Source organism: Phoca vitulina, unplaced genomic scaffold (genome assembly GCF_004348235.1).
Source record: "Phoca vitulina isolate PV1807 unplaced genomic scaffold, GSC_HSeal_1.0 scaffold12, whole genome shotgun sequence".
NCBI classification, from domain to species: Eukaryota; Metazoa; Chordata; class Mammalia; order Carnivora; family Phocidae; genus Phoca; species Phoca vitulina.
In genome coordinates, this window is record NW_022589715.1 from 31179769 (window position 1) to 31251857 (window position 72089).

The 72089-nt window shown below is 37.3% G+C and overlaps 1 protein-coding gene across 2 annotated transcripts; it reads left to right on the forward strand.

Moving 5' to 3' along the window:
* The first annotated feature begins 1688 nt into the window (after window positions 1-1688).
* On the forward strand, window positions 1689-59364 carry PELI1 (pellino E3 ubiquitin protein ligase 1). Of its 2 annotated transcripts, none has more exons than XM_032410855.1 (7): window positions 1689-2018; window positions 45267-45406; window positions 48433-48562; window positions 52044-52145; window positions 55894-56091; window positions 56186-56374; window positions 56934-59364. In XM_032410855.1, exons 2-7 carry the CDS (start codon window positions 45336-45338, stop codon window positions 57498-57500), a joined length of 1257 nt encoding a protein of 418 aa, XP_032266746.1. In that variant the 5' UTR covers window positions 1689-2018; window positions 45267-45335; the 3' UTR covers window positions 57501-59364. The 2 variants fall into 2 exon arrangements, with proteins under 2 accessions (XP_032266746.1, XP_032266747.1); XM_032410856.1 differs by lacking the exon at window positions 1689-2018 and adding an exon at window positions 30324-32228.
* Window positions 59365-72089: the final 12725 nt, after the last annotated feature.

Sequence of the window (72089 nt, forward strand, 5' to 3'; positions counted from 1 at the left end):
TCTCTCTTCCCCCTCCTCCACCAAAGTGCACAAACATGCTGATGCGTAGTCATCTTCAAGCTCATATGTTCTTGGAAGCATCTCCTGACCTTGCTTGAGTCTGGGGCAGCTATGTACCAAAGCACCTGGTGTGCTTTCCTGTTACAGTATTTATCACACTGAGTCCCTTTATTTACCTGTCTCCTCTGTGCACAGCAAGCACTTTGAAAACAAGGAATGTTTCTTTTACATTCTTGTATCTCTACTTCTGAGAACTAATAAAGTGCCTGGGACATAGTATACTCAATAAATGTTTTTTTGAATGAGTAATTATTTGCTCTACAAACATAAGGATTTCTGATCTTGAGATTCTATTTGAAAACCTCCAATTTTTCTTCCGTGACATGTGTTTCTGATTTATAAACATTAATCTTTTTCTTCCAGGGTATGGGTTTCTAGCTAGGCAGAGAAGGAAAACAAAAGAGCTTGGGACAGGTTGCCTTTAGTCCTTTAGAGATCCAGTAACTGTATCCTGCCTTTCACCACTCTCCTCCAACACCAGTTCACACCTGGGCGCCCGATATGGGTGTAGACTTAGCTGACCAGCCCAACAGCATACTCAGACCTTGGTTCAGACTTCTGCTATTGCCAAATGAAAGTTTGCCAATATAAGTACAGTAAACAATTTTCAACCTCCCACGTATCGTTTGAATTTATGTATATTTCTTTAAAAATCGTAGACCCTAAAATAAACAAATCTGGATTATTTTACACTGGGCAAGTAAAAAATACCAATCCTAATCCTGAACTTTTACCTTTGCTGGTCTTAAAGTTTGATGTGACTAAGTGAAAAAATTAACTATGGGATTCCGACAGTGTTCCTAATAGTTTTATCACTTAATTGTTAAGTTACTGGAAGGAACTACATTTCTACAAATCTTAAGTAAAAAAACAAAACAAAAAAACCTTGAATTTAAAGCAGAGAGGATTCGTTTGAGGGAAGGGAAGGAAATGGGTATTTCTTTTTTTTTTTTTTTTTAAGATTTTATTTATTTATTTGAGAGAGAGAGAATGAGAGAGAGCACATGAGAGGGGGGAGGGTCAGAGGGAGAAGCAGACTCCCTGCCGAGCAGGGAGCCTGATGTGGGACTCGATCCAGGGACTCCAGGATCATGACCTGAGCCGAAGGCAGTCATTTAACTGAGCCACCCAGGCGCCCCGAAATGGGTATTTCTGATTCAGAATTTTGAAAGAAAATGAAGCAGCAGGGAAGGCGAAATATCGACAGGAAGTCAGATTTCACGGGGCACATGTGAGTGGTGAAGCTAGGAGCTGGGGGTGGAGCGAAGTAGGAAGGACTAGCTGAGGGCGGGATCCCTAACAGCACCTAAGACAAGAAGGGCCTTGTTCAGCCCGCAGCAGCAAAGAACACGTTCTCTGCCTCGGTGTGTCGGTGACCATAGTAACAGTAGGGGCCGACTCGCGCGCGCGCGCGCTCGCGCGCGCTCCCTCTCCAAGCATGCGCAGTGCAGAGAGAGCGGGGCAGCATCTTCAACGATGTTTCCCTTTTTTCTTCAGTCGGAAAACTACAACTCCCAAGAGACCACTCGGCGTCGCGTCACCGCCTCCCGCTGTGGCCCTGCCCGGTCCCCTCCCTCCTGCCCCGCCCTCCTCCTAGTCCCCTCCCCTCCCTCCGAGTGTGTGTCAGTGACCCAGAGGCGGTGTGAGCCTGAGGGACCGTCGGGGGGCGCCGCCGCGGCCGCCGCCTCCACCAGCAGCATCAGCCGCGCCGCGCGTTCGGATTTGCCTCGAGCCCTCCGGGAGCGCACCACAAAGCGGGCCCCGCGTCTTTCCCTCCGTCCCCGGCTCCTCAGCATTCGGCTCCAAGGCCAACTTCCCTCGCGGGGCTTGGCCGGCTGGCGAGGAAGGCGGCGGCAGAACGCTGGGCTCTCTGCTCGCGCTCCTCGCGTACGCACACTTCACCCCCTCGCTCCGGATCTCGGGGCCGTGCTGGGATTGCGGCCACCAGCAATTGTCCGGTGAGTGTGGCCGCGGCGCGCCGCGGGAGGGATGGTGACGGGGCTGGCGAAGGGTGCGGGCAAGGCGGGCGCACAACTTCCTCGGCGGCTGCCCGGGGCGACCGGCCGGCTCTCCCTGCCCGCCTGCGCGCCCCCGCTCTAGAGGCGGCCGGGAGCGGAGTTTGCGGCGCCGACATCCCGCGCCCTCGCAGGAGGAAGAGCCTTTGTCAGGAGCCGGCCCGACGCTCCCTCCCCCTCCGCCCGGGAGTCCGGCGCGCGGCGGCCAACTCCGAGCCCCGCGCCCCGCGCCCCGCGCCCGGCCGCATGCTGCGGGAGGGGAGCTCCGCGGGGGCGGGGAGGAAGAGAGAAATGAAAGAGAAACAAAGGGGGCGGTGGGCTTTTCTTTTGTTTGTGCGAATCTGCTAACTTATTTCTCCTTCCTTATATAACGCAGACTTCCAAGTTAGTCATTTCTTTTTATTGTTGTGATTATTGTCATGTTCTCTGCGTGTCTCTCGCATTTCCTTTCATCTCTGGATCTCAGAGCGTTTAAAAACACTAATTAATTACACCTCTGGGGTCCCTGCGAAACAAGTTAATACGCCCGTTTTCCTAAGTGGGTAAACTGAGGTCCGGAAGAGCTCTCTAATTGATGGATACTCTTGATCTTCCGCCGCGCCTAGTGTCTGAGGACCTGAAAGCATTTATGAGTAAGAACTCGTTCTCCAATGCCCCGTGGAAAAGTTAAAGATGCTCATTTTAGTTACAGGTTAACTGAAGTCTAAAAGAAGTCTGGGTAATTGTTAGGTAGTTCAAACAATAATTCTTCTTGCATAGTATTTGAATCTTAAAACCTCAAGGACTCTTGAAAAATACTTCGAGTGTGGAAAATGCTGTAAATCATAAACTCACCTCACCATCTACTTTTAATTTTGTACACTCGGGTCTCTTATGAGGCAAGATGGGGAGCGGGAGGGCAGAGATTTTTTTTTTTAATGTAGATTTGACAGATATTAATCACTACACACAAGGAAATGTGTCTTGGTTTTAACAGCATCAACAACCTTCCCATCGTGTAGTCATCAAACAGTATGTTAACAAATAATTGAGGGAGCATTTTATCCATAAGGTGCTGATTGTGCCATGGACTGAAGCTTTAAGTTTGAAAAGGTCATCTGTTTGTTTTGGTTCAAAGGCTGTGTACTTTTCCTCCTCTGCAAAATGTTATTTTGTTTTTGTAGCAGCTGATCTTTTGTTTCAGAACTGGCTTTGTCTTTTTCTACATTGAATATGTATTATAATAGAAGAGGGATGTAAGATGCTGGGTTTTTTGTTTTTGTTTTGTTTGTTTTGCACTGTAGTGTGAATTTAAATTTTTCAATTGTGGAGAAGGTTCAGTCTCTTCATTTCTTCTGTTTCAGTTTATGATGTTTCCTTTAAAACAGGAAATGTTTTCTCAGAGTGATCAGATTTACATCTCTCAAAACATTGTCCTCATTGTACAAATATATCATATGAATTCCTTTTGTTTTTTATTCACACCAACAACCTTTTCTGGAGGAAAATGCTTAACTCTGAGGACAAGCTTATTTATTTTGGTAGTTGAACCAAACTGGAGGGTACCAAAAATTTAAATCAAGCATCATTTCTAGTAGTTATTTCCTGAGGTGAATGATGATCAGAACTATAGTAACAGTGAGTACTTTCACTTATCCTAATTACTCTTGAATTTAACTTTGTGTAATATAGTTGCCCCCAGATTTTAGATTCTGGTCGTTCCGTCAGAAAAGGAAAGTGAGACATTTGCTATTTTCATATTTCTCTCCAATCCTCTAACCTGTCCCCTTCCTGTTTAAAGAGGTCTTGAGTTTAAAACAAACAATTGGAAATAGAACAGTTAAGTGTATGGAAAGTTGCATGTAGTGAAGTGGTTTTAATGCCCCATCTAATAAATTTACACCTTTTAAAGAGAATACTGTCACCTAGGTTTTCATTAATGTGTTAGAGGTGCTATAATGCAATAATGATAGTATTTATTGACTTAAAAAAAAAAGCTAGACATTGTGTCTTAGTGACAGATTTGGGGTGAAGGGGGAGAAGCTGTGCTTTCCTTAAAATTGTCATTTCAGTGACCTTGCAGTTAGTTGGTTATGTTGAACTTTTTCTGTAGCTTTTACAAACCAGATTTGCCAGAGGCATTTGTACTTTAAGGAAGCTACTGACACAACATCTTTGCTCAATCACTGGAGTCCAAAGGCGGAAGTTAGTGTTGACTGGCAAAGGCTTGCACTGCAGTGTCCTGGTATCTTTGGGAACCCTTAAAGAAATGACTGAAAAGCACAGGTCAGGGAATGGAGTCTGGTACCGCTGAATGCTAATCAGGCAAGTTTCAAAGGGAAGCCTCCGTAGGTTGCTATTTGACTTTGTTTCAGCTTCTTTTCAGGTTGTCATAATGTCACATATTATTCAGAATCCTGTGATTCAAAATATGCCTTATGGTAGTTGTCCAGTGGGTCAGATGATAAGGACTATACTATAGTAATCCTGCTTTGTGAACAACTGTTTGCAGACAAACTTCTGGGGCTGATGAAGATTTTAAGCCCAGACTTAGAGTTGAAAACTATCTTTCTAACATTCTCACACACATACATTTTACCATTGCACATCAGTATAGACCTACCCTAGTATTTATTAAATCAGAAAGATTCATATGGATTATTTTATTACATATATTTTAACTGTACAGTATATAATATATTAAAATTTCAAAATGACAGGTATATGATGGTACTAAGATAGTTCCAGGAGTTTCTTTGGAAAAATCATGTTATTCCAAAAGTTACATTTATGTCATTTAATTAAAAAGAATGAAACAAATTTAAGAGCCCGTGGAAAGAAGGAAGAAGAAAAACAACAGAAAGAAGGAAACCTGATGAAGATGTTTTCAAAGAGTATAATATAAAAGATTCCTGGCAACATTATATAAGGGACAAAATTCTAGCTGAAATCTATAAACAGTGAATTCCACTTAGCACTTTCTGTTTATAGATTTCTAGCCATCTTTTCCAGATTCCCTCTAAATATATTACACAGGAAAAGTAAACAGAAGTCATTCTTTCAAGGGATTTGGGTTGTTGGAGATTGTTTTTACACATGTGGTAAGGGGGAGGGTGGGCTATTATTGTTTTTCTTTAAGTTTGACCTCTGCCAGGGAAGGCCACACTAATGTGTGGGAATCTAAAAACAAGAAATATTGGTCACTGAAACCACTAGATATAATTCCAAGTTATGCCACTAGCTTTTTCTTACATTATCTTGAAAGACCACTTTTAATTTTCCTTTCAAAGGTTGAAAATAATTGCCTAACATATTACACTTAGTAGGTCCTACATAATTTCTGTTGTTGTTGCTAAATTAATTTGCAGGTAATAAAGAAGCAGCAATGATTGTTTGAGGGAATATCAGGGAATTTGTGATTTTTTTTATCCTTTTTAAATAGAAATAAGTAATCGAAACATATGAATATCTGATTGGAGCCTTTCAATTAGCATAGCTTCCTTCAGAAATAAACTTAGAGGAAAAGAGCTTCGTCAGGTAATTTAAGAGAAATGAATTGTAAATGAGTCTAAGAAAATGTGATTATTTTTTCAGAATGTGTAGACGATGTTTTAGATTTTTTTCTTTGCTGCAGTAAACTCTGTTTCAAAGAACTAGAATTCTATATAATACTCCTTGTATTACTTCTGTAAGACTTATATAAACCTCAAAATACCATTTACAGAAAAATAGAATGTGTTGCTGTTGCCTATAAATGGGAAAATCCGGACATTTGTCATTCCCATTAATCTTGACCATTCATGGGGTTAAAAAAAAAAAAAATCTAAATTCAATACACTTGTAATTTACTTCCTTTTCAAAGAATTTATTACTGATTTTTGTTTTATAATGGACCCTTGGGATGTTGCTAATTCTAAAAATACATAATACCCCTAGTTTCCCACCATCTTCTGCAGTTTCTTTTCCTATCATTTTTTGGCTACAATTTGCTTTCTCCCCTAAGTTGTCTAAAATAAGCTAAGAAATATTTACACATACTTGACAAGAAATACAGTTATTAATTATGTTAAACTTCAGCTAAATTTCGTTGTACAGGGTGCGTTGAATTTGTTTTGGAGATAGAAGTACACTTACTTTGAAACGGGGGAGGTAAAGCAGGGATAGCAAATAAATTTCACCTTAGGTACCAAACCGGTTTCTTGGTGGTGGCTCCCTGCACCATATTTAGAAAACTGGGAGTGCTGTGATTAGCAATTTCTGCTATTGGGTGGGCAATGGACTTTTGACATGAACGCCAAATATTCATTCATTCAGTATTTATTGGATGTCTTTTGTGTGTCAGGCACTGGTCTAGATGCTGATACCACTCACACAGACTACAAGTAAAACCTCTGCCTTATGGTGTTTACATTCTAAACCAAGACACAGGCAATAAAATAAATAAGTAAAATATTTCATGTTTTAAGGATAAATGATCTCATTTCTTTTTTTTAAAGATTTTATTTATTTATTTGAGAGAGTGAGCGAGAGACCATGAAGGGCGGGGGTGGAGGGAGAAGGAGAAGCAGACTCCCTGCTGAGCATGGAGCCCTGATGCGGGGCTCCATCCCAGGACCCCGGGATCATGACCTGAGCCGGAGGCAGATGCTTAACCGGCTGAGCCACCCAGGTGCCCAAATGATCTCATTTCTTCAAGAAGTAAATAACAAGAAATAAGAAAGGGAGAGGAAGCTCTAAGATTAAAAGAGACTTCAGAGGCATATCCACCAAATGCAGTGTATGGACCTTTGATCCTGCTTTGAGCAAACTAACTGTAAAAAGATGTTTATGAAAAAATGGGGAAATTTAGAGATGAGATATTTGATTAAAAGGAATTGTTAGTTTTTGTAGGTGTGATAATGTATTACGGGATTTAAACAAGAGTCCTTTTAGAGATCTAATGTATTTATGAATTAAAATATCGTATCTGGATTATTGCTCTAAAATAATTTGGAGGGGAGAGGAGCATAGATGAACCAAGATTGTCCATATATTGAAAGTTGTTGAAGGTCGGGGCGCCTGGGTGGCTCAGTCGTTAAGCATCTGCCTTCGGCTTGGGTCATGATCCCAGGGTCCTGGGATCGAGCCCCACATTGGGCTTCCTGCTCCGCGGGGAACCTTCTTCTCCCTCTCCCACTCCCCCTGCTTGTGTTCCCTCTCTCTCTGTGTCTCTCTCTGTCAAATAAATGAATAAAATCTTTAAAAAGAAAGTTGTTGAAGGTAGATGATGGATACCTGAGATTTTTCATATTCTCTCTACTTTTGTGTATGTTTGAAAATTTCTGTAATGAACAGTTTTATACACACACAGGAGAAAATAAAGCAGAGAAGGGGGAAAAGGGACAGGTGGGATGTGATAGGAGGAAGTTGCAGAACAGACCTCATTGAGAAGGTGATAGAAATTTGAGTAAAGACCCGAAGGAGGTGAGGGAGTAAACCTTGCAGATAATCCTTGGGCAGGACACAGGCAAAGAGAACAGCAAGTATGATGGCCCTGAGGTAGAGAATCTTGACTAGAATGCAAGAAACTACAAGAAGACCAGTGTGACTGGGTTAGAGTGAGAAAGTAGCAGGTGATTGGGTAAGAAAGGTAAAGGGAGGTGCAAGGGCCTGGTTGGTTATCCATCCTTGCTTTAAAGTAAGGACATTTATTTTATACACTTAACTAAAATAAGTCTACTTTAGTCACCCTGAAAGCTATACACTTATTTCAAGAATATTAGCATTACTCAAAATATTTTTGGAACTACCTTTTTTTGGTAATTGCCTTCTAAGACAGTTTAGGAGCCACACATGAAAATAGCTCAGTACTTTATATTTGTTCCTTGTTTTTAAGGAAAAAGGGGGTATTAGCCACATGATATCTCATTTCATTTATCAGATATGACTCAAAGGATTTTGGACAGAAAGAAAATAGGAAATAACTTCAGGCTGTTTCTAAAATTCACATTCACTCTGAGAAGGCAATTACTATTTCTAAAAATCAAATCTACCCATAGACTGAAAAGGAGTTTTAATAAATGTTGTGGACAATTGTAGCATCATTTAGAATAAGGATCTAACCTCTGAGAGTGACTAATATGGAAGAGACTATTAAACTCACTGAGATATTTAAGTTTTGTCTGATGCATTAAAACACATACACATATACACACAAGACTGTGCACACTTCTTAATAATTAAGTACTCAAAACAATCATTGCAGATAAGTTTCCGTGTTAGGTATTCAAGACTGAAGAGATGGCATTTATAATGTAATGAAGTTGTATAACTTTCTTGTTGCTATGGCATATACTTGGGGAATTGAAAGACTAGCACACGTTTAGTGTTAAGAGACTAATCTGGCTCTTAAGTCTTATATTCATGCTTCAGTTCTCAGATTAGTAGTTGCTTCCGGAACATGATGATTTGCCATAATAAAGAACTGCGTTTAAATATTTTATTATTACAGAAAAATTGATCTCATCCTCCAAATGTTTGAAAGACCCCCTCAAAAAAACCCTCCATAAATATGGATTTTTAAAATCATCTATTCATAGGACAATATACATGTGGAGATTACTAGTTTTGAATGATTGTACACTAAAAGATTTAAAATGACAAATGATTTTCATTTTTTGTAGGGATAAGTTTTCCAACCTGAGAAACTAAACTTATTTCAATGATTTTTACTTTGTTGATAACATTGAATTTAAAAAACCATTTTTTCTAGTTAATTATGCATAATAGGGGGGCACAATGTTTTCTTTTGTATTTTTAATCAATAATATGTAGGATTTAATGGGATTAAGTAGAATTTGTGAACTTTTATTATATAATAAATTGCAGGGGCACCTGGCTGGCTCAATCAGTAGAGCATGCACTCCTGATCTCAGGGTTGTGAGTTTGAACCCCATGATGGGTATAGAGATTACTTTAAAAAAATAAAATCTTAAAAAAAATAACAACATGAGTTGTATAAAGTGACTAAAAATGTAAGTATGTAACAGTATAAGGAATACTTGAACAAAGCTCCCTATTTTAAACATTTTTCAGAAAAATCTTTAATTTCTTTAATTCAATCAGAGTTTTTGGTCCTTTTAGTGTGTATATATGCATACGTGTATATATAGATAGATAGAACCTTTCTTCATATACTGTATATACTATCAGGATTTAGATGCTAGGCGGGATTATTTAACGTATTTTAAACACTAGCCTACTGGCATGGAACACAGAGCCCATGTTTAATTCTTAGGCTTTCCATTAACTCTGAAGGTCTTTACAAGCTATCTTTGATTCATCTGTAAAATACAATAAAAAGAATAATAGTTTTTCATGAAAGACTTTGAAATTCTATGATGGGACCATTGTGATGTGTGGCTCATTTTAGAAATTGCTTTCAGTCTCTTGATTTGGTAGTAGGATTATGAATCTCTTTTTCATTTCCATTTTTGTGGAATAAATAAATAACTTATGGTGGAGGAGGAAGAGAAAGAGGGGGAGGGGAAGAGAAGGAAGGAAAGAAAAAAATTGGCTGTCACAAAATAGTAAACATGTCCATAGATAATTCTTGTAACTTGGATCTACTTAAGTGTCCATGACTTAATGAGCTCTAAGACTCAAATTTATAAATTAAGTAGAGAATAGTAATAATAATACAGCTTCCATTTCAAGAAAAAAAAGTTGCTTTGCGAAAGGGACATCTTAAATTTCATGTTGGCTTAAACTTTGTGACCATGATAAAGCTGTACTTATTTTGGGAAGTAATAACAATAATGAATTGATAATAATGTTAATAATGATGGTGATGATAATTAACAGTAATGAAGAATTATTTGAAAATTCACTCTGTTGGGGCACCTGAGTGGCTCAGTTGGTTAAGCATCCCACTCTTGATTTTTTCTCAGGTCATGAGTTGAGTCAAGCTCTGTGCTCAGTGGGGAGTCTGCTTCTCTCTCGCTCTCTCCCTCTCCCTCTCTCCGTCTCTTCCTCCCTTCTCCCTCCCTCCCTCTGTCCCTATCCACCTGCTCTCTAGTGCATGTCCACTTGCACTCTCTCTCTCTCTCTCTCTCAAATAAATAAACCTTTTTCAAAAAAAGAAAATTCACTCTATTACTTAAACTCTGTAGATTTTTGCAGCATCAGATTCCAGGATGTTCTTTTCAACTTGTGATTTGCAAGATATTAGTATTCCACATCTCTGCAGCTCTCACTTCATCTCTCTCTTACTTTCATCTCTTCCTCACTTTTTCACTGGTTCTGTTTATCTTCCTTTGCTTGCTTTAGTGCCCATTGCTCTTCCACCATGTTTTCTACGTGTCTGCCATTTATTTTACTTACAAAGTGGGCTTGGAATGAATGTGAAGGGTCTTAAAGAAGTCACAGGTAGATGACAAATATAACACTTGTCCTATTTGTGTCTTACCTACTTAGCTTCTTTTTATCTTTTCTTGCCCCCCTTTTTTGGTGTGTGTTCTAGTGGAGAGATAGTATATCCCATCAGCTAGGCACTAAGAGATAACTGGGTGACCCAGAGGATATGTACAGTCATGTACTTTTTGAACTGAATAATGTAGGGAGTAGTAATAAACTCATTAAATTGAAAGCCTCATGAGTTCTGCATCCATCCAGAACTATACCTAAACTAGCAAAATTTGGTAGAATTAACAGCCTAGTAGAATTTCAAAGGCCATTTTCAGCTCTTGGTGTATGTTGTCTTTTCCAAAAACATCATTCAGGGACTTCATCATTACTGTAGTAATAAATGGCCTTGAAAAAAACTGTGTCTGGACTTCTGATAAGGTGCTTTTTGACAGTTAAGAGGAAAGGATAGAAAGATCAGTAATATGGTAAAGAAGTTTATAACTTCTCCATCCTTTCATGGAATAAATTATAAGGTGATTGGCCCTGATTTTTTGCCACTTAGATGCTTGTTGTAGTGTTCAACATATCAGTTGGTTTAATCCTTAGAAGGCATCATAAAGTTTAATTTTATTTTTTAACAATAGGTTAAAACAATTGGAGGTGCTTTGTTGGTTCCTCAAAACCTTAGTGTTGCATTCCTGGTTCTTGGCAGATAATATCCACAGTACTTCATGTTCCTCTGGGTCTATGCCAGATTTAATGAACTGCATGTACTGGAAGCACTAAAAGCTGATTTTCTTTAATTTAGACTACAGATAACATAATAGATTTTTCTCTGAATTGTTTCTCACTACTATTCTTTAAATTTAACAAAGGACCAAAACATCCAAATTCCAAAACTAGTTAAGTTTATCTTTCATGAGAAAATGCGTTAAATGTGCGTTTGTTTCATAAGGTAGTGGTTGCTTCTAATTAGAAACCACAGTCATATAGACAAACTTCATGTATCTGAAAGCTTTTTAAATTTACTTACTGCTTTACTGTAATTTTCATTTAAATTGGGATGATTCAGCCTCTGAACTAAGTCCTATCGGTTCACCAAAGGAGCAATGAATTTTCATTTAGGTCCTTAAACTGTTCAACCTAGATCATGTCTGTAACTTCAGTGACACCAGACCTTTTTTTTTAAATTCATCACTGATAGTTAACAAAAAGAAAGTCACATTTTGTTAAAACTTGTTGGTTGTGTCTCTTTTAGAAATGGTATACCAGTTTATTTGTATATAGTTCAGCTCATAAAGACCAGTCTTTAAAGGCTTTAGCCCGAACCTGCCTTCTGAAGCTGTCTGTAAAATGGCTTCCAAAAAGGATTTGCTACATTTCAGAACTGAGTAGGTTGTTAATGATTCAATATGCCCCCTTGTTCTCCTCCTACTTCTTAAATTGAAAGCTTCTTCATAGCATCTAGGTGCCCTGAGTCATCCTGGCTAAACTCTATAAAGAATTGTCACATGGAAAAACTCACCATGAAGTAAAATTGTCAGAAAACAATCTGAGTCAGACATCATTCACTGATCACAGTGATACAACCTAGAGGTTGTGGGCTTCATTTAAATCTTTGAATGTACTTAAAATGTAAGTCTTTGTTATAGGACTTATAAATTATGAGGACTTGTTTATTCCCAGTTAAATTTTAATTGGCTTGATTTTTGCTATTACATGAAAAGGATTTTCTATTTTTTATTGAATAAATGTATCAGAGAGGAAAAGCAGGAGGATTCTGGATATAAACCAGTATATCAGGAGTCAAGAGACCTAGAGTTCTGGTCCATTTATTTGGTGTGTGACTCATATATTTCATTTAACCTCTCTAGGCCTTAGTTTCCTTATCTTTACAAGGTTAGCAACTCTATGGTAGCCCTCTTTGGAACCAACCCATGGCAGATATACCTAATAGCTGACCCCAAATCATCTCATACTCCCTTTTTGGTACTACACTGTCAGCAACTAGATAGTTGGCATTCTAGATGAAATCTGTCACCTCAACGTTATAAGGTCTCTTCTAACTCCATGATTCCATGATTTTAAATGACTTGCCAATAGAAAGTCTTTTCCTTAGTCTTTACTGTTTTTTCACATTGAACGATCAGAGTTGAAACTTTGTGAATTAAGAATTCTTTGTAGTCAGAGATAGCATGTTTGTGTTTCATGTAATACTGTAGACTCAATGTTTGTATCTCCCCAAAATTCACATGTTGAAACCTAATCCCTAATATGATGGTATTTGGAGGTAGGACTTTGGGACAGGATCAGGTCATGAGGGCACAGCCTTCAAGAATGAGATTAGTGATCTTATAAAAGAACTCAGATATCCCTCACTCCTTCTGTCAATGTGAGGACACAGTAAAAAGATGACCATCTATGAACCAGGAAGCGGGCCCTCCCCAGACACCTAATCTGCTAGTTTTGATCTTGGATTTCCCAGTCTCCGGTACTGTGAGGAATAAATCTCTTGTTGTTTATAAGCCATCCATTCTGTGGTATTCTGTTAGAACAGCCCAAATGGGCTAAGATATATTGTGAGGTTAAAAACATATATTGAAGGGGGCACCTGGGTGGCTCAGTTGGTTAAGTGTCTGACTCTTGGTTTCGGCTCAGGTCATGATCTCAGGGTCCTGAGATCTAGCCCCAAGTCAGCTCGGCAGTCAGCAGTCTGCTTCTTTCCCTTCTTTCCCTTTGCCCCTCCCACTGCTCTCGCTCTCCCTCCCCCTTCCTCTAAAATAAATAAATAAATCTTAAAAAAAACAAAAACAAATACTGGAGAAAATTCATGGGAACACTTAAAATTACAAATGAAGTGGAAACATTCACAATGGTTAGTGATGACTTGTTTTAAACTCATTTCAACTCCTAAATGTTTCAATGGCAAAACTTCAGGTTAGTGAAGTTCAAAGTGATGTGTCTGTTTGAAGGGCACATGAAGCAGAATGAATACTAGCCTGAGAGGCAAAAGGCCTGACTTCTAGCTCTGCAAACTTATTTTTTAACCTGGTTAGTGTCTTCATCTATGTAATGGTATCAGACCATTGCTTCTCAGACATTAATGTATTATGCAAATTATCTGGGGGTCATATTAAAATGCATTTTGTGGTTCCATAAGTCTGGATGAGCCTTGAGATTCTACATTTTTAACAAGCTCCCAAATGTGTTGCTGCTGTATACCATGGAACATAGTTTATAAAACTATTATGATGGTTTGATGTTCTTCTGGCTGGGTCTTTAAATCTTAACTCTTCCGACTCCTTCACATGAAATTTTATTAAACTTGTTTTTGAAGCCTCATTTCTCTAGGTTCATTCCCTATTTTCTCAGTCTGATAGCTCCTTTAGTTTTGCTGTTTTTCCCTTCCCAGAACCAACTTCATAGGGTCATTCAAGTTAGAAGTAAGGTAGTGTACAAAAAGAGGCTTTGCTATAAAGAAAACTGGATTTATTTTTTTTTAAAGATTTTAGTTATTTATTTATTTGACAGAGAGACAGCAAGAGAGGGAACACAAGCAGGGGGAGTGGGAGAGGGAGAAGCAGGCTCCTCGCTGAGCAGGGAGCCCGACTCGGGGCTCGATCCCAGGACCCTGGGATCATGACCTGAGCCGAAGGCAGACACTTAACGACTGAGCCACCCAGGCACCCCTAGAAAACTGGATTTAAATCCTGCCACCGATTAACAGCTCTGCTGCCTTGGGCAGTTGACTTAGTTTACTTAACCTCTCAAAGCTTTGAATACCTTCTTAATAGGGTTGTTGAAAGGAATAGAAATAATATATAAAGCCCTCAGCACAATGTCAAGCATAATGTAGGTGATCAAAAATTGGAAGCTGTTTTTATTCCTCCTGGCATCTTGATTTGTAGAGGTGGAAGAAGAGAGGAAAAGATCTGTTCCCCATCCCAGGACCTCTCTCCTGTGTGCCACATTTAAATTTTCAGCTGCCCGACAGACCTACTAATCCAAATTCTTCAAATTTACCATTGTCAAGAAGATCTCTTCATTCTTCTTTCAGTATCTGTTCTGCCTCCTTCAATCCTGATGGAAGTTAACGGTTTCACTCTATACATGCCCAAGCCAGGAATTTGTCAGTTCTGCCTTGGTTTCTCAAGTACTGCTTTTCTCTATCCTCATTTCCACATTCCCCTTTGCCTGGGCTCTTTATCCTTTCACCTGGGCTCTTTTTATCTGATCTTGTTGGTTCTAGTCTCCTCATGTTTTTCACATCCTCCTTCTCCTCACACATCCTCCATAGTGCTTTCAAAGTTATTTTCCTAAAAAAAAATTTTTTTTTCTTACAACCAGTATTTCTTAAAGGCTTACTATGTAGAAGGCACCGTGCAGGCATTGAGTATATGGTGAGAGAACAGAATGAGACAGTTCCTAATGAAAATCACAGACTAGGAAGGGCAGTAGATATTAAAAACAAGTAAATATACAAGTAAATACGGAACAGGGTGCTGAGAGAGAATAATAGGAGGGGACCTGTGTTATACTGTATATTGGATGGTCAGAGAACACTTTCTAAGGAATTAACATTTAAGCTGCTATCTCAAGAATGAGGAGCCAGCTAGGCAAAGAGCAGGGAATATTGCTCCAGGCTGAGGGTACAGCATGAGCAAAGATGCTGAGTATGTTTTAAAAGTGAAATGGTGGGACATGGTGGTAGACAGAATATAGAAAATGAGGGAGAAGGAGTTATTAAGGACGTCCAGATTTCCAGTGTGAGCAATTACTGGGTTAATAGTGGTGCCATTTACTGAAATAGATTAGGGATAGGATAGGTTAGAGCAGGGGGTAGGATCATGACTCTAGTTTGTCAGGTTTGAGAGTCTGAAAAAAATAAATATAGTAATGTCAGTCCATTCTCGTTCTGCAGTTAAACATTTGACTCTTGGTTTCGGCTCAGGTTGTGATCTCAGGGTGGTGAGATCAAGCCCCGTGCTGGGGTGGAGTCTGCCTAAGACTCTTTCTCCCCTTCTCCCTCCGCCTGGCCCCTCCCTCCGCCCCCAGTTTGTGTATGTGTGTGCATGCACTCCCTCTCTCTCAAATAAATAAATAAATCTTAAAAATAAAAAAATCTCCAAATTCTATCTTGGCTTATAAAGTCCTTAAATTGTTGACTCTCATCTGTCTCTAGCTTATCTCTCACTTCCCTTCATTACTATGCATAAGTCATAATGAAATTTTCATTGTTCTCAAAACAGTTTTGAACCTTTGCATATGTTATTGCATAGAATAAACATCTCTGGCTGAGGCCTTTTTATCCTTCAAAGCCCATCTTGAATTTTATTCTTCTATAGAATTTTCTCCAACTTCTCCATGTTTAGGTTAGGGTCTCGGGCTTTTTTACTTTTTATTGTCATTTGGTTAACATTTGGTTAATACCTCTGTTATAGGGGCTCCTGGGTGGCTCAGATGGTTAAGCGTCTGCCTTCGGCTCAGGTCATGATCCCAGGGACCTGGGATCGAGCCCCACATTGGGCTCCTGGCTCAGCGAGGAGCCTGCTTCTCCCTCTCCCTCTGCCTCTCTCCCTGCTCATGCTTTCTCTCTCTCTCTCTCTATCTATCTCTGTGTCTCAAATGAATAAATAAAATCTTTAAAAAAAAAATACCTCTGTTATAGCACTGATCACATTGTATTAGAATTTCTCTTTTGACACATCTGGACACATTTCACTAAACCGTGAGCTATGTGGATCCAGAGATCTAAGCTTATTGTTTTTGTGTTCCTGGGATCTAGTGCATAGGAGCTGCTCAAAATGAATGAGTGGATATGTATCTTATACAAAGCAGTCTGACCCTACCCCCTCAATTGGGATGAGTATTCTTTGCTTCCATGGGGCCCAGATACTACTTTTACCATATTACATTGACATTAAATTGTTTTACATACATTTCTTAAGGACAAGAACTGAGTCTTGGTTTTCCTTATTTATCCCAATACTGTGCTTAATGTGCAATCAGGAAAATTGCAGTAGACTATAGTGTCATTGCAGAATATCTCACCAATATAGCCTTCCTTGGATGGGCATTATGGGGGCTGGAGGTGGGAAGAAGGCAGACCCAATATAATTATCAACATATCTCAAATGTTTGCTTGCTGTTCTTGATAAAAAGATACATAAGTGTGTTTAAAATAAAATGAAATCCCATTATTCCTTTGAAATGGCTATGGAGATCACTTACTATCTCCATATTGTTAAATTCAATGATACTTTTTTCATTTATTTATCTTACTTGACCTCTCAGCAACATTTGACATTGCTGACTACTTCCTACTTTTTGAAGCATTCTTCTTCGCTGCCAGGATGCCATACACCATAGACCAGCACTTTGATGCTGTTGCTTTTTAAAATCTCTTTTAGGAGTTGCTCCTGTTCTTTCAGATTCCTAAATTTTTGAACTTAATCTTAGGCTTTTTTCTCATACTCTGTACTCATTCCCCAGGTAATTTCATTTGTATGTTGAAGATTTCCAGGCTTATATTTCCAGCCCAAGCTCCAGACCTGTATATATAATTGCTTCTAATGCTCCATGGATGTCTCAAAGGCACCTCAGATTCCCATGCTTAAAGTCAAACTTATGGGAGCCTCCTGGCTATAAAAGTTGTTGAAGAGTGATTTATTACCCTTCATAAAAATTAATTTCCAGGGTTGTCTTTCTCCCCACCAAATTCTCTTTAGCAAAAAATAGTTTCTATACTAAAATAATTATTTGACAGTATAAATATCCAAGTAAATAGAAATTGGCTATCAAAAGAACCATAACAATAAATCTTAATTGAACTACTACTATGTGCTAAACACTTGGGTCTAATTCTCAAAACAACCCTTTGAGGTGGGTAATATTATATTGTTGAAAGGTAAATAGATTGTAGTGTTTATAAGTACTGACTCTTAACCAAGACTTCTCAGGTTAGCTGTATGACCTCTGGTAATTTACTGATCTGGACCTCAGTTTCCTCATGGATAAAACAGAGAAGATATTATTTATCTCCCAAGAACATAATTAGGAGTTAAAGAACTAATATGTAAAGGTCTTTCAAAAATACCTGGCACCTATTAGGATAAGCACTGCATACATGTTAATATTATTACTTATTATCTTAGCCTTGAGGAGATTGAGCCTCAGTAGGGTTGGTCCAAGACTTACAGCTTTTAAATGACAGTGCCAGAGTCAACATAGACAGTATGACTCCAGAACTCCCTTAACCACTCTATTTTATTTCATCTCAACTAATAATAATGTATCTCATCCTCTTGCACACAAGACTCTGTATTAATGATCTCATTGTGATCATAGGAGTATTATAATTCACTCTAGTACTCATACCTGGTGTTTAAAATGTAAAAGATCTAAAATATGCAGTTAAAAGCTTACTTGAATATGTTACGAGAAACGCAAGGATATACATCTTAATTCCATTTTATTCCACATGCATTGTTTTTCTCTTTTTCTTGTTAGCAGTTAAGTCACCAAAATCCCTAGAAAGTGGGAGTACTAATTTTATATATCACTCTAAAGTGTCTTTAGTTGTTGTGAATTACTTATTCTTTTAAATCTTCTTTTGCTAAATATTTTCAGAATGACTTGGAAGTCAATAGCATGTCATATTCACATAGTATGCTTAAAATCAGTAATTTTTATGGTTATGATTAACTATTACCTCTTTTGAAATCATGTAGTTATTTGCCTATTTTTAAAAGTCATAGACATTTCAATTTCCCAAGAAGTTTTCCTATTAATTTTTTCAGCTGCTTTTGGAATAGGAACTTTGATTTCAATATTTTGAGGTCTTTGTATTAGATTCTGTATGTAGTTGAATCTGCTCAATTGTGTAAGTTTTAGTCCCTGACTCTCATTTAGGCCTTTAGTAAAAAAAGTACATCTGGTTACAGTTTCTATAGATGATTTACTCCCCCACTTCCCGGTTGCTTATTATTTCTTTTTTCCATTGTTGGTTTTTTATTCTTATTTTTTTTTGGCAAAAAAAGAAATTCCTTTGTTTTAAGACAATATAAAGGCAGAAGATAAAAGTCTTCTATAGCCTTTAAACTTAGCCAGGAGGGGATCTTGAGAAGGAGAGTGGACTATGAAAAACAAGAATCATTTATGAAGAAGAGTCTGTTTTACCATGTTTTTGGAACTGAATTCTGTGGCCTAGCGTATTTACTGTTGGGGAAACAAACTCTATTATGATAGAAAACTCCACTCAAACTGGCTTAAGAGGGGAAAAGTTTTATTGGTTTGTGTAAACTGGACCCGGATAGGTGTGGCTTCAGGACTGGCTCCACCCAAGGCTTTAATAATGTTAAGACTCAATTTCTGTGCTTTTCCTGGCACTACTTCCTCCCTGTTGGCTTTATTCTCCAGCCTGATCTGAGTAGAAGATAACTTTAATCCCTTCAGCCCCTAAATCCCTGCAGGGTCATCTGTATCTGGAAAGAGTGACCATCTTTTTCCTAGAAGCCCTAGCAGAAGTCTCACTGCATCTTATTGGCTCAGACTGGCCCCCTCTGTGGCCACAGGAATGTGAAGTTTGGATTGTCTAGGAGTGAGCCATATGCCCAGCCATCGAGTTTGAGGGCATAGTCAACTCCACCAGATATACATAAACTGTAATTTCCAAAAAGGAAATGAGGATGCCATTATATTACAGGAAGGGTGAATGTGTGCTGGGCAACAGAAAATAGATGTCCTCTTGTATCTTTTCCATTTTAAGAGTTAGGTCTCAACTAAAGAAGACCAGCTTGTTTTTTTTTTTCATTTAGTATTCAGTGCTAATTTGGAATTTGTATGACTTCCCTTCAAATTACTGTTTTAGGACTTTTCAACTTTGAAGAGCTTTGAGAATATCAAAATTTTAAAATTTGATGCTACTTTAATAAATTCCATACTATTAATTTTCCTATTAGCTATAGTAATCACATTTGCTGATAACTAGTTCTTAATGATATACAACAGTGTCTTTATGGATTCACATGTTTTTCTAGGTTAATACTTCTTTAATGCCTTAAGCAGACTGGGCTTTTAGACCAAGAAGTTCATAAAGAACCATGAAATCTAAGGTTCTCTGCTAGACACTCAGGGCCTTGGGGAGAGGAGGAGCAGTAAGGGGTGATGAGGAACACTAAAAAGGCTTTATGTATTCATTACTGTAACTGATTTTAGTCTGAAAATGGAAACTCAGTTATTACTGAAAAGGCAAATAAGTACCTATTGTACTTTTATTCTTTTTAACATCAAATTGTGAAATGAAGTGGAAAATTATATTTACATTTCAGTCTCTAATATAATCATTTAGATAGCTCCTTTCATTTCTTTTTTTTTTTTTTAAGCTTTTATTTATTTTGTCAGAGAGAGAGAGAACGCACAAGCAGGGGGACCAGCAGTCAGAGGGAGAAGCAGGCTCCCCTCTGAGCAGGGAGCCTGATGTGGGACTCATCCTAGGATCTTGGGATCATGACCTGAGCTGAAGGCAGACGCTTAACCGACTAAGCCGCCCAGGTGTCCCACTTCTTCCATTTTTTACATTACATTCATATATATGTGAATGAGTACAAATATCCCATTAAGGCTTTACCATCCTATAGTATTTAGGAAACTTTAGGTTTTTTTCTTTTAGATTTCTTTTTTTTTTTTTTAAGATTTTGTTTATTTTAGAGAGAGAGAGAGAGCAGGGGGAGGGGCAGAGAGAATCCCAAGCGGACTCCACACTGAGCACAGAGCCTGACTCAGGGACTGATCCCAGGACCCTGAGATCATGACCTGAGACGAAGTCAAGAGTTGGACGCTCAACTACCTGAGCCACCCAGATGCCCCAAAATTTCTTGACACCATAGAAATACTTATGCTTTACTCACCAAATTAAAATGAAGACTTTAGGGGTGCCTGGGTGGCTCAGTTGGTTAAGTGTCTGTCTGCCTTTGGCTTGGGTCATGATCCCAGGGTCCTGGGATGGAGTCCCACATGGGGCTCCCAGCTCAGCTGGGAGCCTGCTTCTCCCCTCCCCCCTGGTCGTGCACTCTCTCTCAAATAAATACAATCTTAAAAAATAAATAAAATGAAGACTTCATGAAATCTGACTTAAACATATATTTAACATTTTCTTTTCTTTTATTATTAAGTTCTGCAAAATGAGAAAATTTTTTCAGCTTTATAGATGTTTTCAGCTTTAATAGGAGATGGTACAAGATCCATACCTACTGTAATGCAAAGCTGGATATAAGGATAAGTGTTTAGGAGATAAGGAAAGACTTCCTCATTGGCAAACACATATCATATGGGTCTTGAAACATTACAGGTAAATAGTGATAACATTAAAACAACTATTATTTACTGAGCATTTATTATATTCAGTTTCACTTTTTTGTCAAAAATATGTGATATATCATTTTTAAATCTGGAGAAAAGTTGGAAGAATTTGCATTGTGGTGGATCCTAAAGACATATGGTTTAAAACTTAAAAACCAAAAGTAATAGAGCTTATTGGGACACATCATATGAGAAGCTTTCTATTTCAGCCACCACAATAACTCTTTGTAGTATAAATGAAAGTTGAAAATCATTTCTAACAAAAATTACATTGTTTCTCAAGAGGTGATCAATGATTTGAATAAAAAATAGTACATACATTGCCTTAGAAGATTCTAGATTAATGTTCTAACATTAGTCATTAAAGAAATTCCTGTGATTATATATGGATCAGCAGTATTAGCAATTGTAGTCTGTACTCTCTACATCTTCTAGAATCAACAACATATTAATTTGCTTGGTTTTTATATATGTATTAATGTGTTTTACAAATGTAAGATCATTTAAAGTGGACTTTCCAAAATACAGCGTGACTTTAAATGAGTGGTCTTGGAAAATTTATAAATACTCTCAATGTTTACTGAAGAACATTTTCATAACCACAAAGAAGAGAATAATATATTTCATAGGTTATTAAGAAGTTAAGCCTTTTTTTTGAAGTGCTAAGAGGAGTAATTAGACAAAACCTATTCAAATATTATTTTAATTGCAGTTTGAGTTACATAAAAAAGAGCCCAAATTAGTTTAAACAAATAAGATTTGAATCTGTGGTATTCTGAGCCTAGTATTTTTTCATTGAATGTCAAGGGTATGTTAAAGTTCCCACATTTATGTTTCTCTACAAAAGATTGTTCTGACAGTAAGTTTAAGTCATTTTCACAATTTATTGCTGTCTAAAAATTTCCCTTGACTTCACATTTTGTTCTGAATGTCTTGGTTTCTTTCCTCCACCTACACAATGTAGAAGGCAAGTGAAGCAGGAGTTACAAAGTAACACAGTAAATTTAAGAACCCTGGCTTTTTTCCAAAACAAAATAAACCTTTATTATAAGAATGCTTTTTATTGATACCAAAAAAGGTGGGGGGGGGGCACTTTTGGCAAGTGTTCAGTAAATGTGTGAATAACCTAATTGATTTAGCTAGAATGAATAGGAAGCATTGCTGTTTGTCCTTGTAGATATTTGGCTCAGTAAACACAGTGATAGACCAAACACTTTATGGTCAAAGGTTAAGAAAAAAACAATCCAGTAAACTTATTGATCCAAATATCAGCAATTTTATGTCTGTGTCAGGGCCTTCAAAGAGAAAGAACAATATGTTAATTACAATACTTTTTATTTCTATTATGAAAAATAATTGTTAACTTACATAAAACCCAATTTTTTGACAAATGTTAATATGTGAAAATATTAATAGAGGAGAGCCTTGCTGAGAATTGTAAGCTATATGAAATTTAAAGATGTGTGTAGACATTTAAACATACTGTCATATACTCTACAATAAAACTCCAGTAAAAGCAGGAATCATTATTAGGACAAATAATTAAAGATGACAATAGAAGCAAATTAAGAATTTTTTAAAAATTCATTATAGATGTCACATTAGTTTAGCTCAGTCTGTAACTCTTTAAAAATGTAAAATTTTAGGGAATTTTTGAGGTCCTGTAAAAAAATTTTTTTCCTTAGAGGAAGAGAAGAAATGTTGATGGCAATTAAAATGCATACAGTACTTTTATTCATCCATCCATTCATTTGTTCATTTATGTGAGAGAGAGAGAGAGAGAGTACACACAAGCCCGGGGAGGGGGGGTGGAGGGGCAGAGGGAGAGAGAGAATCCCAAGCAGATTCCATGCTCAGTATGGAGCAGACACGGGGCTCAATCTCACAACCCTGAAATCATGACCTGAGCCAAAATCAAGAGTCGGATGCCGAACCAACTGAGCCACCCTAGCTCCCCTACAGTACTTTTAAAAAGTACATTTGCGAATCCATTTTTACAGTTTTAAAAGCATAGAAGTATATCATGTATAACTTTATTTGTTTATAAGACTATTACATGATTTTAAAAGGATATCTCAGAAAAATTCTAGCGACAAAAAAAATGTTTTTCCTAATTTTAATAGTTCCTTTAGGAGAGGAATATTTCTCATTTAATCTTTGTATCTGTAACTCCTTGCACAGTAGCTGAACCATAGTAGGCACCATGTAAATGTGTATTGAACTAACCTCAATTTTAGAAATTCCAGAATAGGACAATGTTACCTTTCTGGGCTTTAAATCTATACTTCTCCCCTCCCCACACACCCACTTTTGTATCTCAATTTTGGTACAGATAGGTTCTCAGTTCTGAGTGTGAAGAAAACTGGTTGATATTTTCATCTCCCCAATCTTAGCTTGAGCTGAAATTACTTAAAAGGGAACTAGATTTAACAGCATACTATCTTTTCAGGTATCTATAGAATATAGTTTCTAAATTAAATGAATGGGAAGAGTCTGTTTTTATCTGAGATGCCTGATGGAAAAAAGTCAATCAACCAAGGTAGAGAAACTTTCTGCCAAAAGGATCTACTCCTATCTAGCGGTCAGTCCTAGTAAATGTAGAGGGAAGCTAAATTCTGACTTTCAAATGTTAACTAAGGCAAAAGCCTAGATTTTCCAGGTTAGTTCCAATTTCAGGTACAATAATCCTTTGACAACAAGGATTATGATTAGCAAAGTTGCAGTTGTTTCAGTCAAGCACTCAATTGGAAATAGAGTTTGAGAAAAACAGTTAAAACAGCACTAAATGAATATATTTTTAGCACAACAAAGTTCCAGAAGATACCCACTACCAATTCAAGCCATATTCACCAATGTTAAAAACCCGACTCACTTAACATTGTTTAGGAAACATTGCTATGGTGTTGTAATCTACTAAAGCATAGTTTCCCAATAAGTGTATATTGATGGAATCATGCCTCTGAAAAGTTTTCCAGTCAACTCCTTTTTTTTTTTTTTTAAAGATTTTATTTATTTGAGACAGAGAGATAGAGAAAAAGCGACTGACAGGGAGGAGAGGGAGAAGCAGGCTCCCAATGAGCAGGGAGCCTGATGCAGGGCTGGATCCCAGGACCGTGGGATCATGGCCTGAGCCAAAGGCAGAGGCTTAACCAACTGAGCCGCCCAGGTGCCCCTCAAATCAACTCTTGATGGCATGGAATTTGATGGGTTTTATGCTTTCATTCTACCTTGTTGTGTTGTTTTTGTTTAATAAGCATCAGCAAAAGGGTTATTAACAACCTGGGCTTTTGCAAATTAATATGGGGATGTTTTTTCTGGTCTTGGTAGTCTATCCATCGTTGAAAAAATATGAGGTCAAGAATTTTCTCTATTGTGAGGCTATAAAGGAGAGTCAGTTGCTATCATACTTTTTGTTTGCACTGAACTGATTTTTTTAAAATAAGTGTTTTATTTTGGTGTATAATACTAAAAGTCATAATTGGTGATTTCTTTGGTTTTCTTCCAACCTACCCCACCCAGCTTCTCATTCCTGTGAGTAAACTCAGACTTAGTCAAATTTGTCCTGGTTCTCAGTACCTTAAAGTATGAAGACCATGTCCAACACAGAACAGAGATTTCTTTTGATCAGTTTTGACCTGGCTGGTTTCAGATAGTTTCATAAGCATCTTCTAGCTGCATATACAGTTTCTTATTCCTTTTACATATTTGCATTGCAGAAGCATCCATGTAACTCATCTCACTTGAGGAGCCACATTACTGGCCTGTTCTTAATCCATTCACCATGAGAAAAAATAAAGATATAAACCCATCCCTCTCTGGTAACCTTCCTTAGGAAAAGAGCCCTCCCTCTGAGAGATGTTGAACAATACACAACAATACACAACAGTACACAAATGATGAGGGATCCCACACCAGTCCCCTATATTCATCAATATAGATTTTCCTAAATAGTGAAAAATTGACAAGACACGTGAGGAGACTCAGTAACGTGCCTGTGCCTTTGGGGCTTTCCATTTTGTCTTAATCCATATGGCATATATTTCCCTCTCCATATTCAGATTAACTTCTCACTCATATTGGTTTACTCTATTCTGAAAGGTAACTCTTTCTTTGAGATGACTTCCCAAAAATCCCTAAAGTGAGTTTTATGTGTGCTACTGCAGCCTATATTTTGGGTCATACTATCCCAAATTCCACCTAAATTTGGCAAAAACCCATTTTTCCATAATGTGGTGATAATCCAGACTAAAAATATGAATTTGACATAATACATTATTTTTATCAGACATTTTTGGCAGACAGCTTCTGGCCCTGGTTTGATTGATTGATTGATTGACCTTTGCTGTGTAGAATGGTGGAAAGGACAGGGGCTTAAGTTCAGATCATAACTTTTGCCAATTAGTTTCAAAATGACCTTGAGCAAATTATTTAGCCTGTTTTCCTCATCTGTTATGAGACAGTTGTAAAATTTGAGTTTAATGTGTATTAAGTTCTTAATACCTGCTACCCAGCAGATAACACATGTTTGTTTTCTTCCCCTCTCTGAAACCTTGTTTAAAGACTTTTGATTAACTCCAGAATAAAGTTCAGTCTCTTTACCTTACCCTGACCCTTAAGGCCCACTATATTGGGCACTTCTTTGCCTTTCAGCTGTATCTCATTCAGTTATTAGACATTTATTCAGTGCTTGCTGATAGTGACTGAGCTTACAGAGACATGCTCCTTGATTTCCGCAGACTTACTGTTTATTGGTCTCCTAACCAGTCCCTTGTTTCAGGCAACCTACTTACTTATCCTTTCTTGAGCACACACTATAGTTTTTACTCCTTGCCTTTTTTGTCTTGATGCATGTATTTCTTCCACCTGAACTGCCATTTCTCTGCTTATCAAAATCTAGTCTGTCTCACAAGGCCCAACTCAAATACCCCTCCTATGAAGATGTCCCTGGATCCTCTTCCACTGAAGTGGTAATACTTTTCTTTGAGGTTTTACAGTACCTATGGTCTTTTGCTTTAATATAGTATCTGTCCTGTACTGATTTGGGTTGGGCTGATTGATTTATACCCTTTTTGCTAACAATAAGGAAATAAGTGGTGGTATAGGGAATCACACCTTTTGCATTCGTTTGAATACTCCCATAGCTTCTGGTATTATTGTGAATGCTCACTGATAATTTGTTGGATTAGTAATTGCATTATTAGTTATTTTAGGTGCACAAAATTAAAAGTAAGGAGAGGGGCACCCCGGTCGCTCAGTAGTTAAGTATCCAGCTCTTGATCTCCGCTCAGGTCTTAATCTCAGGGTCGTGAATTAAAGCCTTGCATTGGGCTCCACACCCAGCCCTTGCATTGGGCTCCACCTACTTAAAAAAAAAAAAAGTAGGGAGACCACAGCCCTCAGTTTGAAAACTACTCAAACATCTAAGTTAATGAAATTGCAAGGGAAGCCTACAATTGCTGTTGTTAGTAGAAAAAAATCATTAATAATCATTTAATGGAAAATACCAATCTAGAATATTGGAAGAGGGATGGCTCTTTATAATCTTGTTGTGTAGAGATACCATTATCTGGTAACCTAGAAATAGTTTTTAAACTATTTTTAGTTATTTAACCAATAGGACTGTAAGCTAATATTTGTAGCTAATATTTCCTTTTACAATAAGGTGGTAAATGTAAGTGAAGTGTATTCCTGAGTTGTGTGAGTCATATTAATAAATTATGGAACATGTGGAGTGGGGCATGGAAACCCCCAATTTATAGCCTGTTAGTCAGAAGTAGAGATAGCCTGGGATTTGCAACTGGCATTAGAAATGGGATGGTCTTTTGGGACTGAGCTCTTTAACTTGTGGGATCTGAGTTAACTCCAGGTAGGTAGCATCAACTGAATTGAATTGTTGGACACCCACTTGGTGTCAGAGAATTGATGAATTGATTGGTGTTAGAGGATACACCATGCTCAGTTGCATTCATTGAAGGGTGATGTATGATGTCAGCAAAACATAAACCAAAAAAACTCATGTCTGCAATTAAAGCTAGACTGAAACAATATGAGGTTAGAAATTCCAAGCCTAATTGTCAATTTTGTGATTTCTGGTACAAAAAACATTTGGTTTGGGAAAGTCTTAAGCTCTGTGAAAACTTGTAGAATGTTCAAATAATTACTTCCCTCCATTTCTCTGGTTCAACAAGTAATAGGAATTAAAATATTTAGAATTTTTTAACTTTTGCAAGTTCTAAAGTTGCATAAGTTCTTCTGATCTTTTATTCTTCAGAACATTAGTATTTGAATTCCAGATGTACACCAGCATTCAGTAATCTCAAGTTTATGGCAGGATTTTTTTTTTATGTGGTAATATTTTGTTTCTTTGTTATTTACTGTAACAGCTTTATTGAGATATAATTTATATACCATACAGTTTACCCACTTTAAAGTGTATATACTTCACTGGATTTTAGTATAGTCACAGAGTTGTGCAACCATCATCACGATCAATTTTAGAACATTTTCATCAGCTGAAAAAGACACCCCATAGCCTTTAGCCATCACTCCTCAAACCCCACTTACCTATACCCTCACCCTAGTCAACCACCTATCTTTCTGTCTCTGGATTTGCCTATTCTAGACATTTCATATAAATGGAATCATATAATATGTTGTGCTTTGTGAGTGGCTTCTTTCATTTAACATGATGTTTTCAAAGTTCATCCATGTTGTAGCATCTATTAGTACTGTCACAAAAGTTCATAAAGAAAACAGAAGTAAAATCAGTCACTTAAGTAGAAATTAGTAAAAGTGTATTGAGTACATATCAAAAAGACAGTTTGCAAACCAGGAGCACTCAAATCAAAACATGGAATGAGGCTCAGAGGTATATTGTTATAAAGCAGCTTATATAGTGTGAAGGCATGAGTGTTTATTCTTTATGGTGGTTACTTGCAATATTGAAATTTTCTTAAAAGAAAGAACTGGTTACTGCTCACTCCTTATCAGTTTGGGGGAACTATTTTGCTTATGATTTTTAGAAGTGACCCAGGTCAAGGTAACTTCACTTATCTTGCTTAATAAGCTAAGTTAAACTTTGCTTGTATGACTGCTCAGGGAGTTTTCAAGTCTGGTCACCATTTGTGTTTGATTCTAACAGGTCTTTATTCCTTTTTATTGCCAAATATTCCATTGTATGGACACCACATTTTGTTTATTCATTCAACAGTTGATGGACTTTTGGGTTGTTCCACTCTGACCATATGAATAATGCTGCTCAATGCACATTCATCCACAAGTCTATATATGGACATATGTTATCATTTCTCCTGGATATATACCTATGAGTAGAATTCCTGGGTCGTATGATAACTTAATGTTTAATCTTTTAAAGAACTGCCAGACTGTTTTCCAAAATGACTGCACCATTTTACTTTCCTACCAGCAGTGATTGAGGATTCTACCTTTTCCACATCCTTGCCAATACTTATTATTATCTTTTACTATGGTGGTAACATTTCCTGGTGGCTGTGAAGTGGTATTTCTTTGTGGTTTTGATTTACATTTCCCTAAACACTAGTGAGTTGAGCATTTTTTCATGTACTTATTGCTCACTTGTTTATCTTTTTTTAGAGAAATGTCTATTCAGATCCTTTACCAATTTTTAATTGGGTTTATATTTTTATCATTTAATTGCAAGAGTTCTTTATATATCTGTACTTAGATATAGATAGATCTATATCACATAAGTGATTTGCAAATATTTTTTCCCATTCTGTGGCTTATCTATGGCAGTACTTTTGATATCTAGGTTTCTTTGGTTTGTTTAAGGAGACTTCTAGGTTAGTGAAAGCCCACAAAGTGGGAGAGTGAACAGACAGTTCAGGGAGGCATAGCCCCTTTGATGAGCAAAAAGAAACCAATCTCCATGGTATGCCTGTCATCAAACTTTTATTTATCTAATTTTCAGCTTTCTCTTTATGATATAAATTATTATAACAACCAACACAGCAAATAATAAAGCTAAAGGTGAATACTTGGCTATCTCATATGATGATACTTGCACAGTACAAGGTATGAGTTACTTGTTGGCTGACTGTTCTGTTCTTTAGTGCTTGTGGTCTTGCCTCCAAAACTAATGAAACAGACTAACAGAAGTCAAAAGAACCGGGGGCCGGGAGGGGGGGAAGGAAGTCAAAGATCTGTTGGCTAGCTCCACTACTTAGCCCTATAACTTCATCAAATGACCTATCCTCTCTGGATATAGATTTTTCTCATCTATAAAATGAGGGAATTGAAAAGAAAATTGTGCAAGTTGAATAGGAAGGATATTTTTTAAGGTTCTTTCCAGCTTTAGAATGTGATTATATGGTGCAGTAATACCAGTGACTTTCTTCTCCTCCTTCTTCTTATTCCTTTTCCTTCCCCCTCCCCTTGTTGAAAAATCTTAGGCCCCCATATATCTTTTTCTCAAAAGGATTGGAGATAGATGGATTTGGCAAGTAAAAAACCAGGTACATGTAGACACTCAGTAAAGACATTATAGGATAGCCAATGCCACCTGTGTGAAGTTGCTTATGTATTAGAAGAACATGACCTACACATCACCAGTGAGGCAGAACTAAAGGATGAAATAATTTACACACCTGCTGTGGGTGTGGCTAGAGGTAAAGGGACTATGAAGATTAAGTCCTTGATTGCTTCCGTGGAAGTTTTCAGAGATCATTAGAGAAGAAGCACGCTCTCAGAGGTTAGTTGTGTCCAAAGGTGAAATCAAAACCTAGACTACAACTAATAAGAAGAAAAACAGGACCATAAGAAAAGAAACATCTGAAAAGGCCTAGAAATTGTGAGGTAAGCGTATTTTGTTTTGTTTAGCCTTTTTCCAGAATGATTTTTAAAAGTTTTCAGGGTACTAAAAGTTTATTATTGGTCCCAAAGCTCAGCTGAGGTACTTGCCAGAAGTTCAGACACTGTAGATAGAGACGAGGAAGTTTATGACACCTGTAAACCAAGCTAGATATGGAAGAAGAGAGGGGGAAGGTTACTGAAATTCATGTCCATTTGCCAACATTTGGGAACTTTGATTCCCACTAACCTAAGAAAAGTGCTTAAAGTTTTTGTTTTTGTATTTGACTGGTCTACATGATATTATTAATCAGACATTATTATAAATAAAGCACATGTGAAAAGCAAAAAGTAGGGACACCTGGCTGGCTCAGTAGGTAGAGCATCCGACCCTCGATCCTCGCGGTCATGAGTTCGAGCCTCACATTGGGTGTAGAGATCACTTAAATAAATAGAACTTTAAAAAAAGGAAAAGAGGGGCGCCTGGGTGGCTCAGTCGTTAAGCGTCTGCCTTCGGCTCAGGTCATCATCCAAGGGTCCTGGGATCCCGTATCGGGCTCCCCACTCCGCGGGAAGCCTGCTTCTCCCTCTCCCACTTCCCCTGCTTGTGTTCCCTCTCTCGCTGTGTCTCTCTTAGTCAAATAAATAAATAAAATCTTTAAAAATAAATAAATAAATAAATAAATAAAGGAAAAGAAAGAAAAAAAGTAGAATTCAGACTGGGAAAGAAGAGCTTGGAGATTTAATTCTAGCCTTCTCTCCCTTATGAATATGGGTCTTTGTCTCATTATAAAAATAACTCACCATACTCACTTAGAAAATACAGAGGTTTTGTCTTTAATGTTTTCTTAGAGTTCTTTAGGAAAATTATATTCCCTCAGGAGACTATATAGTATAAACACAGAGCTTGAAATACATAAGGAACTTTTATACTCTTAATGCTCTAATTTTAATCATTAAGGTAGTTCATGAGCTACTGATATCTCAGTTACTTTAGTTTTTGAGCAAGAAACACACTCCCCAAATTCAGAGAGTTGATACGTTGGTCTAGACTGTCAGGTCCTCAGGTTTTGTTGTAGACTCAAGTTTAAGGAATAGTCACAACTACATTCTATTTAGTATGAGTATTGGACCTGTCATGTCCGGCTTCTTGAGCAGTTTCATCGGCCCAGAATCACATGACAAGGCAGGATCACCAAATAGCAAAATCTTAGAATATGCCCAGGTCATTTTTACAGATGTATTTCCTGAACTGGACATGCATCTACACTGGTTAGACAAAAGCAGACTACTGGAGCAGACTTACTTCACAGTAGCCGGAGCAGGCCTGCTGCCAGCTGAATGGGCGAAGGAAACATTATGCAGATTTACTGAAGAACAGCTTCAGGGGATATGACACAGATATGGAATGCTGGGAAGCAACAGAAGTAAACTTGCAGCAATAACATAGGAGGGAGGGGGTATTTTATGCCAGGGTGTTAGGTGACAAGGTATTATTAGACTTAGGCCAACCAAAAGCATTTTTGTATAAGGGAGTATCAGCCCCTAGACTGGAGTAGGGCAAGAGTTTAATGGGTGGAGAGTATAGATGATTTGCCTGTGCAGCTCATTGATCAGGTATGAACCAGCCTTTACTCTTGTGACTTAATTAGCATGCTTTAAAAAAAAATCTTAAATGTAATTAAGCACAAAGCAGGTTCACCTTGGACTGTGTAGACATTTCTTAAGAAGAGGAATGGGGGAATTTGGAGCTGCAGAGAGTTAACTCTTCAAATGAAGTTTACAAGTCAATAAGTAGGGTGCCCTCAGTAGCTCTTTGATGAACCTTAAACAATCCCAGCTCACCGCTGGGTGTTGCTATCGATTCTCCCTCTTCATGAGCACCAAATGAATGTAATTTATTTTAAAATACAAAGCTAGAAATAAAAAAGCATGATCAATTGAAAATGTGATTGAATGTTCACCTGTTCTTATGCCTGCGATAATGTGTTTTGTAACAAGACCAAAAAAATCTGATTCATTAGATATGCTAAATGGACACTATTTCTTTATATGTGAATTGCATTGATTTTTCTGGGTTTTTTTTAATGGAATGTTTCTAACAGATTATTATACTAAATCTGTTAAAAATAGATTATTACACTATCATGAGAAGGTAGTTCAGTATCTTAGTGATACCTCTGACATTTCTAGAGCATTTATATAGTTAATTCAGTCAGCAATTTAAGAAATAGAATACTGCCTTTTCAGGTACCTTATTCCATAACTTGAAATTAAGCCTGTGTTAAAAACTGTTCTGTGCTTTCCTCTTACTTCCGTTTCTTCCCTTTTGGGCTACAAGCTTCCTTAGGGAGGACGTGAGGGAGAACTGAGTTCTCACTTCAGCCAATAGAATTTCGAATTATATAGTGTTTACCTATTTTGCGTAACACAGGCCCACCCACACACATTATGAGGTGCTTAAGTGAAAGAACACTGAGCAGACAGCTATTCAGTGTGTGATTCCAAGTGTAATTGGGAGATGCTTTAATACTGTCTGGATTTTATCTACTGGTGAGAAGATTGTTTATCTAGCTAAGCTGATAGCAGTGGAATAAAGAGGTAGGTATTCTGTAGCTTATTTTAAGTGTCACATTGTCAGTACTTCAGGTTAGAGGTTAAGGTTTTAAGAGGAATGATTTGAATCATAATCAGATTGCTTATGTTTAATTTTTTCACATTCAGCTTTAGAAGTGTTATGTATGAATTACATTTCCTTCTGTCTTAGAGAAAGGGTTGAATAAATCTCTAGCTCTGAGGCTTCTGTTTTTTTAGGGAGGCTTTACACTGTTAATCTCACCTCCATCAGTACTAAGAAAAATATCTACAGGTGTTTATTGCCTCTTGACTGTTGGTCAACAGAAACCTGAAAACTTCATGTGTAATATTTTTCCAATCCAAGCTAGTGTATGTAGGTGTTTTTTTTTTTTTACATGCTTTAGAACTTAATGTTGTCCATTGTTTTCTTTTGAATTATTAAATTTGTGAATTATGTTGCTTTCTGAAGAAAATTGTTTGGAAGCCAGAATGATGGTGCTGTCATTGTACTTTGGTTAGCTATTGACAGCTTATTCAGAATCTTGCTTTTTGACCATAAATCTCCTCTTGAGGTTCTCTCAAAGAGATCTAGGCCTTTGAGATAACTACAATTTACTATTTAGACATTTTCACAAGGTAGGGAAAAATTATAAAAAATTTTTTACAATATTGAGAGTCTTGCTTTATAAAGATTTCAAGTAATGTTCCTACCCTGAATGTTTTGTTGTTCTTCTTCTGATATGATGGGAAGAGATTTAATAATTTTAGATCTTAATTTTGATGAGATGGGACTCTTTCTGATATAAAATGAACAATCATAAGTTCCCAGTATTCTTTTCTAAAGCATTGTGTTTTCATTAAAAGAAAGGGTTATAATTGAGTTTTATTTTTCTTTTTATAGGAAATTTATTAAAAATTGAATCTTTTTGCTAGAATATTGACATGCTGCCCAGTAATGTGTGTGCATTTTTTGTCAAATTTTCTAATCTGTTTGTGAGGGGGAAGTATTCACTCTTGTACATGCATAAAATGGAAGTAACGAGAAAAGTTGCAAATTAGGAAAAATTGATCATAGTAATTTTGCATAATTGGGGTATTTATAATGTGATAATATAACAATAACGGAGTAGAGAGAGGAAATTTGTAAAAATACCTCAGCTGTATGTATGTATCATTTTCCTAATGAAAAGAGTTAAGTAGGAATACCACACTGAGTGATTTTGAATAATCACTCTGCTAAAAAATAGATGTTCTTAGCCTCCCACACACAATGTCTCTAAATTATTGCTATAAAAATTTATGGGGAAAACATTATGATTTGGTCAAAGAAAGATCAGCTGCTACTTTTGAGAACTTTTTGTGAACCAAAGAGAAAACTAAAATTCTCATAAGATGAACCTTCTTTTTGTTAGATGAATAATAGTTGTCATCTTTTAATAATGATCTCGTTCTATAGGTAGCTAACCTTACTGTTAGACACAGTATTGAAGATTCATTTGTAATTTGAATTTTCAACTACATTTTTCCCTTCCTTTTTAATAGAATTTATAATGGAATTATGAAACTATAAAAGAGTTAAAGTTAACTTCCCTATAAGAGCAGGGAATACATATACTAACTCTGACTTGACTTAGGTGTACTGTTTTTCCCCATTTTGAAAATCAAACATTTATACAACATTCAACCTTGACACTAACTGCAGTGATTTTTGAGGCCTTTGATTGTATTTCAGGGCCTGTTACATATTATGAGTAGTAGAAAACTAGAACTTCCGTGGTGTCAAAGTTATCTACCAGTAATAGATTATAAACATTTGTTTAGATACCAAGAAATAAAGATCAATCTCTGAGAAAATAAATCTAAAATGTTGGAGCAGTATTATTAAGTATTAGTAAGACCTACTTTGTATGCCTAACTAAATACTTAGTGGGCATTTAGCAAGTACTTTAAAAAAATTTTTTTTTACATTACATTCGGTCCTTGAGAATCCCTGGTTTAACCCTCACAGTTTAAATAATTTTAAGAGACCCAAAAGTCTATGACTTATGTATATAGTGACTGAACCAAGCAGATTGTCCAACGTCCAAATCTCAAAGCCACTTTGTTGTTCTCATTCAGCCCTGGTGACAAAATCTATGAAGTATGGAAAATATTGTCACCATAGGTAGAGAAAATCATGTGCTGCAGAATAGGTTTTGTAGATTCGAGAATTCATGAAGGACCCTGGATATAGCCCTCATGACTATCAAGGGCCAGAATGCTCAGGTTTGGCCCTACACAGTCACAGCTTGGACTTTCAGTGTCTTCTCTAGTCTGAAGAAAACACTATCGTAATGAAGTAATCTAGTGAATAACTCAGGGAAGTCCTTGACTTTCTAGCTTTTCAAGATTTTTTTTTTTTTTTTTAAGATTTTTATTTATTTATTTGACAGAGAGAGATACACAGCGACAGAGGGAACACAAGCAGGGGGAACCGGGGGAGGGAGAAGCAGACTTCCCGCTGAGCAGGGAGCCGATGGGGGGCTCGATCCCAGGACCCTAGGACCATGACCTGAGCTGAAGGCAGACGCTTAATGCCTGAGCCACCCAGGCGCACCTCAAGATTTTACTTTAATGAAATGTATCAGAATTACAATTTGATGCTGCTTTTTCCTAATTCTTCTTCCTCCCAGCTCCCCTTCTATTCCTTTTCATAAACTATTTAAGACAAGGATTCATGTGTGTAGGTGGACAGAACTCAGATTCAAACACTGTTAAAGATTTCAGTTACATGTAAATGTACATATATTAACTGAATTTATATGTATTAACTGACTTAATCCTTAGAACAACCTAATGAGGTAAGCACTATTATAACCCTGACTTTATAGATAAGAAAAATAAATGTAAATACATTAATTCAGAAGCTATGATATTACTGCATATACAGAGTATTTTCTAATAAAGCCACCTACAGTAGATTAATAACGAAGTTGCCCTTCGGTGTCATAACTTTTTTTTTCTTTTTCTTTTTTCTTAAAAATCCATGAAGCATGGTTCTGCAAAATTCTAGTCAATGTGGGAAATGGATCACTTTGGGTCTGGTATCACTCAGTCTGTTGAGTGGCCATACTTGTAGTAACAACCTTCTTGACCAACTGGCTGTGGATGGGCAGTTTCACATCAGAGAAAGGATGGGAGGCCTGGGAGGCTCTGTGACTTGATAGGACCAGCACAACGTGGAAATACTGTACCTTTAGGTTGTGAGAAGGCTGAAAGGAGGCCAACTTTGAATCTTGAATTCATTTTAATGCCTTTTATTAATTTAAGGGGCTATTTTTTGTATTTTCTGTTTTTATTCTCTTTTTTACTTTTGATTTTGAAGTAATTTTAGCTTATAGAAAAATTGGAAAACTAATTCAGCTAGTTTACATATATCCTTTACTCAGCCTCCTCTAATGTCAACAATCTATATAATCAGATTATATTTATCAAAACTAGGAAATTAAGGTTGGTACAATACGATTAACTAAACTATAGACCATATTCAAATTTACCCAGCTTTCCACTAATGTCCTTTTTCTGTTCTAGGATCCAGTTCATGATCCCATACCCCAGGCAGTTATTTCATCTCCTAATCTATTCCAATCTGGGAGTTTTCCGGTCTCTTATGACTTTGGCACTTTGAAGAGTACTGATAGTTATTTTGTAGAATGTCTGTCAGTTTGCATTGGTCTGACGTTTTCTGGTAATTAGATTGAGGTTATGCATTTTTTGGTAACATACCATGGAAGCAATGTGTCTTTTGGTGCATCCTAATCAGAGGATACATGATACCAAAATGTCTTATTACAGATAATGTTATCCTTGATCAGTTGGTTAAAATGGTGTCTGCCTGCTTTTACACTGGGAAGTTTCTGTTTTCTCCTGTATAATTAATGTCTTGGGGAGATATTTTGAGACTATTATTATTGCCTTTTTTATTATTAATTTATTTGAGAGAGAGAGCACACGCACACAAGTGGTGGAGGGGAAGCAGAAGGAGAGGGACAAGCTCACTCCCCACTGTGTGCAGAGCCCGACTTGGGGCTCAATCCCACAAGATCCTGAGATGATGACCGGAGCTGAAATCAAGAGTCCGTTGCTAAACCAACTCAGCCACCCAGGCGCCCCTGTTGTTGCCTTTTTTAAAATGCATGTAACTTGGTCAGTGTTCCAATAAAAATAAGGACTAGAGAAAACCCAGGTTATTCTCTTTCTGGGAGTAATTTAACTGTCCAAAATAATTATTACATAATACTCTTTTTGGAAGGGCCCATAACCCATAAGATTAATATTGTTTACTGCTGGAATATAAAAAGATGACGATAGGTTCAGTGTTCCATTTTTTTTTATTTCATGGGTTAGTATACATTTAAAGTGGTTGGGGGGCGCCTGGGTGGCTCAGTCGTTAAGCGTCTGCCTTCGGCTCAGGTCATGATTCCCAGGTCTTCAGATCGAGCCCCGCATCGGGCTCCCTGTTCCGCAGGAAGCCTGCTTCTCCCTCTCCCACTCCCCCTGCTTGTGTTCCCTCTCTCGCTGTGCCTCTCTTAGTCAAATAAATAAATAAAATCTTTAAAAAAATAAAGTTTGGGAAAGAAACCATTTTATTCATTTTTTCCATGTTTAAATTTTATCCAAGGGACTTTTAAATTCAGCTTTAAACAATTAATTGAGTTACTGAGAAAATTAAAATGGCTTGTCAGTATTACTTTATTCCCATGTTGGGACAATAGCATGTAACATGTAGCCTGTAATAGGGAGCTTGAGTTGGAACCTTAGTTTTCTTATCTGTAAAGTAAGGGTTGTAATAGTTCCTACCTCATTAAGGTTGTTCTCGGGATTAAATCAGTCAATACATGTAAAGTGCTTAGAACAGTGCTTGGCACAGGGACAGAACCCAGTAAGTTTTAGCCACTATGAAAAAAAAAGGTAGCATAAGCATGAGTTGACTGCCAGTGTTGAGTGCTGACTTTAGAAAATGATGGACTTTTCCATGAATATACTCTTATCCAATGTTTTTGTTCCAAATAGCTGTCAAATCCCACTGAATTTGCTGCTTTCTGCAGACTTTTGTTTGGGATTTTAGTGGTTAAACCTAAGGGAATTTCTAGTCTTGCTTTTTGAGAAGCATATTCTCATTTTAGGAACTTTGATAATCTGAAAGGGTTGCACACAGGCCAAGTATGGGCAGAGACAGTAAAAATGTTTGAGGCCTTATTTGTGTCTTTTAAAATACATTTCTATGTGTAGGGAATTAAGTGATCATTTGAGGTGAGCCGATCAGGAATACTGCCCTGCAGTTTTTTCTTGGTTGTTACTTTCTAGAGAGTACATGAAGGCTTCTGTCCATAAGCTGTCCTGATTTACTTCCAATACGTGTTTTTCTTTCCGATGGTACCAGGAATTTGCCTTAGTGAAATACCCTGCTTCTCATCTTGGGTTCCTGTCTCCCTTTCCATTTTTTAAACAACCATGCAAAGTCCACTTCATTTACTGAAGTTTTTATTGTTGGTCGCTACCAGGAAACAGGATTGACAAACACAGTGAGCAGTGAGGAAGTGACCGTTTCAAACAATCTCAAAAAACACTAGTCATAGTTGCATAGTTGTTACTAGTCTATATTGGAGTGTAGCTTGTTTAGTTTATTTTACCCAGGTATACTTTCTAGTCTCTCTCCTAAATGATCCCATAGTAGGGGCATCCTATTCTTATTTAGGAATTAGTCCCAACCAATCATGTATGGGATTTGATTTGCGGTATCAGAAAACCCAGGCTACTTAACTTCTAGGAGCCACAGTTTCTCCATTTATAAAATGGGGATAAATGAGTTAATATATGTTGAATTAATATATGGGTCTCAGTTCTAGCTTTGCCAGATATTACCTGTTTGGCCTTGAACCCAGTCAGTGGCCTTTCTTTCTGATTAACACACTCAGTTCCCTTATCTGGAAAATGGAGTTAATAAGACTTTTCTAATTCACAGGGCTATTGTGAGGGTCAAATAAAATAACCTTATGTGAAAGCTCTTTGCTAATTAACATTCTGTGCAAGTGCAAGATAGACTTTAATCCAAGGTTGATTCAAGTTGACACCCCTTTTGATTTAAAAAGATTCCCCTATGCTTTCCAAAGCTTGCTTTTAATTTCTCCAGATATGGGCCCCCTAGGTCAAGAAGATATTTGCTTATCTGGCCTTCACAGGTTAGCCTTTCTCTAAATGTCAGACTACCCAGCACTGGCCTATTAAGACTACTGTGGCCACCCCAGCTCCAGTCCCTTTCCTTCCACCACTTAAGAGAGGCTGCTACAATATTAAAATATTTTAAATGCACAGAAATATTAATAATTAATCACCATCAAGGCAAGATGATAGTTCTTCAATTTTCACTTCCAGCCACTCTTATCAATTCTAATAAAATACTGAAACTGCAGCTACCTTCAAAGCCATTGCCTTCACTAACACAAGGCTTAGTAATAACCATTTAAGACATCAGTATGATGAGGTAAGAAAGCAAACATTTATTAAATATCTATGTGCCAAGCACTATGCCAAAAATAGGGGAAATTCCCCTCCTAAGAACAAGCTGTCATCCTCAATTTGAGATTAGAACAGTGGTTCTCACAGGGTGAAGGGTGGGAAGGTGGGACATTTTTGATCATCACAACTAGGGATGCTCCTGGCACCTCTGGGGTGTAAAGGCCGGGAGTGCTGTTGAACCTCCTGCAGTGAACAGGCCAACTACCCCACAATGTCAAAATATCAGTAGTGCCAAGGTTGAGAAACCCTAGTTTCGAGGAGCAAATACTGTCCGTGTGAAAGATGTTAACTGCTTTCCAATCAGGATGAAAATATGTTGTCCCTATAAGTAGTAGAATATCAGCATGTCATTTGGGCTGTCCTGATGGGAAAGACTAGGTGTTCGCACAGGGGGTGCCCTGTATTTTGGGAAGGGGAACATGGACTTCACTTCCTCCATTGCTGTATTAAAAAGTTTAAAGTCACTGACGGGCAGTATTATAACCTCATATTCCTGCAGGCTCCATTGTTTCTTCTATCCTTTCTTTCTTTTTATGGAAGAATGCTGCTTATTAATCCTGCTGATTGTGAAAAAAGGAAGAAGGTGATTAGATTTTCACTCTTATTATCAAGAAACTGCTATAAATTCACCTCCCTTCAATCATAGCTTAATTGGTTTCATAAAACGGCTCCACCACAAATATACCAAAACAGTTCTGTTTGAGTCATCCTTTTGAAATCAGCCAAAGGGGAACTCTAGTGTAGATGGGAATCTGTTTCATTAGAGATAATATATGCAGTCCACACCATTTTTCACCATAAAGAAGCATTTCATGTTTTAAAACATTTTCCTTTTTTCTTTTTTCCTTTGCAACCCTTTGTGCCTACTCACTTCCCCACCAAAATAGAAGTGTTTAAAAAGATTATGTAAACATCTATGTAAGATCAGTTTTGTTCTTTGTTTAGTATTTGTTTTGCTTCTTTTTATTTTTCAGGGCAGGAATTTTGTACTTGTGTTTAGTAGGTAGTAGGCAAAAGGCTGTGTGCAATGTAAATAAAAGAAAAAAACATGTTATGTTGAGGGAGCAATTTGAACAAAGATTGATTTCCCAGTTTTCCTTCTTTAAGTGAAACTGACAATTATATGTTATAGAAAGTCATTCCTTTGGGAAGAGTTGATACAAAAACAATTGTACTTCACTAGCCTTAAAGGCCAAGTACAATTGTTTTTGTATCAACTCTTCGATTAGAATCCTTTATCAGTCAAATTTAATGAGACTATTTCTAAGAAATATATATTTTATGGCTCATTTTTTATGTTTTCCAAGCCTACACAGAAAATAATATTCTTGAATGTGTTTCTTTAAAACAATTTGTTTAACTTGGGAAGGTCCCTGCTGATGAGAACATGCTTACTTTCTAAGGATCAAGCAGAGTTTTAAAATAATAGGTATTATAGAAAACAGCCTTATTTTTAGTAGGATTTTTTTCTATCCTTTTTTTTCAGTCTCAGATAGAATTAATGGTGCTATTTAATATTCTTTTTGTTAGATCATCACATTGGGAAAGAACTGAATATATGAGGTCAGACCAACTAACTTAATTGAATATCAACAGGTGGGGCCAGTAATTGAGGCATTAGAATATACTTTATATAGATACCCATTTCACGGTCTCAAGTGAATTTAGGAATGACTTTAGGAATTAATTTTGAAGAATTCTATATTTTATTCAGATTTTAAATATAGAGAATATACAAGGAGGGTGGGTACAGGAGCACCATCCAGCAACTTGGCTTTGTTAAACCACTGTAAAAATCATGACTCCTCAGAACATGTAAAGATTCTAACAATTCTTTCTGACAAACACATGTAAACATGTATTAGAATTGCAATGAAAGGTTCCAGGAGAAGTGGTTGTCATAGCATATGTTATTCATAGTTTAAGAATTCCAGTTATATATCATTGGTTATATGCCATTTTGAATTTAAGAAAACTGTTCATCTTGGGTCATTTAAGTGTATAAACAGTACTACTAAAGTGTTTTATTATTATAGGTTTCAGATTATTAGATACAGAAATAAAAGCCAAGTTTGAGTGTGTTCCTGTATTGAAACTTTGATATCACTGATAAAATATCCCAAAATCAGGCCTTCTAAGGGACCTAAGCAGAGTAAAAATAAGTATAATTGGAAATCTATTGTTTTTCTTGGCTAATTTGGCCAAGGTCTGTATGGTGGATATATGCTAGCCCTATCCCAGTTACTTGTCAAAGCTAAAAATTGTTCTTTTGCTATCGAGGTGATGGGACTAAATCTATAGTCCTAAATGTACATTACTTATAAATTCTTATGTTAGAACCAGATGGTCTCGTATTTTTTACAGCTCCAAAATTCTCTTCATTCTACTTTAGTCCCATCATTTTTAGAGATGAGGGAACATTGCTTTGTTCAAAGAGAGCTAGAACTAGAACATAAGCTAATATTTGCTAGCCCTGCTATACACGAGTATCAGCCAAATATGGGCATTCACATTTATCACTTTCAGATTTCAGCCATATCTGTGTACTTACTGATACTATTTAATACTATTAAATTGACTTACCTCTTTAAATAAGTGTTTTTAAAAGGAACATTTTACTACTATAAATGGAAAATTATCACTTCCTAAAAATAGAAAGTAACTCTAAATGGGAGTACAAATCAAGACAAAGCCACATTATTAAAATTTAATTTAAACTTTAAATTTAATTCTTGTTATTACATTTTTAATTCTTGCTGTTCTTGGTCAGAAATGTATCAAAGCAATGTTTTTGTGTTTGATGGCAGTACCTTAATTGTCTAACAAGAAAAGCACAGTTAAAGCTTCTAATTAAGCTTTGCTTAGCTTTTTGTAATGGGATGCTTCTTTGAGGGGGGAGTAAGAGGGTATGAATTCTTGTTTGTATAGTAAAGTCTGATTTAATATAGATCAGAAGGTCTTGTAATATGGAACCAAAATTGTTCTTTGGTTAATTTGAATTAATTTTTTTTTTTTAAAGAATTTATTTATTTATTTGACAGAGAGAGACACAGCGAGAGAGGGAACACAAGCAGGGGAAATGGGAGAGGGAGAAGCAGGCTTCCCGCCGAGCAGGGAGCCCAATGCGGGGCTTGATCCCAGGACCCTGGGAACATGACCTGAGCCGAAAGCAGACGCTTAACGACTGAGCCACCCAGGCGCCCCTGAATTAATTTGTTTTAGAACTCTTAAATTTTTACATTGAAGGTTTTAGTTAGCTTCATATTATTTCTTTTTCTAAATGGAGGATATGATCAGTATAGTTTATTTTACTGAAATAAAGCATTTCTCTGGGGAGATGAGAGGATTTTATAGAGTATTTGAATGGAGGGATTGTGTTTTTTTAATAGTTCTTAAGCATGTTTTGTTTATTTAAAATAATTTAATAAGTGTTTTTTAAATTTACTAACGATAAAAATTAGTGTGTCTGAATTGCTGGTTTAAATGTGTATGTCAGTTACAACGGATAAAAGAGGGTCAAATGGCTAAGCTTTTTCCTTTTACTTGTTCTTACTCATTGGGCTACAAATAGTCTGTGTTGCCTTCTCTCCCAAAGTGCTGCTATAGAGGCTGTATTTCACTGTACTATAGAAAAATACAAATAGGCATTTTTCATTCATTAGTTTCCTATGGAACTTGTTGATGGAAGTATAAAATCAGGAGACTGTCATGGGTTAGCTAGTAAGAGTTTTGTTGTGAAAAACCTTTGGAACAGGTCTAACAGGAAGACCATGGAGAGAACAGGTATAGGAAATAACTGGTCCCATTAAGCTACTGATGAAATAATCATGATAGTATTATGGGGATTGTTTATTGTAGCATTTTTTCTGGCTTATCAGAAATACTTTGTTTTTCATATGTGTGTCAAATTTATATTTCTTAATTAAGCTTTTTAATTTGGGATCATTGTAGATTTATATGTGGTCACAAGAAATAATACAGAGAGAGATTCTGTGTATCCTTTACACAGTTTCCTCCAATGGTAATATCTTGCAAAACTATAGTAAAATATCACAACCAGAATATTGACATTGGTAAAAATACAGAACATTTCCATCACCACAGGGGTCCTTTCTGTTATCTTTCTGTAGCCATGCCCACTTCCCTTTTGCTCCCACCCCCTCCTTAACTCCTAGCAAGCATTTATCTATTTCCCATTTCTATAATTCTGTCATTTCAAGAGTGTTACATAAATAAAATCATTTTTGTAACCTGCTGAGGTTGGCTTTTTTTACTCAACATCATTCTCTAGAGATTCAGCCATGTTATTTCTTATATACCAGTAGTGTGTTCCTTTTTATTGGCTGAGTACTATTCCACAACATGGATGTACCACAGTTTAATCATTCACTCAGTAAAGAACATCTGGATTGTTTCCAGTTTTTGGCTATTATGAATAAGGCTGCTATAAACATTCATGTACAGGTTTTGTAACATAAGTCTTCATTTCATTTCTCTAGGATAAATGCCCAGGTGTGCCATATATAATTGTCCTAAATATTCCTTTACATATATTTGAAACCACATCAGACAGTGTTAATAATTTTTGCTTTGACTTTCAGACATACTGTAGAAATTCAAGAAAAGGAAAGCTTATTGTATTACCTGTATTTTTACTTACCATGTTTTTTCTTCTTTTCTGATGTTCCAGGGTTCTTTTATCATTTTTCTTAGAGAATTTCTGCTAGCCATTCTGATAGAGTAGATCTGTGGTAACAAATTCTCTTTAATTTTCCCTCACCTGAAACTGTCTTGATTTCCCTTCCATTTTTGCTGGGCATAGGATTCTGGGTTGACAGTTCTTTTCTTTCAGCACCTGAAAAATATATGCTACTTTCTTCCGGCTTCTGTGATGTATCTTGGCATGGAATTCTTCAGGTTTATGCTCTGTGAGGTTTGTTCAGTTTCTTGAATCTGTGGTTGTGTGGTTTTGCTTCCCAAATTTGGCAAGTTTCCAGCCATTATTTGAATACTTTTTCAGCTCTACTCTCTTTCCTCTCTTCCTGGGTTCCAGTGATACAAATATTAGATCTTTTGCTGCGGTCCCATAGGTCCATGAGGTTCTGGTCTTTCTTCATTTTCTTTTTCTTCCTTTCCTTTCCTTTCCTTCTCTTCTCCTCCTCCTCCTTCTTCTTCTTTTAGTCTGTTTTCCCTCTATTGTTCAGATTAAGTAATTTCTCTTTTCTGGTTCACTGATTCTTTATAATGTCCCTTTTATTCTGCTGGTAAACCCATCCTAAAAAGTGAGCTTATTTAAAATTTTTGTTTCTTTGTCCAGACTTTTTTTTTTGGTTCCAGATATGTTTGCAGTTGTTTATTAAAGCATTTCACATTTTTATCATGATTGGTTTAAAATCCTTTTCAGGTAATTCTGATCCTTTTCAGGTAATTCTGATTTCTGTCATCTCAGGTTTTGTCTTTATTATCTTTTTGCATTGTCTTAAATCTTTCTAGTTCTTAATACAATGAATGGTTTCGATTGAAACCTGGACATTTTGGTGTTATGTTCTGAGACTCTGGATGTTATCTACACCTACTGTTTCCAGTGTCTTTTTCTGTCACTGCCTTGGCTAGGGAATAGTGGCTGCCTCCTTATTACTGCCAAATAGACATAGAAGTCCAGTTTCCCTAGTCAGCCTTCATTGACACCCAAAGGGAAGGGAATCCTTGTTATTGCCAAGTGAGTGTGGAAGTCCAGGCTCCCCTGACACTGCTAGAGTAGAGGTGGGGGCATGTTACCAACCAGCAGGGTGGAAGTCTTGGCTCCCTACTTGGCTGCCCTGACAATACCCTGGTTGGGGGCAGGGGGCTAGGCTTCTTCCTTACGGCCTCATGAGGTGGAAATCTAGGCTCCCCACTTGGCTCTTGCTTGTATAGGCAGTGGTAGGGCCAGTGTTTTCTGTGGTGTTTGGCTACAGTAGAGTGGTTATTGTCAAAAGTTATTTCACTTGCTAAGGCAGCCCCTTTCTCATTCCTTTAACTAGAGAGAGCAAGCTTTTGGGTGGATTTTTTTTTTTGTCTCGGCCAGTTGATATTTCCAGGTTGCTGGATTCTTCAGCTCTTAATCTGGGATATATTAAGCATAAAGAAAACCCAGAGAAACTCAGCACTGTGTCATTCCTTGTGCCCCAAGGTCCCTAGCTGGTCTATCTTCTCTCTACTTTTCAGAGTCTTCTTACGTTTTATATGTAATATCCAGAGTTTGTAGTTGTAGTTAGTGGAAATAATAGGGAAAAATACTCCTACTCCATTTTCCTAGAAGTGGAAGTTACCAAATTTATATTTTTAAACTATTTAAACAGTTGGACCAAATATATAACCACTATTGGGGAAAATGTCATACACTTTGTATATTATATGATAACTTTGCATAATATTGTGCTCACAAGGACTGCTAGAAAATAACATCTTTATTTAAACTGAAATTCATTGTTCACATTATTAATGAAAACTTTTTCCCTCTAGGAGATAATGCAAAAGGTGTCCCAAGGCTCCTGACCAGTGAACAAAGATTTGAGAAAGACAGCCAAGCTCATGTTTTCTCCTGATCAAGAAAATCATCCATCCAAAGCACCAGTAAAATATGGTGAACTCATTGTCTTAGGGTAAGTTTTCTCCATCTGATGACACATAAAATTGAATAATATATAGTAACTTTGACATCTAGGTTAAAATTACTTTTTAGATTGTATATCCTATCTATGTCCAAAAATGATTTAAAGCTACAGGATAATATTACCTCAAAATAATATTGATAATGTTAAATCAAGAAACTCTTGGGGTACCTGGGTGGCTCAATCGTTAAACGCCTGCCTTCGGCTCAGGTCATGATCCCAAGGTCCTGGGATCGAGCCCTCCATCGGGCTCCCCGCTCCGTGGGAAGCCTGCTTCTCCCTCTCCCACTCCCCCTGCTTGTTTTTCCTCTCTCGCTGTGTTTCTCTCTGTCAAATAAATAAATAAAATCTTTAAAAAAAAAAAATCAAGAAACTCTTTAATCCTCATTTTTATGCCATCTCTTATAAGTGCTCACATATGCATAAACTTTGCCTCACCCTTACCCCCAGAAAGAATAAAGCTTCTTAAAGGTGAAAAATGTACAGTCTAAATGTCTAAAGTCATATAATTTTTCCATTTGTCTTCCCTGTCCCATCATTTAGAAAAGTTTGCCTCACTTGACTTTACCAAAATCCCTTCCCCGTTTAGGTCATTTCATGTAGGTTAGTATTTATTTGTTCCTTTGTCCTTCTGAGGTAGTTGTTGCTTTGTACTTATGGTCCTATTCTTCATGTGATAGAGTTGTACAGGCTAAAGATATGATGACTCTGAAGCCCAGAATCTCACTGCTCGTTTGCTTCCTACGTATTCTCATCCATACAACTTACACAGACACAATCTAAAGAATGAGGAACAGATGATTCCGTTTCTTCAGTCTAAAACTTGCATTAACTGTCAAAACAGAGACACAATATAGTCTATTAGCTAGAAATTTCAGAAACTAGAAATTGCAAATTTTACTTTCCCCCGATGTTTCTTTTCTTCTGTCTAGAAAACAGCTCTAGGAACAATTATATGACTTTAGACATTTAAAACAACATGTTTTAGAGTCAGGTTGGTACAAGGTCTTGTTTAAGTGAGAATATGTCCCTTGTTTCAGAGCAGAGAGTAAGAGAAAGTCGGAAGATAATATGGAGTTAATGAGCTTGACTAGAAGTCAGGAATGCTAGATTCCAGTGCCTATTCCAACATGGCTGGTTATATGACCTTGGGCAAGTCACTTCACCATTCTGGGTCTTGGTTTCCTCTTCGGTAAAATGACAGACAAGATCATCTCAGGCTCTTTGAGACCTAAAAATCTTTTTTCTCAAAAACAATTTAAAAGATTAGAAAATTATATAGTAACTACAATGTTACCAACTTCACATCACATAGATCTTAAGGTATTAATGACAAACAGCTTTTAACTACCAAAAATTATTCAAAGTTAAATTCTTCTACCAGGAAATCTGAGTCATTTGAAGACTGGAGTTTAAAATTTAGTATATGGTTTAAACTGCCTTTCTTAGCCCAGAAGTTTCTCAGTTAATCCTTGGCAATAGTGGTTGTCTCTGTATCTGGCACTTGGTGTCTTAAAATACAAATAATACTTCTTTCCAGCCCTCTAGGAAAAATAAAGCTGGATAAGGTTGTTAGTTTGATGTTGTTGCTACTTTATTAGAATAGTTTTGAGCTACAGAAACACAATGTTTGGGAATAGAGAGTATATCCCCAGGAGGGAAACAAGTCATATAACTAGGCAGACAGAACAGTCAGGACCCAAAGTGGGGCTGGTGGCAACACACAGCCTAGAATTAGTACTGTATTAACTAAGGGGTGTGACTCTGAACTCTCAGCAAGGCTAGCAAGATTGGCAAGGGCTTTCTCCAACAGAAATCAGTGTGTTATTTTTTATAAAGGATCGGTATAATTTCTACATATGGCAGTGTGAGTAAAGTCCCTTCTCTTCCTTGTCAGCCACTAATGTAGGCCATTTTACAATCACATTCTCCTACAACCTCAAAATTGTCCCTGGTCTGTGCCTCATTTTCCCTCAGATTGACCAACTATAAATGAGAGACCAGGAAGCAAACCAAAGATTTTGTCAGGGGGCAGGGAACAGTGAATGAGGAGAGATTATTATTAAGGCATTGCTTATGCCAAAATGAAGCAATAAAGAATTTTAAAAAGCATGACACAAACACCTGGATTCAAATTCTAGTTTTTCCATTGTCACTTGTGTGACCTTCAGAAAATGACTTAATTTCTCTGAGCCTCTAAGGAATTCTATTCCCCTGAGGAATAACTTAAATTCCAAATTGTAAAAGTTGAGTGATGCCAATCTCAAGAGTTTTTATGAGGATGAATTAAATGAGGTGCTGTATGGTAGAGAACACAGTAGTGCCTAATACATGGTAAACACTCAAATGTTTCGTTGTGAACTTCTTTCCTATCCAATCCTCACTTACTTGCTTATTTTCAGCACATGTATATGGTATCATGGAGAAGTGGTCATAAGATCTGAACGACAAAAATATGTTTAGTCACTATTTAGCAGGCATCTCAGTTGGATAAGTTTTGCCAACATAATGTGAATGTGTATGTGCACATTCAAGTCCTAAGACTTATCAGACTTATCAAATGAGTCTGAAAATTTCAGAAGTTAAGCTATTTAAAGTATTTAGTTGACAATTAAAGGAGATTGTTTTAGACAATTCATACTGTACTTTTAAAGGTTGTATTAGCACAGGCAAACATTCACTTTTAAAAAACAAAGAATAAGGCATCAGATATGCCATTAATCAGCTCTTGATTATCTTGAATAAAAGAGGAAAGAAAAATACAGATAATTTAAGGCTATTTATAATCCAAAAAATACTTCTTTGTGACTTGGAGTGTAACCAGAATCTCATTTTGTTTCATACTTAGACAGCTGGTCTAGGGATCAGCAATTACTGAAGGGAATTTGAGATACTTACAGTGTGCTAATAGATGATTAATTGAAGATTGATCCATATTGTAAAGCAAAATAAAGCATTTATTTCAGAATTGTGTGGTTCTTACAAGAGATCACCTAAACTTTTCTCCCTCCCATCAGGTACAATGGATCGCTCCCAAACGGCGATAGAGGAAGAAGGAAAAGTAGGTTTGCTTTGTTTAAAAGACCTAAGGCAAATGGGGTGAAGCCCAGCACTGTGCATATTGCTTGTACTCCTCAGGCTGCAAAGGTAAAAAGCAAACAAACCCAAATTAAACTAAATAACTTAACTTGAGAAATTGAAACACTTGTACATGTTGTTTCTGTTCTCTAGCGTTCCCTTCACATTCTGTACCAGAAGTTTCCTTTTGTTTCAATGGGAGCAGACACTTTGGAGACAATATTTGAAGGGCTGCCATATGGAAGGGCATCAGACTTTTTTTTTTTTTAAATGACAAACCAGGATCAGTGGGTGGAAATTAGAAGGAAACATTCCCTTTTAATAAGAAATTTTTAAAAAGGTAGGTTGGGACCAGGGTTTTATCTAGTATTTAGAATTATACAGCTGTCTACCCTGAGAAGTAGGAAGTTTCCACTGTTACTAGAGGGGCCTTGCCTGGGCTGAGCAAGGAATGTAGTATATAATAAGAGTACTCAGGTACTAGAAGCATTGTTTGGATGAGGTGATTTTTTTAAACTAAGGGTTTAATTGTGTGCTTCTTACAAGAGATCTTTATCAAAGATTCTGTGTATGCTCTTATTTTTTGTTTGCTTGTTTTATGACCCTCAAAGCTTTTAACATAGTGCCTTGAACAAAATGGACCTCAGTTAACTATTAAATTGAACCAAAACTATAAAAGCATATACCCAATTGTATCTACAGTATAACTTCTCAGTCTCCCAGTATATTTAATGCTTTTAGCTCCTTTTTCTCTCCCTACCAAAATCTCCAGAACCTGAGCCATCATTTCGGGACACTTAGGCTTTTCCTGGAGTGAAAGACAATTTAGAGGAAATTTAAAATCTTTCCATTTCTGTGAATTCCTCTACTTCCAATTTTGTAACACAGAATTTGTATTTGATATTGTGTTGAGTGACTAAAATTACAAAGAGTCTCTCAGCTTCTGGAAGTAATTGTATCCTTAGCTAGGTAGCCCCAGGATGTGCATTAATATTTTACCATCTGAGGTATATCTTTGTAAGTTAAGCAAGAGAGAAATTGGCATATGGTGACTTGTTTTAGGTCATAGCTCCAATCCCTGAAGTTAATTGAATTTGTTTTGTATCCAGCATGGTGACTAGAACAATCCTCATGTCTTGATGAGGCCTCCTCTATTACTGTTTGAGACCTAGTGAATATAGAAAAGGGACAGTTTCTTTTTAAGTGTTTCTTTTTGCTCCTTTGCAGAGAAGTGTTGTGCTAAGCAGGTGGTGAGAGTGAGTGAAAGCTAATGACCCAGGCCGAGGAGCTCTGTGCCAGAAGTGCCCCTGCAGCGTGCTCTTGCATTTGGGGTACGCCACTTCTCCGTGCAGGGTTGTCTCCCGTGTTGTCCCCAACCGCTAATGCCATGTAAGCCTGCAAATCACAGCCAGAAAATGCACCTACATAATTCCAGGTGCCCCTTTCACAGCTAATACTACCTCCGGTTGAGAACCACTAGCAGAGGGAAAATAGTTATGATCCCTATTTCTAAAATACCCTATTCTGGCAGTCATCTGGGATAAGGTTAAACCCCGCCTTTCAGTCCAGTGAGAATTTAGCTAGACATAGTTCTTATTCTTAATCTAAGACTAGGTTTAATAGCTAAAAAGCCAGAGATTACAATCTCAAAGTACACAAAGACCTGTGTTTTTAAATCCCTTTAGCCATTATGAATACATTACTTCTGGGACACCTGGGTGGCTCAGTCATTAAGCGTCTGCCTTCAGCTCAGGTCGTGATCCCGGGGTCCTGGGATCGAGCCCCGCCTCAGGCTCCCTGCTCAGTGGGAAGCCTGCTTCTCCTTCTCCCACTCCCTCTGCTGTGTTCCCTCACTCCCTGGGTCTCTCTGTCAAATAAATAAATAAAATCTTAAAAAAAAAAAAAAAGAATAATTACTTCCAAGATTATGGGCAGTATTCGATTGGAAAATCATTGCTTTATGCTAATTAAAGTAATTATAGTTTTTAAAATCTATAAAACAGTTATATAATGTTTATTTTAAAAACATCAACAACGTGCATGGGAATGATCTACATTGTGTTAATGAGGTGTTGTATACCTCTATGAAGATAGGGGAGTGAGAGAAACATGTAAGCAGCCTTGACACTGCTGTTGAATTTAATTTCTTTTAAGAAACCAGAAGCAAAAATGGCATTGTTATGGTTTGATAAGGCTGGGTAGTTGGTACCCAGGTGTTTTATTTATTCTCTTTAAATATTTGAAAATTCCACAGCCTTAATTAATTTTAAAGCTATTATTTTAAGGCTTTATCTATTACAGATTACCTACAAATTGAAACCAAGTAAGGTTTTATAATGCCAATGTTCTAATTAAGAAACATTTTTGGGGGGCGCCTGGGTGGCTCAGTCGTTAAGCGTCTGCCTTCGGTTCGGGTCATGATCCCAGGGTCCTGGGATCGAGCCCCACATCTGGCTCCCTGCTCGGTGAGGAGCCTGCTTCTCCCTCTCCCTCTGCCTGCCGCTCTGCCTACTTGTGCTCTCTCTCTGTCAAATAAATAAATAAATAAAATCTTTAACAAAAAAACAAACAGGGCGCCTGGGTGGCTCAGTTGGTTAAGCGACTGCCTTCGGCTCAGGTCATGATCCTGGAGTCCCAGGATCGAGACCCGCATCGGGCTCCCTGCTCAGCAGGGAGTCTGCTTCTCCCTCTGCCCCTCCCCCCTCTCATGTGCTCTCTCTCTCTCTCATTCTCTCTCTCAAATAAAAAAATTTAAAAAAAAAAAAAAAAAACATTTTTTGAATTTAGCTTCTTTGCTTTGTATAATCATTCTTTTGTGTCTTTGTATCTGTTTTGTATCTGTTTTCCTTTTACGCAACCTATTTCCACTTCCTTTGTTCAGGTTTTCCCCCTTTCTGATATTATCTTCAACTCATGTACATAGAAAACGCCTGAAAACAAAACCGAAAAGTTCTTTTTAGCAATGTCTTTAGTTTTAGTTTGGGATAAGTCAAAAATACAGTCGTAAGCATTGTGTCCATTTCCTTTGGTAATGTTTAATCATCCGATGAATTTTTCTGTATTTGCCCAGCATATGGCAAATGTTTGTCACCGGTAGAGTCCCAGAATGATTAAGAAAACCATTTAACTCTGCTTGTTGGTAACTTGTTTATAACTCTTTGAGTTACTTTAAAAATAAGAATCTTCTTATCTTGCAAAATTCTGTATTTCCTCCTTATTAGAGCATGATCGAGTACTATTTTCAGTTTCTGCATGGGCTTTGATTTTGATTACTTTATAATTTAAAATATTTATAAGGGAGACCTAGATTTTACAGTGTTTTTATACAATGAAATTAATGTTCTTATTGTATAACATCTTCAAGGTATTCTTGAAACCCCACTCAACCTGAGTAACTACCTCCACAGCTGAGGTTACAGAAGAGTTATTAATTTCTACCTTAAATTTTGGGAGGAAAATATGTCAAACATGTGATAGATTACTTTTCTTTTTTGAATTTGATTTGATTGGCCTACCAGCTAATTTTTGCTATTAATCTTTTCTTTCTTAGGCAATAAGCAACAAGGACCAGCACAGCATATCATATACCTTATCTCGGGCCCAGACAGTGGTGGTTGAATATACTCATGACAGCAACACTGATATGTTTCAGGTACTATAACATCTGAATTATTTTTGTCTTAAAAAAAAAAAAAAAGTTGAAAACCTATTGTCAGTGACTTTTGCTGTGGTCAGTTTCATGATTATCCTATTTTAGTCATGTATTACATTAAAATATATATTGATTTCTAAATCTCATATATAGAAGTCAGCATAGCATGGTTAAGAAATGGGCTCTGGTAAACATTACTTAACCACTCTATGGCTCACTTTCCTCCTATGAAGTGCAGATAATAGAGCTTCCTTCATATGACATTTAGGAGGCTTAAATGTGTTGTTAGTACATGTAAAGTGCTCAAAGCTGGGCCAGGGAGCTGGTAAACACTTAGCTATTAATAATAGTGGTTATAATAATAGCTCAGTTAGCTAATATCCAAGAAATATTCTGCACATATTTATGACCGTTTTTGCCACTATTTCCCACCTTCCTCTCTAGGTAGGAAAATGTACAGGCAGTCTCTAATTGTCCATATCACATTTGTAATCAGACTTGTTTTTCAGCACACATTTGCTCTAAGCTACTAATGCGGTAAAAGTTTGTTTTTTTTTCTCTCCTTTTTGTACCAGTCCAGTGCTGATGTTTTTATAAACTTGATAGATGATAGAACAGTCAAACCCAAAGATGTAAACAGAATCCATGCTGTCTTCTCCCTTGTTTGGTTTTATAAAGCCCTGGATTTTTTGGAAACAAATAGGACATAAAGTACCTGATAATGTTGCTCTTATAATTACTGTCCCAATGACTTTTCAATTTTTCTTTATTTTTATCAAGATTGAAATCTAAAGGCCTGGAGATGTCTTCAATTATAACCAATAGCAAAGTATTTCTCATTGAGGTCACTTATCCCTCCCCCCCCAGCCCTTCTAGTAGAATACTGAATTTTTTAGAATAGTGTCTCTAATATCAGAATATGGATGTATGTTTATCTTTCTTGCTATTGCCAAAAAAATTTAAGATAAATAACACCCTTAATGAAGATGAAGGTTGGGATCTTAATGAGAACCTAACACAAGCTTCAGGATGATTTTCCACATTTTATTTCGCTGACAACCAGTTAAAATAAATATGCCTAATTAGCTTTTTTAAAAATCAAGATGCTACCTAGATGTTTGACCCCAGACTAGAATTTTAGTTTCAGAAAATACCTTGAATTAATTTGTTTACCCCTTATTTTTTGTCAGTAGAGTTACTGAAATCTTGTGAGTTAAAGGTTACAAAGTTAGTTGGGGGCAGAATTGGGGTTAAACCAGGCATTCTGATTTCTAGAACAGTGTCTTTACCATCTTATGAAGGTCCTTAAATAAGTTGCACCATTTTTGTTTTCTTCCTTTTCATAAAGGAATAGAGAGTTTTTCCTAAGTAGTAGTCATGATGCTCCTTCTACAAAGCTTTATACCAATGGAAAATCCAAACATTTCTACATTAAAAACCAGAGATATATCCAAAACTACCCTGATAAATTAGCCAGTCTTTGAGGAACTGGTTTTATAATCATTCTGGGATTGCCTGCCTTCCAAACTGAACAAGAATGTTTATTGTTCAATTCATCAGCTGTTCAAACCTCCAACTCTGCATTGGTTAACACTATGAAGTAAATAAAGACATTACAAGTTGATTGTATTCATAGGTGCTACACTGGCAGTCTAAATGTGAAGTACAAGCTTCTGATTGGGTTGAAGAAGGGTGAGGGAAAGACTTCATAGCAGTGCCTTTTTATCCAGACTTTTTTTTTTTTAATCAAGTTGAGTAGGATTTTGTCAGTCCAGCCAGTAGAAAGGCATTCTGACAAAAGAGATGGCAAAGTACACAGTGTGGTAGAAGATTGACAAGTGAGCTGCTTGTAGCTAGAATATACTTTTCGTGTGATTAGCAATGATAGGAAATTAAGCTGGATCAGTGGGAAGCAAATTGTGAGGTCAGTTTCTAATTATTACAGAAATAAACTAAGAAGTTTGGATAGTCTGTAAGGAACCATTAGGGTTTTTAATGAGAGTGGGAGGGAATGACATGATAAGATCTATATTTTTAAAGCTAATAGTAGCAGTTAGAAGAGGAATTACCAGAATTTATCTTAACACACAGTTATATTTTGGCATCTGATCATGATCACATAGGTTTTTTCTCTTTATAGATACTTAAGATTTCTTCCTTCTTACCTGTCTTGACCAATATTGCTTTGATGTCTTAAATCTCCTCTAAGACCCAGAGCAAATCTCAACTCTCTTGGAACAATCTCTCCTCCCAAATAAATGCCACTTCTGAATATCTTGATTCAAAAAATCAATCCTCAATCCATTCCTGGGCCTACATCTTTTGGATCTAAAATAGCCTTTTATTCTTAGAAATATTTTTAGTTTCAAAAGTCTGAGACCATTTTCTTTGGATATCATTATCTTAAAAAGCAGGAAAAGGGACATCCAGTCCCTTTTGTTAACCAGCCAGTTTTCTTCTAAAACTATCCAAACTAAAGAAAGACTTATACTTGATAGGACAAAAATGCTAAAAGGATTTTATCCGAAAGTGTGTGGTTATGAGGAATTCTTGAGGCTCAACTATGCAAAGAATGACTTTGAAGTGTCATCATCATTGTAGAGGGTCAGTGTTTTTTCTCAGTATCCACTTCCTTCAATTTTATACTACTTTATAACAAATACATGAATGAACTCATCATTTTTAAATATTTACTTTAAAACCCTGTGACACTTGTCAGGTCTGTCATCTCTTCCACAGATTTCCTTTTTTCTTTTCATTTTTAAATGTTTACTTTAAAACCCTGTGACAATCAGTTCTGTCATCTATTTCCTTTTTTCTTCTCAACTTTCATCTTTCAAAATGAAAATTAATATATTTCCTAGCTAGTACCTCTGAAGATGTTTTAATTTGCCGACCCATCCACCAGAACTCTTATCTGGGAACCTTGTCTCTCTTAAATATGGCCAAGAACCAGGAAGAAAATAAAAAGGACATCTAGGCCTATAAAATAAAGGCCACAAAAGGCCATGCACTAAAATTCCTTTTCTTTGCTCCCTGGAGAATCCTTTAGGAACTTACCAAGAACCTTTTGAAATACTATCCTTTAAAGTTTAGTTTTTTTGATTTCTCAGCCCACAGCAGAATAATAGTGACTAGTTAGAGGAGGGGTATGCTGCCAGAGTCAAGTATGCCCAACAGCAAGAAGTGATAGCTGACAACCTGACAGAACACATGAGAATATAAAGTATATATAAGACCTCAAAGAAAGCTATGTAAGCCCATAACATAAGGATCAGCCTTCTTGTACACCTTTATAGCACCTGAAGACATCACTGCATTCAGTGTAATATAAATGGTATTTATAGTTTAATGTCCTGGAGACATCATAAAAGATTTACTTGTATGTTCACTATATTCTGTTAAAGAAGGCAGAGTAATACATGGTAGGCATATTTCCATCCAAAGGGGTTAAAATTAAAATCTGCAGCCATCTAGGAATCTCAGCCATCCTAAACTCTGTATTCCCTGAGGGTTTCATATATTCTGGATGGTAAGTTCCCATTTACTCCTATGCTCTAAATAATTATTATGTCAGAACAAGTTTGACAGATTAGTTTTCTAGGGTATAGATGCCCTCAGAGTTAAGTATAAGTTTGAGCTTTAGAAATTTCAGAGGCTTAATGATTTCATCTTCTTGTACCTTTCTTGAATGGATTTTCCACTGTGTTCCTTTCAATAGGTTTATAGATATTTCTTTTTCCCTTAGATTGGTCGGTCGACTGAAAGTCCCATTGATTTTGTAGTAACTGACACAGTTCCTGGAAGCCAAAGTAATTCTGATACACAGTCAGTGCAAAGCACTATATCAAGATTTGCCTGTAGAATCATCTGTGAACGGAATCCGCCCTTTACAGCACGGATTTATGCTGCAGGATTTGACTCATCAAAAAACATCTTTCTTGGGGTAAAAAGCTTTTTCCTAAATGGTGCATTATTTTTAACCACTTCTGTTTCCAAATTACAAAGAACTGGAAGCTCACTATTCTTATTGCTACTAGGAGAAGGCTGCCAAGTGGAAGACATCAGATGGGCAGATGGATGGTTTGACCACTAATGGCGTTCTTGTTATGCATCCACGCAATGGGTTCACAGAAGACTCCAAGCCTGGAATATGGAGAGAAATATCAGTGTGTGGAAATGTATTCAGCCTGCGGGAAACCAGATCAGCTCAGCAGAGAGGAAAAATGGTAAGTATTGCGCTGTAGCCTCTTATTTAGCTCCAGTAAACACATTGGGTGAGTTGGACTGAATGTATTACATAATTCCAAAAACTCTCAAATGCTGACACAGAGTGCTTAAGTCTGACTATCAGAAACACTGACCGCTAAATATTATACTAGAGGGTAATATCTTAATGTTTCAATCAGGACACTTTAAAAATTTGTTCTTTCATATTATGTTAATATATTTTAAAACCTAAGCTTTCCTAAATTAAATAGCACTGTGTGGTTTCTATTTATATCTCTTTGACCGTGATGTATATGGGAAATATTAGACTTACTGAGGAGCCAGATGTTTTAATCATAAGTAGTCTTCACTATAAGGCTGAAAAGAAATATGTTCCTGCTCCACATTTTATCCTTGATTTTCAAACTTATATTTTTCATGACTGCCATTAGAGTTTCTTACATTTAGTAACAATCATAGGAAATCTCGATTCTTGAGTAAGGAGCATGTAAGACCAAAACTCTCATGTAAAAATTGAAAACACAGTGTTGAATGTTTTTTGATTCTTGTTTCTTCTAGGTGGAAATTGAAACCAATCAGTTACAAGATGGCTCATTAATTGACCTCTGTGGTGCAACATTGCTGTGGCGTACTGCAGAAGGCCTTTCCCACACTCCTACAGTGAAGCATTTAGAAGCTTTAAGACAGGAAATCAATGCAGCACGACCTCAGTGCCCTGTAGGGTTCAACACACTAGCATTTCCTAGTATGAAGAGGAAAGATGTTGTCGATGAAAAACAACCATGGGTGTATCTAAACTGCGGCCATGTGCATGGCTATCATAACTGGGGAAACAAAGAAGAACGTGATGGAAAAGATCGTGAATGTCCCATGTGTAGGTCTGTTGGTCCCTATGTCCCTCTGTGGCTTGGATGTGAAGCTGGATTTTATGTGGACGCCGGCCCTCCAACCCATGCATTCAGCCCATGTGGGCATGTGTGTTCAGAAAAGACAACTGCCTATTGGTCCCAGATCCCGCTTCCTCATGGTACTCATACTTTTCATGCAGCCTGCCCCTTTTGTGCACATCAGTTGGCTGGTGAACAAGGCTACATCAGACTTATTTTTCAAGGACCTCTAGATTAACAGACAGTTGTCCTCCAGGACTATATTATAAAATTTATAAGCTAAGTGAGTTGGGTTTTCCAACCTGTTGTCCATGTCACAGTTTCTCTGCTCTGGTCATTTGCATTAAGATGAAGAATTTTTTTAAACATTTATAATAAGTAGTAACAATTTCTGATCAAAAAATCTGGGAAACTCAAGAAAAAGAATTTCTGAAAGTACCAGACTTTGAATTCTGAGTTTTGAAAATATATTTTGAGGATAAAAAGATGCAATCTAATTTGTTGCCTTCCTTTTAGTGTTTTTGAATCACCCATCCTCAGTGTTGGAAAATTGTTTTATATAACTGAGGGTACTGTTGGTTCAAACTATGTTAGTTTACAGTTTGTTGCAAACATTGTAAAATACAGCAACATGTATATTAACTTTTTTCTATTTATCTTTATTATAGAAAACATCTTAGAATGTTCTTGATAGAGTAGCATGGTAACGATGGTGTCACACTTTCGGTGTGAATGGTAGTTTAGCGAGCATAGCTCAAGGATTTACAAGCTTAGAAAGAAGGACAAGAGAGCCTCTCTCCCTGCCCCCTTCTAAATATGGAATTTGGTAAATTAAAATACTTTGTAAAACCAAATTCATATTAATAATTATTGTGTAAGAGGTGTTTGTTTTTAACCACATTGAATATAATCAGGAAAGTTTTTTTCTTAATGTTTCTCTCAAGTGTAGTATATAACAAAAACTTAAAATGCTAAGAAACATTTTATATGCTCCTTTGAATATGCAATTTAATCTAGATTATCTATTTTTCTCCCATGATAACTAATCTGTTTTTAGTACCAGCAACATTTGGCAAGTTTATTTTTTAGATATAAACTGTGGTTCATCTGTTCACTGTTTCTAGAAAAAAAAATCATTCTCATGAGAAAAAGCATAAATTAACAAGGAGGAGAGTGACTTGATTTGCTTTTAGAAAAAGAAATACTTAATTGATTATTCTGTTTGTGCTCTTATCCAGGCATTAAGAAATGTAGAGAGATATAAAGGGTTCAATGACAGTAGTGCCCCCCCCCCTTTTTTTAACCTAGCAGACCAGCCTTAACTTTGTGGGCTTTGAATCCTAAGGAGAGTTGCCACCATGTGACTCAAGGAAATGTTTGGTTGGCAGATGAGCACCAGTGACAGCCGAGTAGGGGAACATACTTGCATGGTATGTTTATTCTCTAATTCCAGTAAGTTCTTTGCTTAAAGAAGCAAGGAAACGTTTCTTCACTCCCTCCCCTCCCCTTTTTTTAATGCACCACAGAGGAAGTATAGACAGTTGCACTACATCAAACCCTTTGTGACACTTGTAGAAATCAGTACACTTTTAGATTAGACAGAATCTTTTTTTTTTTTAATCTTTTGATTTGTTTTTCCTTCAGTTCGTAAGTTGTGTAATAATTGACTCTAGCAAATTTTCGTATGTGGTAGTATAGCTTTAATTTATCATAACTATTACTATACTGTTCTGAATTTTCTTTTGGTTTAAAAAAAAAAAAACCTGTTGCTTAGAAGCCATGAACTATTTTACTTTAATTCAACTTGTCAAAATTTCCTTGTTTTTAAAAATGATCATTTGGGTTCACTCAGGAAATGCATGTCAGGAAACTTGTATTATAAGTTTACTAGTTGTGATGTATCAGTAACTGCTGTTACCCCTTTTCAAAGAAATATAATTGATTTTGAAGTTTTCTAGATAGTCACATGCTTTGTGGCTAATGCAAGGAAATCAAGTCCTGTGTTGTATTTGTTCTAGTCATTTCTATTCAGGCTATATATTGTAGCTAATTTTTATTTGCAATTAATTTATTCAAACTAAGTAAATACTTTTCAAAATAGATACTTGAATTTGTCTCCGTGAGTTCGTTTTTGCATAACTGAGAGTGGGAAACCAGAAATGAAAACTCTTGGACAAATCTACCCCCCTACTTCAAAAATATTCACTTGAAATAGATGAAGAATTTGCATTTAATGTAACACTTTAAATCTCTGGTTCTCTTGGGAAAGCATCTCTGACTTATTAATAAAGGAACTTTGTTTAGTGGTTGAATAATTGAAGCTTTGGTAAAGTCCTGCTAGGGAGTTGGCTGTCTGCAAGAGTGGGATACTAGACCGTTGAAACAGTGCTTCACTGACCATGAAAGGTTCATGTTCTTCCCAGAGTGCCTCAGTTCCCCCTTCCTCCCAACTATGAAAAGTCTGGTTCATTTTCTATCAAATTCAAGTTTGTTTGTTTGTTTTTTAATAATTTTTTTAAGGATATTTATTTATTTATTGAGCGAGAGAATGATAGAGAGCATGAGAGGGAGGAGGGTCAGAGGGAGAAGCAGGCTCCCTGCTGAGCAGGGAGCCCGATGCAGGACTCGATCCCAGGACTCCAGGATCATGACCTGAGCCGAAGGCAGTCGCTCAACCAACTGAGCCACCCAGGCGCCCCTATCAAATTCAAGTTTTGAAAACTCAGGTAATTTAAATCATTAGGTGTTTTTCTGTTCAAGCATTTTGAATATTGGTTCTGTCATTTTGTTGATGCCTAATGGAACACTTTTAGTCACTCAGTTGTATTAAGGGACTATCAGTATTCTGGCCAAGGAGAAAAAGTTGTATTTAGGTCTCCCAAATGTACTTGAAAGAAAGATCATCTTTACGGCTTAACTCTTTTATCAAAGTGATTTTACCATCTAAATGTTCCTTAATTTGTATAGGGAATTTCCCTTCGTCAAACATGTTAGGGTCATGAAGTGAGACAGGGTAAATATCCAGAAGGAGGAGTCTTTTACCAGACTATCTTCTTGAAGCTGTCAGTGCTTACTTCTACCATTTTAAAAATATTCTGGTATATGTAAAACAGGATAGAAATATATAATAATGTAAATAAGTATATAATTACATCTAACATGAGTACTCCTACTCTACTCTTCCCTCAGGATACCTCAAGAACCATGGGTGATGCATGATCTTCTGACACGTAGACTGAGTGAGTGAGGGCACCAGTGAAAATCCATCCGTTATTTCTTAGAACTATATTTAGCATATCAATTTAAACACTTGGGCCCCTCATCCTGATGGATCATCTTGTGCTATCCCACTTTAGAGACCACTGGCTAAGAGATCTATGATCCATTCTTTCGTATTTATGTTCCAAGCATTAACCCTGTGGCATATCAGATCACCAAAGTACTGCTTAGTGAACTATATTATTCTGTCTCCCACTCCCACTTTCAGAAATAAGTATACTTTAAGACCATGCCCTCAAATTTTATCTACACATTCTTGCAACAGGTATTTGAATATCTGCTACACACCAAGCCACACTGGGTGATTTAACAGGAAAAAAATCCTTGCCCTCATGGAGCTTATGTTTTAGTGGGGAAGGTAGAAGTGAATAAGAAAAATAAAAGACACAGCATGATGGATAGTGAACAGTGCTGAAGGTTCAAATAAAGCAGGAAAGGGAGATACAAACTGTCATGGGTGATGTGTGTGGAATGTTTGCAATATTAAAGAGGAGGGCAAGGGAAAGCCACACTTAGGAGAAGAGCATTTAGGCAGAGGGAATAGCAATTGCAATAGTCTTGAAGGAAAAGTGTGCTTGGAATATTGCTGTAATGGCAAAACGGCAGTGCAGCTCTGTAGTGTGAAAGGGAGGAGTTCATAGGTAAGAGCAGAGAAGAAAAGGGATGAAACTAGATCATGGAGTGCCTCCTGAGGCTTGGCTTTTATTCTGAGTGAGATGGGAGCTGTAGGAGGATTTTGAGCAGGGAAGTGACATGATCCAACTCACGTTTTTATAGATGCAAATAGACTGAAGTGATAATGGGGGGACCAGTTAGACCCTTGCAGTAACCCTGGAAGGAAATGATGGCAGCATGGGTCAAAGTGGTGGTGGTGGAGCTGGTTTGAAAAGTGACCAGAACCTAGATATATTTGAAGACAGAGCTGACAATTATTGCTGGCAGATCAGATAATAGGGCATAAAAGGAGAGGAGTCAAGCATGACTTGGCCTGAGCAACTGGAAGAATAGAATTGCCATTTAAAGTGGAGATTATGAGAAGAAAAGTTGGGGGGGAGGGTGCACTGCTTGTGGAATCAGGAACGTAGCCTTGGACATTAGGTTGAGACTCCCCTATTAGACAAGGTACTTGCCAAAGGTAAGCTGTCTCCACTTTTGTTTAAGCTGCTGTCAAAGTTCTTGACCATCGTGAACAAAGTTCTCCATACACGCTCTGTTAGCTTAGAAACAAGAAGTGTTTCTCCTGATGAATGGCAAACTTCCTGTCATTAAATAGAGAGTTGGGACACCTCTCATGTTTCGCTCTTTGCTTTGGCTGCCCTCTGAGGAAATGAAGTTCTGTTTTCAACTACAGTAACTTCCTTTAACCAATGTATTCTGATACAGTTTTTCTCCCTTCTCTTCATGTACATCTTTTTCTGTAGCTCTTGCCTTTAAAAAAAAAAAAAAAGTCCTTTGAATTTTAATATTTTGCTGCTTCAAATTCTTTCTGGCAGTGGTAAAGCACAAGTTGTGTTTTGTTTTTAAAAATTTTTTTGAATATTCAGATGTTTACAGAAAACAAAGAATTCTTGAACCTATAAGTCCAGATTTCAATATTCAGCTTCCCTTAAAGAAATATGCCTGTATTTTTGATAATATTGTCAGCAGAAAATGGAGTAAATAAGATCTCAGAGTATCAGAGTTTTCCTAGTAATTGTAAAGCATCATGTCCAAACATTCTGTTAGATGATATGATGGGAATGCTGGTCTGTTTTGGTTGACATTAGATTATAAACTCAGCTATGTATGTTAAAGTTAAACCAAAGCATAAGATAAATTCCTCACAGCTAACATATGACTATTTGTTATGTGTCAGGCACTGTTATAAATGCACAATTTTAAGTATATTATTTAAAGCTGAAAACAGCTCTGTGAGGTAGGAATTCTTGTCTCCGTTTCACGACAAAAACCAGGTACAGTGTTATCTGGTAACTTGCCCAAGGTTCACATGGCTCACGACTCCAGGAGGTGGAATTTGAACCTTGGAAGTCTCGCTCCGTTCCTGTGTATGCAGCCACCATGTTTGCTCCTTCCCCCTTTTTTATTGAGTGGGATTTGGAGTCTATTTCTTTCATAATTTTAAAAAAATGATTTAAGGTAGCTAACCAAAATTATAATTAAGATTAAAACATCAATAGCAAATTTTTTTAAATGAACAACAACAAAACAAAGGTTTGGTATTATAACAAAGTAAGATAGAACCAGAAGTGGTGTGAGTACATGAATGGATTTAGTGAAGACCTGTAAACTTGCTAAATGTGAGTCATAAATCAGTTTAGCACAAAGGTGTTTAGCAGGTTATTCAGTAAGGGGAACATGAGCAGTTATAAGTTCCAGGCAGCTGCTTAGAAGGTAGCAGCAGCAAATTCACTGATGCAAAAACTCATGATCATTTCTAGTCCTGCAACGAGAGAAGTTCACATCCAGGAAATAGAACCATTCCTTCATACAGGTGGATTCATGCAGGATTGTCTTTCTGTGACTGGCTTATTTCACTTAACATAATGTCCTTAAGGTTCATCCATATTGCATATTGCAAAATTTCCTTTTTTAAGGCTGAATTGTATTCCAGAGTATGTATATAGCATATTTTCTTTATTCACCTGTTGGACTTTCAGATTGTTTCCACATCCTGGCTCTTATGAATATTGCCGAAGTGAACATGGGAGTGCTGATATCTCTTCAAGACCCTGATTTCAATTCTCTTGGGTAAATACCCAGAAATGGGATTGCAGGATCAAACAGTAGTTCTATTCTTAATTTCTTGAGGAATTTTTTAAAAATTTTTTGTGTTCCATAGTGGCTGCACCATTTTGCATTCCCACCAACAGTGTGCAAGGGTTCCAGTTTCTCTACATCCTTGCCAGTGCTTTGTTGTCTTTTGTTTTTTGAAACTAGCCAACCTGACTGGAGATCCTGGGTGGCTCAGTCGGTTAAGCGTCTGCCTTCGGCTCAGATCATGATCTCAGGGTCATGGGATCGAACCCTGTGTTGGGCTCCCTGCTCAGCAGGGACTCGTCTTCTCCCTTTCCCTCTGTCCCTCCCCGCTGCTGTGCTCTTGCTCACTCTATCGCTCTCAAACAAATAAAACATCTTAAAAAAAAAAAAGAGCCAAACTGACAGATGTGAGATGACATCTCCCTGTGGTTTTGATTTGCACTTCCCTGATGATTAGTGACATTGAGCATTTCTCATATACTTGTTGGCCATTTGTATATCTTCTTAAGAGAAACAGCTATTCAAGTCCTTAGCCCATTTTCTAATCGACTTATTAGTTGTTGTTTTTTTAACTATTGAATCATACAAGTTTCTTATGTATTTTGGAAATTAAGCCCTTATCAGATATGGTTTGCAAATAAATTCTCCCATTCCACAGGTTGCCTTTTCATTCTGTTAATTTTTTTCCTTTGCTGTGCAAAAGCGTTTTGTTTTGATATAGTCCCACGTGTTTATTTTTGCTTTTGTTGCCTGTGCTCTTGGTGTCCTATCTGCTCCTTCCGCACTGTAATGATAGAACACACTGAAAGAATTCTTTCCCAAGTTGATGAGCTATCGTGGTGCCTGGCCTGTTGTAGATGCTCAAAAACTATTTCTTAGGTAATTGTAGGAAACAGAACTCTGAACCATTAAGCTACCAAGACAGTCTCTAAGTAGGAGCATTAAAACAACAGTCAAAAGAATGAAGGTTACAGAAGCTATTTGATCAGAAAATGGTTTTTATTGGCTGAAAAGATAAAAATGGAAAACGTGGAGACATCACAAAAAGTGACAATAAGTAGGTGACTGGGCAACAAGAAGAAACCCAGGGATGATGCCAGAAGAGAACAAAAAGGATTCTCCTGGAGAAAAGAGAAGGAATATCAATTACAGCCCAAAAGTATGTCATCCAGACTTGAGCGCCTGTCATTGGTAGGAAGGGCGCAAAAAGCAATTCAAGATTGAAAGGGAAAATTAAGATCTGTCCACCTTAGAATTTCCTGAAGTTCCACTATATCATGTTAACTGTGTAACTATTAATAAAAATACAGAACATGAAACTAGAAGGGATCTTGGCAATCAAGTTACAGTGGAGAAACCAAAGCCTAGTCAGGCAAAGTGGCTCCTGACTGATAAATCTGATACTAGAACCTCTGTTTCCTATGTCCACATAATTCAGGGACTTAAGTCACCAAGATTCAGTTAAATTCCCAAGTTTTGTTTGTTGAAGCAGAGGTAACGATGTTGCACTTTAATAGTTTCTATTTTTAAATTACAAGTGGCAATAGAGTCAGAACATCAACTATCATTGTGTTCTAAACAATGATTCCCAACTGTAGGGGATGATCTGCTTCAGAATTCTTTCAAATAAAAGGCTGCCTAGTTTGGAAATGAAAGACAAGAGGAGGAAGTGCGAATCAAAGCCTTGTGCCATAGTTTCACTAATAGCCCTTTGGTACTCTGCATGAAATCATTCAGCTAACGGGAGTGCTCACTCAATGACAAGGCTTTTCTGTCACTTTTTCTGTTTATTGTGAAGTTAGCACAGTTGTTTTGCATACCACATGTCTGCGGGAATGCAGCACGTTCAGATACTCCTCATTTTCAGTTGGCTTCTTTGTCAAATGACCTTTGGAAAATGAGTTGAAATGGTGATTGTAATACCTCATTAAAATGTTAAAATTACTATATTGCCAAGCAACTCAAAATCTTTTTTAATCCACGAGGTAACCTAAACTCTAAGTGCCCATAAAGTTGTCCAAAGCTTGAATCACAAAGGAGAGATCCCTAGGTAGAGAAATGGGAGTTGACAGTAGTACCTAGCTATACAAGGACAAAAGAAGGAATTTCCCACAAAATGGCTATCAAAGATCTACAGCAGGTAAGAGCTCCCACGGCAGGGATGGGCTCGGGTACAGGTGAGAAGGGGTAAGGGGAGGAATTCTTAGTAACATGTTAGGATCTTAGTAACATGATAGGAGGGGTCTTAGTAACATGTTAGGATCCCTAAAGTAATTACTTCCAGAGTTGAGTGTAAATAAGGGTTGGGGATGGGGTGGGGCATCAGAATTTATTGTGCATCCCTCATGAGAAGTCATAGTAATTATCCACATGTCCAGGTGTGGAAACTATAGGAAGGAATCACAACATCAAGAGATTGGCAGTTTTTGGAGCTCTCTGTCCCTCTGTCTCTGTCACACACACACACACACACACCAAGCTGCTTCCGATGACTTTTTGAAAGAAACAGTGTTCAGTTGAGTGTGTAAATTCTAACAAGTTTGTTAGTGTAATTTCTATATTAGTCACACTGCATGAATGCAAATGTTAATTGTATTTTTGTTTAATTTTATTCAAAGAACTCAACTACGGCAGGAATTCCTGAATGAGGTGTACTATGCAAAGTCGGTATCTTGTTGCAGAGGTAATATAACTATGAAATGATATCTGTGATGTTATGAAAGTCAGACACTGCTCTTGAGACATGGCCTTTTGCAGACAAGCACTAAAAGAACGTTTACTGCTTTGGCATGTGCTATAGGAGTTTAAAAGTTTGAGAGTTTATAATCAAGAGTTTGTTTAAAGGTGCTTTTATGGTTTCATTATTACTACTGACTTCAAATATGGCCATATTTATTTACCAGAGTGTTTTAATTCCTCTTTAAGTACAAAAGGACCATTGAAAATGCCTGGGTGGAATTTCACAAACACAAGGAATTCTTCAGACAAGGCATGAGTCCAAGCCTTAATCCAGTCTGGCCCCAGATACCAGTCCTTAGATGTTCTTTTATCAGAGTAGGTAACAATGAGCAGTTATTCGCTGTAAATAAACTGGAGACTGAGTGAGGGGAGTTCAAAAATACTGAGATAAGACGTCCCCTTTTGGAGAGGATCCCATTTATACTGAAGCCAGCATTTCCTGCAATTTTGCAACATGCTTTTATGTTTAGCTCCTTGGCTCTACTGTGGTTAAGAATCTCATTACCTGCTAACCTATTGGAACAAGATAATCCGACTCTTTGGCATCAATGAATTAATACTCATTCTACCTCATCTTAATCCCTTAGGACTTTGGTGCAGTCCTTTGTGTGGAATGAGACTTGTCAGAGCAGATGGTCCCAGACTAATAAACTTCAGTTGAAGAGCTCAGTAGCCTCTTTGAAATATAACAGAACCAGAGAATCTTGAAGAAATTCTGAAATTATCTTCAGTTTAAGTATTTTTTAAGTCATTCAATGGCTAATGAAAAAGATATCCCAAATTATTCATAGCTGAAACACTTCTGAAAGGGTCTATGTAGTTTGAGGGGACAGAGTTCAGTGCAGTGATGCAACATTTGAAATCCCCTAACAGATTCCAAGGAACTATCCCTATTAGCCTGTATTGCAATTTAGTTGTATGTTGATCTGTGACACCAGTTTGAATATCTTTTTGATCTGCAAAAATGTTTGGTTGTGATGGGAATTTGAAGACAGTCGATCTTAACCTTTTTATTTATTTCTTCATTATGATGAATTAAGCCTGCTCACCCATGAAATACACTATAAAATGGGAGAGACATGAATGAGAGAATGGGCAGGACATGTAGTAGTTTAAATTTTTACTAAGAATATTACGTTAATTTGATGTATGCATTATCGTTGCTCATAATGGCTGACACTTTGAGCTATAAGTCAACCTGCTGGATTCTGAAATATGCTTGGTCTGATTTGTAAGTACACCAGTAATCACAGGACCCAGCATTCACTGAGAAGATTTACACACAAACAAGTGAGAACATTTCCAGAAAATCTGTTTTGTGACTTTGATTTTTTTTTTTTTTTTTTATAGTTTCTCTTTATGTAGAAAGGTGATAGAAATCTTTATTTATTTGGAGAACTGGGTATAATTAAACAAAATGGAATCTTATGCAGTGACATCATCTTCCTGGCTGGCAAACACTCCGTGACTTTTAAGGCCCTCTTTCATTTACTTCTGTTTGCATGCTTTATTTCCAGCTAACACAGCATTTCTGAAATGCCTACATTGGCTTTTTGTTTTCTGGTATTGTGTCTAAGCAAACTCAACTTATATGGGTGCCAACAAAGTAATGCCATGTTTTTGGAGAATTCCAGGAGATGAGTTCTCTAAGTAAAGTTGGAGATAGTGGAATTAGTTTTTTAATAGCTCTAAATTTCTGATCCTTTCTGAACCAATTATCTTCTCATGGAGAAAACTATTTTAGGACCAGCAAACATGTATCAGGGGCTAATATATACAGATCTTCCTTGATTTACGATGGAGTTGCATTCCAATAAACCCATCATACGTTGAAAATATCTTAAGTTGAAAATGCATTGAATACTACTGAACATCATAGGCCTAGCCTAGCCTACCTTAAATGTGCTCAGAACACTTATATGAGCCTAGAGTTGGGTGAAACAAACCTTATTTTATAATAAAGTCTTGAATATCTTTTATTTATTGAATACTATACTATACTATACTAAAGGTGAAAAATAGAATGGTTGAATGGGTACAGAATGGTTGTAAGTATATTGGTTGTTTACCCTCTTAATTGCATGGCTGACTGGGATGCTATTGCCCAGCATCACAAGAGATCAAACTGTCCATCAATAGCCTGGAATAAGATCCAAACTTAAAATTCAAAGTACAGTTTCTACTGAATGCATATCTCTTTTGAACTATCATAAAGTCAAAAAATTGTTAAGTCAAACCACTGTAAGGGACAATCTGGAATGACTGGATCAGAGTGTGTAAGTAGTGCAATGCATCATGATCAATATGATTAGAAAAACAGCTCAGAGCAAAATTCTTTCTGGTGTCTTAACTCTGTAATGTGGTTTGGACTTGGATGACTGTGACTGAAACTATTTCTCTGATTTCATTCTGCTTCTTGAAGGCCAGGGGGCCTTTGGTAATAGAGTAAGGGCTCCCCTCTTGAAGGGAGGTCTGCGAGAGAATAAAATACTTGCAGGAGACAAAAGTTTGATCCTTCATAAAACCTGAGATTGTGACAAATAAGAGGGTGTCTTGCATATAGTCAGCATGCAGTTAAATATTCATTGAATATTTGAGCAGAAGTGGACCCTTCATCCTTCATGAATGATGGAGAGCTATTTTTAATTTTCTAGCAACTTAAGATCGCAAGACAGGAGATAGGAACTCCACTCCTGAATGGAGTAGGAAAGTAATAAGGGTCTATGCTGACAGTTAAGATACACCTTTTCTCTCTCCTTACTCTGTGGGACTCCTGGGGAAACCTCAAAGAAGGAAGCCTGTTGACAGCTTAATTGGAAAGCAAGAGCTGATTTTAATTTGATCTTTTTCTCTGAATGAGCATCACAATTTACAGAGCTTTGTTAAACTTAGTAATTATAAAAATGTCTGAAGAGAGGGATTCTTTCTTTTCACTCACCATGAGAGTTGTTTCACTGAAGATCTCTTAATTGCCTAACTAGTCAGATGAGTTTAGCCACTGAGAAAGGGACACATGTATTGAATACCAGATACCTACTTTGGATTCATGTATTCACTAAAAATGTATTGAGCATCTAGTAAGTGAGAAACACTGGGGATATAAAGATGAGTAAAATAGACATAGTCCCTACCTTCACGATGCTGAAAATCTAGTAAAAGGAAGTGGATAAGTAAACAGTTACAATGTGATGTGTAAGTGCTATGACAGAAATAAGATCTAAGTCTTTGTGGTTGGCAGAGAGCACGTAGGAGGGGTACTGAACCAAACTTGGGAGGTCAGAGAAGGCTCTCTAGATGAAAGTGATAACAATCAGGGACCTGAAAGAAGGGGGGGGTAGCCAAGGATGAGGGAGGGTGACAGGTGAGGGCAGTGGGAATAGGATTCCCAGCAGAGGGAACAGCTTAGCCTGTTCAGAGGCTCAGCACCGATAGAGAGTAGCACGTATTTGAGGAACTGAAGTTGAATGTGGCTGAATGGAGAATAAAAGGAGGGCAATGGCAAGAGAAGAGGCCAAAGCCACAGGCTGGAGACATATCAGACAGCTTTTGTAAGAAAGCTAAGATATTAAGCTTTATCGTAATGGCCATAGGGAATCAGGGAATGCCAAGAGCACATCTGCACTTTTGAAAGATCACTCAGCTGTACTGTAGAGAATGGGTGTGCAAGACTGGAAGCAGAGGGAAAGTTTTAGAATATAGCCCCAGGGAGAGACGATGGAGAAATGCATGAGAGAATTAGCGGTGAGAATGGAGAGAAGTGGATGCATCTGAAACATATTTAACACATTGAAGAGTAAACTTGGCAAGCCTTTATGATTGATTAAAGAGGACCCATGACTGTCTTGGGCAACTAGACAGATGGTTGTTTGTTTACCGAATTGGAATAACAGAAGAGCAGGTCTGGGGGTGGGGGATGAAGGTAGTTTGAGATCACTGTAAGATATCCATGATGCTGCTCTGTGGCTTGTTGAATGTATGACTCTGAAGCCCCAAAATGAGATCCACCTTGGAGAGAGTAATGAAGATTTGGGGATCACCAGCCTGAGGTCCAATAAGTTAATGAAACTTCCCAGGAAGCCGTGACCTAGACAGACAGGAAGATTAACATTTATGGGGTAGAGTAAAAGAAAAAAAAAAAAACATAACAAAGACTGAGAAAGAGATGTCATTGGGGGAAAAAAGGATGAATGATACGGAAGCCAAGAGAAGAGAATGCATTAAGAAAGGGTGGTATACCGAGTCACATTACTGAGGAGCAAAGCAAGTTGAGGACTGAGAAATATCCATGGATTTGACTACAAGGAAGGTGTTGGTGACCTTGACAATAGCATTTTTATGGAGTGGTGGGAGCAGAGACCATGCTCTGGAGGTTTGAGAAGATCCTGAGGGAGGAAGAGGTGGAGACCTTGAAACGTCAAGTAGTTTGGCTGTGGAGGGGAGGAGATAGGAAGGGAGAGGGAGAGAAGTGAAGGGAGGGAGTTAGAGAGGGAAGAGGGAGGGGAGCAGGAAAGCAGAGAAAACTGGACAGGAATGCAAGTCTGAAGGAAAGTTTTTGTGTGTTTGTTTTGCAGAGGAGAACTACTTAAGGATGTTTGAAACTGAAAGGAAGGTGCCAGTGGAATAAGGGAGGAAGATCATGGACAGTAGGAGGGTAGTCTCTGAGGAGGATGGAAGAGACTGGATCCCTAGCACAGGGGAGGAATTAGCCTTCAGAAGCTAATCTCATGATAACTGGAAGAAAGGAAAAAAAAAAATGGGTGCGGATATGAGTAACCTTGGAGGTGGGTGATTGAGGGGGGAAGTCTTATCTAATGGGTTTTTGTATTTTTCCCTCTGAAATAAGGAGAGGTCAACTGCTGAGAGGGAAATGGGAAAAGGAAGCGAGAAAAGTTTGAAGAGCGCGATTTGAAGTGGCTACTGGAGAGAATTGGACACACTGCTAAGCAGCACTGAAGGCCCAGGTGAGGTTGGAGAAGGTAGTAGGTATTGGCCATGATCTGCTTAGTCATGTAATTTGACCACCAGCATTTAAAGCCCCCAGGATTGGTATGGGGAAGAAGTTAGAATGATCCAACTTTGTTATATTCGTTAGATTAGGTTGCAAATGATGGAAAAGTCCAAGTAACAGTAAACATAAAACAGGTTGATTGCTCTCTTACATAAAAATCCAGGTAGACTCATAAGGCTGGAATAGAGCACCAAGGTGTCAAGAACAAAGATTCTTTCTAGCTCCTAGTTTTTTGTTGTTTTTTTTAAAGATTTCACTTATTTATTTGACAAAGAGAGAGACAGCGAAAGAGGGAACACAAGCAGGGGGAGTGGAAGAGGGAGAAGCAGGCTTCCCACTGAGCAGGGAGCCCGACGCGGGGCTCGATCTCAGGACCCTGGGATCATGACCCGAGCCGAAGGCAGACGCTCAACAACTGAGCCACCCAGGCGCCCCTCTAGCTCCTAGTTTTACTGTCCTCAGGATTTGACTTCCATATCCTGGTCCAGCAGTTTCTCCAATTCCAGCCTTTTTGTTTGCATTCCAGTCAGCAGGAAGAAAGAAGGATCAGGAGAAGCTCATACGCTACTGATACTTAAATCTATTGGCCATAGAACATGGAATATCTAGTTGCAAGGGACACTGACAAACAGACTTTATTATAGCCCAGTTCATTTTAAATTAAAGCCCTGAGCCCAGACCATAGGAGATACTAATAGGGTTTATCAAGGTAGGGACAACAGAATGGGGGTAAGAAGAAGAGGTATGCAGAGTCTGGTCAGATGCAAGATCTTTCAAATATTAATCTCTGTTCTCTTGGACTGGGGGTTGGGAGTAATCAGAATGGTTTCTAGCATTGTGTTAAGATAGCCCAATGAGGTTTGTATCAACTCTACTGTGTGGAAGAAGAAACTTAAGACTCACCCAAGAAACCGAAACTGGCAGGGCTCAGTCCTGGTGAGTTTGACTCCAGTGCCCAAATTCTTTCCACTGCTTCCACACTGCTATTTGATGCCAAAGGAATAGAAATGTCCAGCATGGGGACAAATACCCCTCATCAATCCT

Bases quoted from the DNA above. Each gene is read 5' to 3' on its own strand.
- PELI1 (XM_032410855.1), top strand. From the start codon at position 45,336: ATGTTTTCTCCTGATCAAGAAAATCATCCATCCAAAGCACCAGTAAAA. The intron at 45,407-48,432 runs GTAAGTTTTCTC...CCCTCCCATCAG, and splicing joins GGTGAACTCATTGTCTTAGG to GTACAATGGATCGCTCCCAA. The intron at 56,375-56,933 runs GTAAGTATTGCG...TGTTTCTTCTAG, and splicing joins CTCAGCAGAGAGGAAAAATG to GTGGAAATTGAAACCAATCA.